The 71,044-nt window shown below is 42.8% G+C and overlaps 2 protein-coding genes across 7 annotated transcripts; one reads left to right on the top strand and one right to left on the bottom strand.

Moving 5' to 3' along the window:
• Positions 1 to 8,217: 8,217 nt before the first annotated feature.
• HIKESHI (heat shock protein nuclear import factor hikeshi) lies at positions 8,218 to 19,950 on the top strand. 5 transcript variants are annotated; one of them, XM_074816407.1, is made up of 6 exons: positions 8,225 to 8,335; positions 8,767 to 8,875; positions 9,131 to 9,368; positions 15,125 to 15,276; positions 17,753 to 17,871; positions 19,746 to 19,950. In XM_074816407.1, the coding sequence occupies exons 3-6, from the start codon at positions 9,218 to 9,220 to the stop codon at positions 19,798 to 19,800; spliced, it is 477 nt and encodes a 158-aa protein (XP_074672508.1). In that variant the 5' UTR covers positions 8,225 to 8,335; positions 8,767 to 8,875; positions 9,131 to 9,217; the 3' UTR covers positions 19,801 to 19,950. The 5 variants fall into 5 exon arrangements, with proteins under 5 accessions (XP_074672506.1, XP_074672505.1, XP_074672508.1 ...); XM_074816408.1 differs by lacking the exon at positions 8,225 to 8,335 and adding an exon at positions 8,374 to 8,680; XM_074816405.1 differs by lacking the exon at positions 8,767 to 8,875 and having other exon boundaries at positions 8,218 to 8,335; positions 17,813 to 17,871.
• Positions 19,951 to 34,501: 14,551 nt separating this feature from the next.
• Positions 34,502 to 53,014, bottom strand: EED (embryonic ectoderm development). 2 transcript variants are annotated; one of them, XM_074816401.1, is made up of 12 exons: positions 52,884 to 53,014; positions 49,894 to 50,046; positions 44,432 to 44,524; positions 42,350 to 42,415; positions 41,486 to 41,611; positions 41,288 to 41,369; positions 39,613 to 39,704; positions 38,566 to 38,699; positions 37,351 to 37,456; positions 36,427 to 36,585; positions 35,904 to 35,977; positions 34,502 to 34,830 (listed from the first exon to the last, which is right to left on the bottom strand). In XM_074816401.1, the coding sequence occupies exons 1-12, from the start codon at positions 53,010 to 53,012 to the stop codon at positions 34,704 to 34,706; spliced, it is 1,341 nt and encodes a 446-aa protein (XP_074672502.1). In that variant the 5' UTR covers positions 53,013 to 53,014; the 3' UTR covers positions 34,502 to 34,703. The 2 variants fall into 2 exon arrangements, with proteins under 2 accessions (XP_074672502.1, XP_074672503.1); XM_074816402.1 differs by lacking the exons at positions 39,613 to 39,704; positions 41,288 to 41,369.
• Positions 53,015 to 71,044: the final 18,030 nt, after the last annotated feature.

The following is a 71,044-nucleotide window of genomic DNA, read 5'->3' as shown; positions in this document are numbered from 1 at the left end:
AAGCCATTCTCATGAGGGATGTTGCAAAGGTTCTTTCACCAAAGAGCTGGAAGGAAGGGAAGGGAAGGGAAGGGAAGGGAAGGGAAGGGAAGGGAAGGGAAGGGAAGGGAAGGGAAGGGAAGGGAAGGGAAGGGAAGGGAAGGGAAGGGAAGGGAAGGGAAGGGAAGGGAAGGGAAGGGAAGGGGTTTGGAGGAGAGGGGGAATCTTTATCTAGTTTATGGAGAACTACCAGATGAACAGCTTCTCTTCATCTCCCTGTTCATTTTCTTCCTCTGCTGTCTGCTTGATTTCATCCCACATCTAGATTGCATTAATGTGGATCTATCATAAGAAAGCCTAGCTAAAACAGAAAGGAAAAAGACTCTCTCACACCTTGGCTGAGAACACTCCTGCTTCTGCATGCCCACAACCCCTGGGGGCGAGGAACACATACACCTTCTATTTTGTACCCACATACGTTCAGAATGAGTTTCTGGCATGCACTTGGGCACAGAGCTCCCTAGAGTTGGAGTCTAATTCAGGTGATTCCTGCATCTCAGGCAATCAGAGAAAGCTGTATCATTCTCCAAAGCTCAGCAGTTTTCACTCTTGGCACTTCTGATGGGTTTCTGCCACCCTACTTTTCCAGTACCAAGTGGGCCTAGTGCACGCACACCTACTCATCCAGTACCCTCTCCACCAATCTTGCTGCTTTCTCATTCGTTCCTACAGAAAACATTCTTTTTCTTCTCTCTGTGTCATGGCACCTATCACTTTACCAGGCATTTCACTGACTTTTTCTCAATCACATCCTTGTGAAATAGGAGTGATGATTTACCTTAATCACTTGCAATTTTCTATACAGCAGTTCAATCTGTAGAGGAATTAGATGAAGATACTACCCTGTCTCTAATCTCCCCCACACACTTTGAAAACACACCAGTGAAGAAGCTAGTGATGAAAACAGCTAGCCAGCCATCCAGCCCACATGGTCTAGTTTGGCTTCACAAAGCCCAGACTAATTATTCCACCAGGCATGGACATTTCCATAACAGCAGGATAACCCTAATCATCTCCATATAGTTTTCACAGCAATGTCACTATTTGATTATGCTTTCACCCCAGTTTTCACTTGGCCACCCCTATATCCTTCTGATATCACTCAGGACATCATAAGCTACATGAAGCAATTGCCATTTGCAGAGCAAAAATTAGAAAATTAGTCTTGCACTGGGTTTTGGCAGGTCACACAAAATGAACCTAACAACTCTTTCTGGCCATGGACTTTATCCTGGTCTCACTGCTAACTAGCCAATTGTTGCTTCTCCAGAAATAGCCTAGAAATTTGTCCTGTGAACAAGTATGCTTTACTTGAGCAGAAGACCCACTTTCCAAGGTGTCTGTGCTTGTTATGTGAATTCTGAGAAATAACTCTAGAGCTGTGACAAAGAAATTACCCGAAATTATTTTTTTTTTTTCAAAAACAGTTCTTACCGAAGGACCTCATTTGAATACACATTCTTCTTTCTCATCAGCCAGCTATCCATCACACAACCATACTCCCTTCTTTTTCTCTTTTTCTGCCAAGCATTTCCTTCTATTTTGCAAGGCAAAAATAATAATGCATTTTAGGTGGAGGTGTGAACACAGAAAATACCACTGAGCAGCCTGAAAGAGTATATCCATTTTCTGGACAACCCACCTGGAACTTTCTGCCAAAGGACATCTACCTGTCCAAAGGAACCATCTCTCACACAAGTACAAAGGCAGAGTGTTACGCTCCACTGTTTCCTCAGGAGGCTCATCTAACTGAGGACTCTCTTCTCTTTTCTCCCTTGGTCCTTCTTTCAAATCAACCGCAAGAGCTGGAAGAAATCCTGTGAAAATTAAGCAACACCTCTCTTAAAACAGCATCGTGGTGAGGATTCACATGAGAATGACATGCAGACATGTTCAGTCAGGTCATGAAAACAACTAAGACCATTAATTGTCCATCTGTCCTGTTCTTAGGCCCTTCTTACACCGGGACTTGTCCAACACTTCATTTCACTGATTATTACTCCTGGGAGTAATTTTTGTCCCTTGTTTTATCTTGTCCCTATTGTGAAACATTGGTTGGGAGATGCCAGAGATGCAGTGAAGTCTCTTCTGAAGAAGTAATTTTATTTCACAGTCTAAGATCTCTGTATTGGCGCTGTCTGCACAAATTCATGTCTCTGACACATTCAAACCACAGATATTCTTCTGGGGAAGTTTGCAACCAATTAAGAACGAAGGCTGGGATTCACAACTTGAAAAGTGAAGTTCCATTTTAGTACAGGTAAGGAGCCTTTTCTAAAACCATCTCCAGATGATGTTTCTCCTCAAAAGAAAACAAATGGGCTCCATGAGAGAGAGAAACACCATCACTATCAGCAGTTTTGAGGCAGAACTTGGTATTTGGCAGCCTGAAGGATCTCCCCAGATGTTTACTCCCTGGTGCACAAACCAATTGAGAAAAGGAAAGAACAGTTTGCAGTAGACACTAGGCCACAGAACATCTCCCTTGGTAGAAAGATCCACTACAGCTCTGTAATTCTACGCCACACAGGGGCCTTTAAACTTGTTGTTAAGCACCTAGCAAGAAGGAGAAAAGGCAAATGCACAAAGCTCTATGGCATTATCTTTTCTTTCGGTGTTTTCCTGAAAATCATTTTCTCTCTGCTTCTTCTCCTGTGAGGGCTTTATAGGTCCCTCAGTGGTGGATCTCACAGGTGACGTAGGTGTTGTCTTACACACAGGGTGCAAACAGGAAGACACGACCAGTCTGTATGAGGGGTATCACATTCCCTCTGCAGCTTTCATGAATGACCTTGTCATGCCACAGAGGTATCTTATTCCTGGGATATGCCCTGCTGTCAGTCAGAATAAAATGAAGAGGGGGGTAGCTGGAAAGAAAAGAATCCCTCAAAATGCAGAACACCAGGCTCCCGCACACCCTTCCTCCGCCGGAACAGCGAGGCCGCTCCATCCATTTAGGGCAACGAAGCTGGTGAAGGATCTGGAGCACATGTCGTATGAGGAGTGGCTGAGGGAACTGGGGTTGTTTAGTTTGGAGAAGAGGAGGCTGAGGGGAGACCTCATCGTCCTCTACAGATACCTGAAGGGAGGTTGCAGAAAGCTGGGGATGAGCCTCTTCAACCAAGTAATAAGTGAAGAACAAGAGGTAATGGCCTCAAGTTGCACCAGGGAAGGTTTAGACTAGATATTAGGAAGTATTTCTTTACAGAAGGGGTTGTCAGGCGTTAGAATGGGCTGCCCAGGGAGGTGGTGAAGTCCCCATCCCTGGAGGTGTTCAAGAGGCAGGTTGACATAGCACTTAGGGATATGGTGTAGTTGGGAACTGGCAGTGTTGGGTTAACGGTTGGACTAGATGATCTTCAAGGTCCCTTCCAACCTAGATGATTCTGTGATTCTGTGATTCATCTGGACATGGCGGCGGCCCCCTCAGACCCGTCGTCGCTGCGAGCGGACTACAACTCCCAGGGTGCACCGCGCCGGTGAGGGCGGGGCAGCGCCGAGGCGGGCCGGGCCGCCCGGCAGCGGGCGGAGCGGGGCCTGACGGGAGATGGAGTTCGCGGCCCCGCCCGCCCTCGAACCCGTGGAACCCGGGGCCGCCTCCGCCCGCCGCGGGCGGGGCAGGGCTGCGCTCAACGGCCGCTGCTTGCCTGAGGCCGAAACGCTTTGTCCTGTCTCTGCCGCTGCACTTTTAGTATTAGAGTTATTTTTATAGCGCCTAAGTGCGCCAAGGAAAAAGTGTTTAAATCTTAATATCCCTGTGGAAACGTGTCAAACACAAACCAGAGGAAAAACAGGAGGCAGTGAACGATACAAGAAGCATCTGCTGCCATGGCTGTTTTTTTTTCAGTCCTACGTAAATAAGGTTTTTCAGTCACGTAGATGCTCTTGCGTGTGACTGGATGGCATAAGCGAAGCTGCCCCGCTCTGTACGCAGCATTATACCTGCAGAACCAAGGTGCTGCCGCTGCTGTCCCTGCAGCAGGCCGGCCTAATTCGAGAGGCCAGCCTAATTCGAGAGAGGCTCGTCTTTGCACCGGGTACAGGGTGGATCTGGGGAGAGGTTAATCCCCCCATACTGCTTTCAGGCACCAAATTTCCACAAGTAGGTGAGACACCTTGTCTCTGTCAGTCTCTCTTCACTAGGGGCCAGTCTCGTGGGTTTAAAACAAGAAGTTGTCTACCTCCATGGAGTGTGGGAAGTCCCTGAGAGGGAGTAGTCTGGCAAAATCCAGCCATTTCACCTCACTCCCAAAGCTGGTAATGCCATTAGTGTGTTAGTTTTTAATTTGAATGTGGCAACTGATTTTGCCAGGAGTATGAAGAGACCATTTCTCTGGTGAACTGCATCATGGATGTGACAGCAGTGATAAGCAGGCAGGAGAAGGATCTTGGTGTGGTCCGTAATCAACTGGAAGCCCTGCTTAGCACCAAATTAAAAAGAGATACTAAAAGGGCCCCAAATCCTGAGGGGTGCTTCTCTCTGCTTGAGCCTCAGTGGCCAACCTGGAGTCAGCCAATTAAAACAACCTTAATCTTTATTGAGCAAAATGTCCTGTGGTGATAGTAGTCCGTAGCATTGGTGGTGGCACCTATGAGTGCCCTTTTCCCAGGGCATCCAGTGAAGACAGCCATCATTTGTCTGACCCCTTTTTTTCTCTCAGGATTGGGAGCCCTCACTCCCCTCCTGAGAGCAAGCTCCAAGCCAGCATCTCCACTGAAGCGGTGAGCATTCCACTTCTACACTTCATGTGAAACACCTAGATGTTCACCTTTACGCTTTGTGCAGGTGATGGCAAGAGTTGATTTCCAGATTCTACTGCAAGCATTGGATATTCTTCAAAGCTTAAAGAGCTGATGGGCTGCTTTCAGCACTAGCAAGACTTGAAGTATATACCAAAGCATATACCTAGAAAATAAGTGATGGGCATCTATTACACATGGGAAAAAAATGCGTTAGAGCAGTAGCATTCTTTGGTAAAGCTTGTCATTAAGTTAAATTTATCTGCAATGATGCTACTCATCTGACCTTTATAACTTCAAATAACCAGTCTTTTTTTAAATGAAGGGAAAGGAAGTATGGCACCTCCTTTTTATGGAGATTAGTATCTGTGAATAGTGCCTTTGAGGTAGTCCTGCACATTTGATTAACTTGTTGATCAGTGCACAAAGTTTTAAAGAATTACACTGTATAAATGGATCATTACTTTCCATTTTATCTCTTTTCTGATCTCGCTGAGTGACTGGGTCATTGCCAACCATACTCATGTGGGAGCTCTGGGCTTCTGTATCTGCTTAATTAATCCTGTTCTGAAAAGACATTATATAAACCTGAACTACAGACTATCCCTTAGAGGAAGTCCTCATCAATGTCTCCCTGTCATGGTTCATTAATCTTGTTCTCTGTTGTACGTTGTGACCCAGCTACCTCAGGACGGATGTCAAGAATCATAAAGAATCAATTTGTGGTAGGGTGCTGCCTTGTGGAATCGGAGTAATGGGTTCAAACAACCTCAAACTGAGGAGAGCCTAGAAACCGTATCTCCTGTTTCTGAACACGTGTGCTACCCTGCAGACTGCTAGACTGACTGCCTTGCCTTCTGTCCTTCCTTCCATTGTTCAGTCACACCACCCCTCAGTAGGATGTTCAACCTGAGAAGTGCCCTCAGCATGTTGAATCCCAGACAAATAAAGAAATTATGACTATATAGGGCCAGTTAGACTCATCCTTGCACACGGGGTTTTCTGTTCATGGGCAGAGCATCAAATTCTCCTGGAGAGGTTGACCTTGTGCAATCATTAAAGAGATGTGGGAATGTCAGCAGAGTCAGTTACCTCTCTGCACAGACTAAGGAGCTTGGAGACCAGCTTAGGGCTCTGGATACCCGATCTCTGCCCCTTCTGTTTATACATTAGTATTCTTCTGCTAGGCTCCTTCTGGAGTATATGAACATATTTCATAACCTTCATCCAGGAGGAGGTAATATTTCAACATCCATTTTCATGGGGACTTTACTGGTGTCAAAATGAGGTCAGAAGACATTACTTAGAATAGTAACCACTGGTTTCGCCAATTCCAGTTGATTCCCTACTTCAGCTTAATGATACGCTGTTTAGTTTTCAGTGCTTAGCCAAGGCATTTATTAATTGGGGGATGTACCAAGGATGTCTTATTGCTGTCTGGATTTTCTGACTGTAAGGGTAATGAATGACTACTTGATGTTGAGGAAATTTCGACTAGTATTCTTCCAAGCAGAACACATTCAGAATACTTTCTGATTAAGGAGAGATGCATTTCCTAGTTCTGGGACTTCCTCATTAACTCTGCATATTCTGAAGTGTAAAATCAAACTGAACCTAATGCTGATAGGAAGGTTTGCCTTTATTTTTCAAAGCTAAGTGAAGAATATGGGATAGAGGTGGGATACCTTTACATTTTAAATGGAAGTTCCTGTGAGAGTTAACGAAAAATTACTTTCAGAGCATTTGAAGGTGCTTTAGCCTCTTCAGTTAAATCAAAAGTGGTTAGGTCTAGCTTTAAAATTTGTGTGGTAAGTGGAATCAGCAGCAATGTGTGCCGAAAGCGCCCTGTGGAAATCCTGGTTTCAGTTACTTATTTCTTTAACCAGACATGAGCACTTTGAAGGAAAAAGATGCATTCTGGTAATCTGTTGTATTGTAGTTGTTTGTGTCACATCTTTAAAAAATACCTACAATTGGGGCAATGGAAAATAAAGATTGGGATTTCAGATTTAGGGAATTATGTGAGAAATGCTGCTGGGAAAATATACAGGTCACAGGTAGACAGTGGAAAGAAATAGATTCCCAGGATGGAGACTGAAAGAGAGGGCAGAAAGACAGAGGCTAAGAGGGATACAGAAAGGGATAGCTGTGTGTAACAGAAAGATGAGGAGCCCAGGGAGGATCCCAGAAGCAGACTCTGGATGGACAAAGCAGCTGGAAATAGTTGTGGACAGAGACGTTAGCAAGGCACTGCGGGGTGACAGTCTTAGGAAAACAGGGGAGGACTGGACAGACAAAGCGGGCCGAGACTTCTCAGGACTGCAGGAAGGTCTGGAGAGGGAAACTGCAGCAGAGGCAGAAGAAAGGACTGAGCCCGAGGGGAGTGAGCAGATGTTTTGACCCACTAGAATGTTCTTCCTTTTAAACTGACACAGAGCACAAACTCTGACACTTCTCACCTCTTGGCTGCGCAGATGTCTGTGAAAGGCACATGGAGGTTTCCAGTCCCCTTCCACTGCCACAGGCATTGGAGTTTAGTCTCCTGTTGTCATGACCTTTACCTGTTTTTACAGAAGTTGGAAGACATCGAGAGGCATTGCAAGAGGAAAGGGATGATGACATAGCAAAGACTGACTCTGCATTTGCCCCTGGAAAGCTAGACTTGGTTTTGCCTCTGTGTTCATATGTGATGTTAACCAGGCGTTCAGTCTTGCAGGCATCTGTGGAAGGTTTGATGTGGCCTTGGAAATCTCACCGGTGGAAGCTACTGCTGGAGTCAAGGAGGGTTGTGTTCTGAGCACCAAGTGCAGTCTAACGGTAGGTACTCTGAAATGGCACTGAAGGTCAGTTTACACAATAAATATACAAAATGTGGGCACTTCTTTGGTGTAAACTTCCAGAATCTGAACTGTATCTGTGAGGACAAATTGAGTTTCTTAGTAATGCAGCGCCATATACTGTCACAGAAGTTGTCTCTCAATGTACTTGGTATGTGTCAGTGTGTTTAATCAGGTAGTTTTTCTGATTAACTTTTCCATTTTTCCTCTCTTTTATTTTTGAATGCAGATTCTATTTGTTCCCAATTGCTTTGGCCAGTTCTATCCGGATTTAAACGCTTTGGATCTAGCCTTTTACTTCCATAGAAAAATTGACTTTAATTTCTAGATGAAGAAGGTACGAAATTTCCTCTGCTCTTCCGTCTCAGACAAAATCCGTCACGTTTTCACCCAGAAGGCAGAGCAAGGGTTGGCAGCCTCACTGAGCCCCTGGGCTGTGTGGGGCGAGGTCTCCCCCCGCCCCCATGACCTCCATGTTGAACTACAGCTCCCGTCATGCCCCGCGCCCCCCCGCCCGGCGCAGCTGGTCGCGGAGCGCGCGCGTTGCACCATGGGAGTTGTAGTCCGCCCGGCCCTCGCCGCCCCGGAAGTGACTCCGGGGTGAAGGGGGCGCGTTGGTTTCCGGGAGACGGCGCTCATGGAGGCTGCGGAGCAGTGAGGCGTCTGAGGGGGCTTCGGCGGCCGCTGCCATGTTCGGCTGCCTGGTGGCGGGCAGGCTGGTGAGCGCTGCCCGGGCCGCGGGCGGGGCCCTCAACCCGCTCGGGGCCGGGGTGGAGCTGCCGCAGGGCTGCCCCCGGGGCTCGCTCTTCCCCTCGCCGGGCTCCGCCCGGGGCTGGCCCCAGGCAGTGGGGACCTCGACGTCTTCGTCACGCCTGCCCGTCGCCTCGGCCGGCTCCTGCCCCTCATCCCCAGAGGCAGCTGCGTGGTAGAGCCTCGTTGCCGGGAGGCAGTTGCCATCCCCTCCGTTAATGGAGAGGTTTGGGCTCCTCAGAGACAAGCTGGGAGCTTAAAAGAAGCTTTTTAAGGCTAGATTGTGCGTTGGCTGCGAGGATGTGGTATCTCGGGTAAAGAGGAGGGTATCTTTTGCTCTGGCATTTAGCCGTGCTTCTGCTGCCTGTCTCAAGGTCTATTGTATTTCCTATGTGAACAGGTTTCCATGATCCTGGGGTTGTGCCAGCCAGGTGGTCAACAGCCACTGCTTATAGACTTGGCAACCTCTTCTGCACCCTATTTTCCTCCTACGCACATGGGGAGCCAAGGTATTCTGATCCTGTAGTCCCGGGTGGGATATGTGTTCAGTGCAGGTAGAACAAGACTGTTGTGCCTTTTTAGTAATATTTTTTGCAGTTGTTCTTCTGCTGTGTTTGACTTTTATCTGGCTATTTGCTATTTAGGTTGGTACATTCCTCACTTTTTGTTATGTTCCTCTTTAGGTGTATTTCTGTTAAAGGAAATTCACAGCTACAGTCAGAGGTGAAAAACAGTAATACTAATAAAGGTTTTGTTCTCTTTAGGTACAAGCAGCTCCCCAACAAGTGGCTGAAGACAAATTTGTATTTGATTTACCAGACTATGAAAACATCAACCATGTAGTGGTCTTCATGCTGGGAACTGTACCATTTCCAGAAGGAATGGGAGGATCTGTCTATTTTTGTTATCCGGACCAGAGTGGGATGGCAGTGTGGCAGCTGCTGGGGTTTGTCACTAATGAGAAGCCAAGTGCCATCTTCAAAATTTCTGGTCTGAAATCTGGTAAGACTGGTAAAACATAGCAATTGGTGAAACAGATGCATTTCTGCATGCATAAGGGGATAAATGTTTGAAGGTGGTTTTGAACATAAAGCTACTTGAAAAGGCAGACCACTGTGTTTTCAGATAGTCCTGAGCAGATGTGGTGCTAGAAGCAGTCTGTCAGCTTCATGGAAGGCTCTCTGTATGTTATTGTTCCTAGCAAAATTTCTTGCTCGTCTTCTCTTGTATGTGGTGTGGACCTAGAAATTCCTTTGGGCAGGCTTGGCCTGTGTTCAGTATTTCTGCACAGGGAACCTGAGGAAGAATGACCCTGTAAGTTCCATAGCGTAGTTTTTAGGTGTTTGTCTAGACATGCCTGCAGTGTTTTCTTTCAGCTTCTACTGTTAAGCGGTTTGTAGCACGGAGACAGATTTTGTAATGAGTAAAGTCTGACGCAGTGATTCAGATTTCAGCCAGCTGCTTCCCACTCAGGTGCGGTTGCACCATGGAATTGTCCAGTAGAGGGTGTCATCATTGGAAAGCAGCTTTCCAAATATTTCAGTATTTTTGATACAGACCCAAGCCAGAGAATGCTGGTGCTACATGAAGTAGGTGTGGGTGTGTCTTCATAAATACATAGGGGGTCTGTCATGCATGTTGTAAAAAAACAATGAAGCACCCCCATGGCACACTGTTGTCATATTAGAGGAAGAGATATGTCAGTTAAGCAGCTTAAAGTGTTATGATGATAAAGTAATACACATCTTTTATAGGCTTCAGTGTAGTGTACAGCCTTAACTTGGATCTCTATTTAGGTAAGCGTTGAGGTTGCTGTGATAAAATGTATTAAATCATAATGTGGCATGCTTGCTTTTGAATCAGTCCTGGATGACAGTGTGACATGAGATAAGGGCTCTCAAGATGCAGAGCTAAATGAATTCTGGTCATATATGTTCCTCAAATATTTGGGCTTTCTTCAGAAGAGAGAACAGCCACAGGAAGGGTTTTGGGGGTGCATGTATTTGTATATTCCAAAGTTGTGTTGTTAGTGAAACAGTCAAGTGTTTAGCCAGTACTTTTGCTGTCTCTCTCGTGCTTGAAAGACTTGCTGTATTATATGTGCTTTCAGACAGCTTTGTAGGAAAACACCTTTTCAGATGCATTTTGCATGTTTAGCAATAATTTCTAAGTAAGGGCTGCTCTGGAGGAAGAACTTTGTGACATGGTTGAATGCATTTGCAGTGCTGTGCTTGATCTGAACAACAGAGAGCTCTGCCATTCCCATTGTTGTCTACAGCTTATCTCTGACTGTAGAGTCAGTATAAAGCTACACAGCCGTAGTTTCCATGACCATAAACAATTGTATGATGGAGAAGACTATGAGGCTGTAGGAAGGGAAGACCAGAGAGGGATTAGAGAAAGCTGGAATCATTGAGAGACATTACTGACTGTTGAAATCTGCATTTTGGGCTTAATCCCTTGCCGAGATGAACAAATTTGTGTCCCTGTTTGTCAGCTCCCTGTGAAGCAGTGGTCATAGCGGAGTTTCTTGCTGTGTGATGAAGAGGGCCAGTGTGTTTCTTACACAAACACGAGTGGCCAACTGAAGTGGCATAAGTGTTTTATTACACAGACTTTGGGAAAGGTTAATGGTATCATTTGCAGATTTTCCATGAAGTTTGTTTAGTGTCTGAAATGCCCTGAAACTGTGCAGGCTTCGTGATGTGTGTGACTTGCCCACGTTGCTCATTGTTGTAAGGACCGGTTGGGCTGTTAAATACAGTATCTGGGGATGTGGTGTTAGGCTTCAGGACTATGTTGGTCGAATAAAATGGTGTTGCCTCAGGGGTTTTTTTTGTTCACTTCTCTCCTTCCTGTTCCACAGTTGCTTAGTAAAGCCAGTGTAGGTGACCATTGCGGTGTTCCCAAGTGAGGTACTAGAAGGTTGTCCCAGTAGATGAACTAAAGGGGAAATCACTTTTGTGAAATATACTCTTCAACATGCAAAAGTGATTTGTGGAGTAGAGACTAAATTGTGAGCCTGGACACTTTTCCTTGACTACAGGTGCTGTTTAAACTCAGCTAACCTTCTTTGCATAAGAGATTTCCAGACTACATCTTGAAGGGGTCTCACAGGATGTCACAGTACCCTTTAAAAAAGATTCCTTTAGAGCTCCTCTATATAAGAAGAGTTTGTTGAACTGTATTTTTTTAGTAATCTTGGTACAAACTTAATATATCTAAAAGCAGGCTTTTCTGTTGTTGTTCTTGCTGACTTTAAACCATCCTTAAAAGCTATGCTCTGAGGCTAGAAATATAAGTACTTGTGTGATTTGTGGGTTCTTTGTATTTGTGACTTTGTTTTTACCCCTTGATTTAGTGAGTGAAGTATCACGTCTGCTGATATTGAAATGTCTAAGAGTCAAAGGCCTGAAGTGTCCAGCATTATTGCATGTTTCTTTTTGAGGATTAACTATCATGTAAAATGGCGACTGGCTTGGCAATAAGCATTAAAACTGAATTACTTTCTTTCTCTTCAGATGCAATTTTCATGGTTGCTGGAAATAAGACTATTAAATGAACACCACCACCCCTCCAAACAAAACTGGTAGTTGTATTTCATGCTGAAAGCTGAATAAGGTGTGTTTCTGAGGTTTGGGGGGTTTCTGGTCATTTCCCCACCCTCCAGTGGGATGACAGTCGATGTGTATTCTTTCAGTCTCTTACTCTTCCCACTTCGGATTTTTTTATTACAGGTGAAATGTTTAACAGCCTGTAGTCAAGGCAAAATAGACTATTTCTGAGTGGCTTCTTTAGTGATAAGAGGAGGAATAAAATGGAAATATACCTTTGTGATGGAGGCTGAGTTGATCTCTTGAAATTGTGCAGTTTCTGCACTTGTGTAATAAACTGCAGCTGCAGTCAGATGTTGTAGTAAGATCCCTTGGTGCCTGCTGGCGCTGCACTATCAGTGCTAACTGTATTCATTCATTAAGGTCACTGGCGTTCCTGATGGCATCGCTATGAGCTTTATCACTCAACACAAGGATTTGTGGTCAGTTCTCATGGTGTGACTAAAGAGTTCCAAGTTTTTTACTTGGGCTCCTGCTGCCCTTGGAAGCATGACTGCTCTTGGAAGGCAAGACACAGGTTCTGCTGGTTTTTGTCACAGGTGGTGTGTTGAGGTTGCTTTGGAAAATGTGGATAGAATGTTTTGCTGGCCTTCCTTTTCCAAGCAGGAAGTTATGCTGCAGGGAAGCAGTTTGGGCCTAGAGAATCAAGCTTTAGAGGAATGCCATTGCTGGCAGTTGTCACTGTTACTGGCTTGTCTGTACTTTGAGATCTGGAGAAGAATACTGGCTGGTATGGTAACACTTGAGTGCACAGAATTCTATATTCTTACATATTCTGACTGCATGTTGTTTACTGATTGAGAGTAGATGAATTTCATGTGATTGTGCATAAAGAGGAGGCTTAGAAGTACTTCTTGCCTTGGAATCATAAGGTTTTTTAATTCTTCAGTTGTGCCTGAAAGTGTAGTAGAAATAGAAAACAAAACTTGGGCTGGGATTTTGCATCCTTACTGGAAGTATGTTGACAAGTGGGATAAAAGTTACAGGATAGCCTTTTCCATTACAGACTTTTTCTGCTGTGCAGCATGCAATGATGTGTGTGATGCTGTTTTCCACTTACAAATATACCCTCTAATATAATGTCTGCATTTGAGGCCTACACCTGGGTAAGGTTTTTGCCATGGTTGGGCTGAAAGGTAATGAGGGCTCGCTATCTTGAATCAAGGGTTCAATGAAGGGAAAGAAAGGGGTGCTAAAAATATTTTTCTGACTGCAGTTATTCTGCTATGACATAGTACGTTGGAGAGTGTAGGGTCTGAATGAGAATCTGAGCTTGTATTTCAGTACCGATTAACACGCTGTGTTCTCTGTAAGGTTTGGAATGTTAGTTGGCAGAGCCAGGCGTTAAAAATGTGGAGTGCATTTCATTGGTGTAAGGATGGCAGGGGATGCTGTTCTCTCGCCATTTTAGGTGGATGTCTTTCCAGGAGAGTGGTTCCATGGGAGTGTATGCAAAGTGGTTTTTTTATTTTATTTTATTATTTGGAACATGAGTGTCTTTCTGATGGAGCCTGTTGCTTGAGGGTGTTATATATTTACTGTAAATGTCAGCTTCTCAGGTGAAGATTTTAACAAGATGTGAAACTTCTACCAGCTCTGTTACTATTGGGATTTTTAATAATCAATTTACGTGATATTTGGTTTCTAATAGCTTTTCTCTTTCTTTCTTATTAGTTTAAATTTTACCTTTATCAAACAAGCATCTTTCTAGAGTAAAGCTTGAGATCATACAGCAGTGGCATTTCTCAAAAACGCTTCTAAATAGCACTTCAAGAGATGAACTCTCTTCTTACTGGCCTTGTGTTAAAGTAACGGCTTAACAGTGAGTGCTTTGCTCGTAAATGTAGCACCATATTGCAGTTGTAGGATCTGGAGTGAGGAGCAACGCTTGGCTTCAGTTGAAAAGGGTGCTGGGTGAATGTGCTTTCCATATGAGTTGAATGTGTGCTGCTTTGTGGTAGTGCCTTGCATCCCTGCAAAGAATGGTCAAGTTTCTGAGATCTTCAATCTTAAGCCTGAGTTCCACTTCTCAACCTTGTGCTGTTTTTGCTGGCTGAGTTTTTGACCATGGAACCAAGTCAGATGGTACTTTAGATTTGAGTTAGTCTTTCTTGCAGCTCAAAAGTGTTGACGGGTCTGTAGGACAGCTCTTGATCAGATTTACTTTCTCCTGCTAGCAAGAGGCCAGACAGTGCTTCCAAAACATCACTTCTGTGTTAAAAGGGTACTTGTCTATTGTGTTTGTTCAAACTTCGGTGGAGTATTAGTATTTATTTACTAATAGCATTGTGGTCCCCCAGACCTTTTTCCTGTATTTTCCTTTACAGATGCTGACAAAGCGTGCATGGTTTAAGTGACTCCAGATGCCTCTGTTTGCAGAGACCCTAGCTGAAGCTGGGACTGAAAGTACTGGTTAATACTCAGTTGAGAAAGGTCTGAAGTCATGGCAGAGGGCTGGGATGATGCCTGTATGAGTGGTATGCAATTTGGGGGTGGTTTTCTGCCCGATTCATTGTTTTCTTTGTGACTCTTGCGAAGTCAGAGGCCTTTCTGTTCCGTGGCTATTCCTTTGAGCTTTGCTGCTGTTGGTGGTTTTGAACAGTTCGGATGAGACCTGGGGCTGCCCAGCCCTCCACAGGGATAGCTGCGGGTCAGAGTGGTCTTGAAGTAACGTTCTCTATTTTTCAGTGCACAAACAGGTTCACAAGAACTTGGTTTTGAATGAGGGAATCAAACAACTGTGCAGCACTGCTGCATGTTTCCTGTTTATCTGCAGCTGTTACAACGTGAATTAAAGGCTTGGTTCCTATAGAGAAAGGTTCTGCTGTCTTTTACTCACAGATCATGTTTCCTGTTGAATCCACTTACTTCATAGAGAGCTTTAAAATTGTTTTTCCTTTTTTTAAAAAAAATTTCCCTAACATCTGCTGTGTTTTTTCGATGTACCTATCACACTGTTTCATCTGTTGTGCTTGTGTGTACTTGTGCCTGTGCTAGGACTGCATGATTTTTCTGTATTTGAGATAGGGAGATATCTTTGGTGGGAGTTGAGGAATACCTTCTACAGAAGAAACACAGTGATTTAAGTAACACAGTCTTTACATGTGTGCCAAGTCTAACCTGTGCTGTTTGTGGTGCTTTCAGGGAAGGGAAGTCAACATCCCTTTGGTGCCATGAACCTCCCTCAGACGCCAACAGTGGCCCAGATTGGAATCTCAGTGGAATTGCTGGAGAACCTGGCCCAGCAGACTCCTGTTGCAAATGCTGCTGTGTCATCAGTAGATTCATTCACAGAGGTAGCTTGGACATTCTGTTTTCAGAAATTGTCTGTACTACCAAAGTCTTAAGAATTGAGCCTCTGAAGAACTAATTGTGGGGTGGGGGGGGGTGGGGGGAAGCAGCTGCTATGCATGACTATAGGATTGTAACCAACCTAATCATTGTCAAATGATTTGGGTGGATGCTTTGGTATTTTAAAATTACTTTTTCTTGCACCGGAAAACTGTTTCCTGTAAAGGATTGGATTTTGCATGCTCGGCGGAATCAGGCCGATAAACTCACTTGTGTCAATGTTACTCTGATGTAAAAATATTTATGATGCTTCCTTATAGGAGCAGCTGGGACTAAATGTGTGTAAAAGACAGTGGATCTTTGGTGGTTTGTAGGTGGGGGAACTCCAGTGCATAGACTTGCAGGGATGGTCAAAAATTACTCAAAAGTCAAGGCAGACGTGGACATGGGTGCAGATAGATATTCAAGTGTACCACTGGCCCTTAAGAAATCCTTCTGATGTAGTTCTGCAGAACTACAGAATTGTGCCCTGTCCCACAGAAAGATTTTTTTTCTTTCCCTGTGGACCAGGCCTTGGGCTGCAACACTTGCCATTTTTTACCCAGCCTGTCAGTTTAAACCTCCAGAAATTCTCAGCCAGCACTGGCAGTTAGTTGGCCATCTAACAACAGTTCAAGACAAGCTAGATTGGCATGGCAGGTCTTGATTTCTCTAACACTGATGGCTCTGGCATTATCCCTTAATGTTTCAGCAGTTGGTGAGGCTTTTCTTGAGGTTTTTTTTTGTTGTTGCTTACTTTCCTTATAGGCACTTGCTGAGGTAGATTGGTAATTGAACAGTAACCCTAGTACTGTAGCTGATGTCCTTTGGCAGTTTATACATATAATAGCCCCAAATAGGTAATGTCTTTTGGAGAAAGTTACCATGATTAGGAGTTGACCAACAGCTATTTTTGTATAGTACAGTTAGTTGAGCTTTTCTGAAGTTGTTTGGGGCAAATGACATCTAAATAATATTTCTCATTCCATGATAACTAAGTCATGAGGTGATAATGTGCCATGTGAGGTCATTTGCAAGGTGGCTGTTGGATTTTCCTGGCAATAGTATTTAAAGAAAAAAAACCAAACACCTCATGATTGCCTAACTTTTTTACAAATGTTCTTTCCAGTTAGGTGGATTTCTCTGTTAAGAAAGAGTAACATCTTAACTGAAATTGTATATTGCTTTCAAGGAATGCAGTTGAGCCAAAGGTTAAAGTAATAGTTACTCCTGGAGAGAAAAGTCATAGTTGAAGGAAACCTTTGAGGGAGTGGATAGCAGAGGAAGGGGATAAGACTGGAAGGATGTCTGTGAATGATTAATGGCTTTTATTTAATACTTGACATCTCTTTGGAACTGCTACATTATAGCACTAAAAGTATTTTTTTAAAGGCAAAATCATCTGCTGCTACTCTTAAGTTAAGGGCTTGTTCTCCCACGACATTTTTAGGAAGTTTTATGAAGCTTTATGATTGTGTGTGTGTATATATATATATTTTAATATATAGTTATAAAAAGTTACATGGAAAAAAGTGGGACAAAACCACAGAGTTCTGCATGCGAGCGAGGTGTGACTGAGGTTCTAGGACATCAGTTCTTCCGCTCCTTTTGTCAGAGCAGGTGGAGGGAAGCACAAGAGTGTGTATATATTGTCCCAGGCTCTGTTTTCCTCCATCATTTCACTGTCTATGAAAACAGTTCATTCTCCCACCAAAACAATGCATGGGGTTTTTTTTAAATAAAAAGAATAGGGGGAAGAAGGAGGTACCATAGGATTATGTATTTGTAGACTGGCTGGGAATGTCCTACAGCCTCATCCTCTGCACACAGGGCTTGCTACCTCTTGGCCTCTCTTTCACTCTTTTACTTCCTTGTTTCTACAATTTAGGAGTTTGCTATGCACCTTTTTCCATGTTTTCCCCAGCAGGATCTTGTGGCAGAGGATACCAGGATAGCAGCCCTTCTGTGGTGAAAGCTAAAAGAAATTTCCCTGTTTCTGGAGTCTGATGAGTTGTAACAAGGCAGATTGCAGACTTTTCAGCTGGTTTAACAGCTGGTGTTTTGCTGTGAGCTGAAATGGCAGCTTTGACCTGCTCTACAGTTCTTCTGATGGCTTAGTTTGGAGGAGAGGGACAGCTCTTGTCCTCCAAACTAAACTCTTGTTCTTCCCAAACCTGTTTATCCAGTTGTATGAAATCGGCTAGGGAGAGGGAAAGAGAAGATTCTGAAGATGATGTCTGAATGGATCTGAGGACAAGACAGAGTTAGAATGTTTTGATCACCTCAAAATGGACATCCCTGGACCTAGTATATCCGCTTTCCCAGTGTGTTTTAGATGACAATGCTAATTTTACTTCATATAGGTGTTCTATATCTGTTAAACTCTTGCACAAAAATTCAAATTGATAAAAGAACTTAACTTAAAATGTCTCTTTATTTCAGTTCACACAGAAGATGTTGGATAACTTCTATAACTTTGCTTCCTCATTTGCTGTTACTCAGGCACAGATGACCCCAAATCCTTCTGAAGCTTTCATTCCTGCAAATGTAGTTCTGAAATGGTAATGGAAACGATCTCATTAATAACAAGTGTTCTTTTTTCTAGGCATTAAACCAGCTGATTTCTAAGTATTGAACTACTGTCATGCTATTCAGTGAGATTACACAAAAATGTTTGAAAGTGTTTGTTCTTGTTTACCTCAACTATAGAGAGGTTCTATCCGCTGTTTTTATATTTATTTGTCAGCATCTTCATATCAATTGTTAGAAAAGTGCTATAGAGCCTAGGAAATTTTTTTGCTTCTAGAAATGTCACCCTTGACATATGTTTATTTGCACTATGTTGCTGATTATGCAAATACTCTGGAGGCATAGGAGGCAGAACACACTGATACTTGTCAATTTGTGCTTATTTGTTATGCTTGATCTCTTCCTAGACATAGTTCCAGCATAGTTACATTGCTTAAAAATATGGGAGAGGTGGAGAAATTGTGTTCCTGGTTGACCTGGTTCTGTCACCAAGACCTGTGAGCACAAATACAAAAGTCTGAGAGTTGTTTTCCAGGGACTGGCTTAAGAAAGAATGGTCTGTGGGGATAGCCTGTGTAGTCTGGAGAGAAACTGTAAACTGCAAGCTGTCCTTCAGGGTGTCTGAAAAATTCTTTCCTACAATTTTATCAGTTTAGCCCTCTTTAGCCTCTACAGCATTAATCTAAACCCTTTTTAAAACAGTATTTTTGGGCTGTGAATACAGTTTTATCATTAATACCGATCTCATGAACACGCAGGCAGTTAATGTAAGCAATATATTTTCTTTGGGACCGTAACTTGATGCAGATCCCTTCTATTTAGAAGGTAACTGCGCACTCCATGAAGATATGTGGGTAAGGCCTCTGATGAGAGAAACCAAAGGGAAGATGGGCTAAAGCATCAGGGTTGTTCATTGCCTGGATAATGCTGAATTTGCTTTTGGCTGTTGTTCAAAACAGTATAGTGAAGTGAGGCATAACTCTAATAAACTGAATATGTTTGTGTATAGAAATATGTTAATGTGATTACAGCCACAGAAAAACATTTTTTGGTTCTGTTCATGTGTTTGTGAGTCATTATAATGTGTTTAATTATAGTTTGTAATATGTAGAGTATCTTAGGTCTCTGCAGTGGGCTGGCTGCAATGGAAATTCAATTAAAAATTCATTCATAAATAAGCCTTTCTCTAATTTGAGTGGGTTTAAAACCATTTAGAGTCTTTTCTCATTTGAGTTTGGTTAGGAACTGTGAGATGTAGGAGAACCTTTTTGTTTGTTTGTTTGATTGGCAGTACCTTTTGATACCTTACAGCTTGGGTTTGTGGGGATTGAAAGGAGTTTGTAGGCTTTTTTTTTTAAGTCACAGACATCATGTACTTCCCTTACTACTTCTGTAGGTCAATAATGAATTCTGATGTTCAGTTTGTTTGTGGTTTCCTTGTTTCTGTGAGTATGGAAAGTGAAATTAGGGCAGCGTGTGTGCATACTTGATTCCATTATGTGTTATTTTCCTCATTAGATTTTTACTAAAACATTACTGTATATAATAAATGTGGAAGTTAGAATTATTTGGTGAGGGTGGAAAAATAATGGGATCTACTTTGTCTCAAGGTTTCTATTAGAACTACAAGGCAAATCAGTGCATATCTTTGAGAGCAGAATTGTCTGCAGTCCCCTCTTCCTAACCTGTGAGCAGGTTACAGCCTGCTAGGAAGCGATCCTGAATTGGACTGAATATGCACTGTGAGCATTCTTCACATGGAATCAGAAAGGAGGATTCTGGATTTATTCCCTGGTGTGGAATAGATGTAACTTATTATGTTCTCTGCATAGACTAAATTATTTGTATCATTTTTGAAGCCATTTTATTTGCAGCAGCTTTTGGTTTTTGGTTGTTTTTTTTCTAGGTATGAGAATTTCCAGAGACGTCTGACACAGAACCCTCTTTTCTGGAAAACATAAGCTTAAGTTGTATCATTGGAAGTGCTTTTTAAACGGTGTTACCCGAAAGATGCAGCAAGTAACTTCGCTGAAGAATTTTGGGGTGGGGGAAAAACGGTAACTTTTGTATTACTCTTGAAAATTATTTAAAATTAAAATCTGTGAAAACTACTTGCCTATGTATTTTTTTTAATTGAAGTACTTGGCTGCCACAAGAAATCAGTGTTCCATGTGTATGCATAGAAATATTCTTTTGAAACTGCATTTAAAGTGGAAGAAATTACAAGATGAAAAATGGCAGCACTGTTTCATACTTGTGTGATGTTTTGGGGTGTTTAGTTGCAAACAAAATAAATGGAGCTTTTCCTTCTTTGTTGCCTCATTCTGAAAGGTGATCAGGCAACTGAGAATATGCTGATGGTTTTCCTGCTGGTACTTAAATTGTAAGTTCTTTCACTTTGTGGACAACCAATATTCCTGTCCCCAGCTCATGTAAAAGGTATAAGAGTATTTCCCTCTTTTTGGCCTGAAGACACTATTGAGCTTGATCTCGGGGTACCTGTCTTTAACTTTTCCTGTATGAAAGAGTAATGAAGAGAAATCTTTGGGGACTCTCCCTGCTGCAAGTCACATAGCTTTGAAATGGCTGTTACGGGTCAATTCAGAGTTGTAAATTTGTACTTTGCAGCCCCAGACTGTTCAGTGAGATGAGAGCTGCTGGGTTATTGACAGTGGAGGTATCTGATGAGTTTGCCTTTTTCTTCAGCTTTCTCTAATTATGGTATGAAGAAGGACGTGGAGGAGGAGAAAAATAAGCATAATGGTTCTTAGTATCTGGAAGACTTTCTCCGTGAGGAAGATGGGTTACATCAAAATGTTGGAGTTGTTTCAAGAATTTGTGGGGTATAGTTTATTGTTTGAGGGGAAGCTATTATGTTCTGCTTTAAGAAGCTCATTACAGCGCAGGGAACCGAAGCTTGTTTTGACCGTCCCGTCTCCTTTGAACTTGTCTGTGATTCTACTCAGAACTTCCAACAAAGCATCTCCATAGTCTCCATCAAGACCAGGAGCGTTGTTCTAAAGGTTTCTGGAGGGGTTGGAAGAAGCTGATGTCCCTTCAGTTTGGTATAAGAAGGTGTCTTTCCTTCAGAAGTTTCCACTATTTAATGCTCCAGAGGGCACAGTGTCCCTAGAACTGCTGCAGTGGAGAAACAGCTTTGTTTCCAAGCGCCTGTGTCTGCTGTAGATGCTGTGGTGTTTGAAGCAGACCTGCCATCCCTGCAGTCTGTTTGCCAGCGTGTAATGTTGGGGCAGCCATGTACGAAAGAAGCGGTGAGAAAACAGGAGGAGACCTTCTTGCCCCCAGCCAGTTATGTGAGAGGGGGGACACTGATGTTTGATGCAGAAGAGGTTAAAGGATCTGGTGCTTTAGAAATGTTCAGGTGTGATTGATGGGTAAATGAGGGTAATTATCATCCCTCAGAGGTATCATCTGTGTGTGCATCATCCCTCCAAGAGAGGCTGCTCTAGAGCCCTCTGAGGGAAGACACTGCTGGGCTGGGGCACACTGCTCACAACCCAGTTACAGGCTTGCAACCGAGTTTCATGTCCTACGTGTACAAAATTTCTGCAAATGGTTTCTTGTGTGGAAATATTTTAGTACAGAGAGCGTGGAAGTTAATTTTCTGATATGCTGTTTTATGTTTCTCCCTTACCATCAGACCCTATGGACATGTTAATGATGGATTTGTGTAACAGTTTCAGGAGATAAAGATGGGGAAAGGAAGTAGATGTCTCTGTGGGTGGGAGGAAACCTCTCTGCTTATTTTCAGCTCTGAAGAAAGGAATACCAAGTAGCACTCAACTGCTCCTTCCCTGCCGCTGTAGAAACAACCTGCTGATTTATTGATTTAGGGGAGAGATAAAACATCCTCCTCCAGCAGAGGAGGCCGCAGCCCTCCTGTGATCCACAGGTGATGGAGGGACTGGTGGTGACCTGATGGCTTCTGCTGCCCAGCCCCATTCTCACCTGCCTGCCTGTTGCTGGGAGGTTCTGGTGCTGCCTCCCACTCTCACAGTTGCTTTTCTCTTGAGCTGGTTTGCAGCATGAGGGAGAAGGGAGGCAGGGAGGTAGCGCTGGAGGGTTTTGTAGTGTAGAGGAGGTTGAGGAGGGGGTTTGTAATGGCACAAGTGAGAAATATCTTTGCCCTTTCAGGTCCAGGTGCTAGAGTGTGAGTGTGACAACCATGACTTCCTTTTTCTGGCCGTGGAAAGGTGACTTCAAGGCATCTGAAAGTCTTGTTTCCAACACTCATGTCTCACACGACCAAAGGTAGGAGCACAAGGAGCCATTTCACAAGTGTTCTCATAGCAACTGTTAACTACAGCAGCTGCTGTCTCAGCCTTGGGGTCTGGGGTGGGTGGGTGTGCAGGACTGGTGGTGGATCTGACCGATTGTTCCAAGGGGGGCGGTAGGGCAGCCACAATGTCTGGGGTCTGCTCCAGGCTCTGGCCCTGACTTCTCGTGGATTTGGATGATGCTGGGCTCAGAGGGTTCCAGCTCTCCCCAAAGTGGGGATCAGCCAACCTGGGTTCCTGCTTGGTTAAAAGAGCGGGAGCTGTCTGAGTGGAAGTCTAGGGGCTGCCTGTCCAAACATATATGTGGGGGAAAGTGGCCATGGCACATGAGAAACTTGGGGATTCACAAGTCTTCACAGCTCCTGTGGAGCCCAGCCCTGACCTCTTTTTTTTTGATGGAAATCTGTGGCCAAGTTTTTCTGGTCGTGTGGTTACACTTCACGATCAGCATCTGAAAGGAACTGTCAGAATGAGCAAGTGTCCTGCTCCAGAGACATGGCTTGAAATTCAGTGATGGGAAAGGAATTGTTTTACTTTCTATCAGTGAAATCCTGCTTGCTGTGCCAGAGTCAGGACCCCCTCTGCTTTCTTCCCACCACATCTTGTACATCCACATTGGCAGCTTTTGGATGTCAGATGGCAGGAGATGTGTGTCCCTGGGTGCAAACCACCTGCAATTTCTGTTTCAGCACCAGAGTTGCCCTGGGGTCAGCAGAAGGCTTATAGCCTTAAATCAGTCCAAAGCCCAGCCATGCAGCCCCTGCCAGGGGTGTGTGCAGTCTGTGGGGCAGGAGGGGGTGTTTGAAGACAGTGGCATCATCTCATTTGTTTAGGAATGTGCTTGTGAGCTTGGTGACTTAGGGTATGATATGTCTTTCATTTACTCTGCAGAGATCGTGGAAATTTGGAGTCAGGTGTCTCATTATATTCAGCAGCAGCTGGCACCAGGCAAGGTGATCTTTATGCCCTGTTTCTCCCCTCATACTTTGGTGGTTTTGGCAGCCTGACCCCTACCAGAGTCATTAAATATAATTAGTCTTATCTTTCTTTTACTTCTGAGATGTTGGGTTTCTGCTTTTAAATGTTGTCAACAAGTGCGCTACAAATAAGATTTTCCTGTAAGTGTACAGAAAAAAAACAAGTCCATCTCCAGTTATATTCAAAAGATCAATGCTGTCAGAGTTTCTCAGTTCCCTGCTGCCAGAGTGGAAGGACCACCCAACATTTCACAATTGTTGGAAACCCCTTGCATCTCCTCTAGCTGAAGGGTATTTGTGCTACTTTTATGTCAAATCCTTGTCCATGTTCCTTTTTCCTTCTCTGCTTTTAGAGTGTCAGAATAGTTGGGCTGGGGATGTTCACTGTTTTTATGGAAGAGCTATGTATGGAATGATTGTTTGCCCATTCAGAGCCCCGTCATTTCAACTGTCCAGTGTTGTCAGAAAGATTCTTAACTTTGGCTGTGCTAGAAGAATTATTGCCAGTAAGAAGATGGAGTAAAATTTTGTTTGCCTTTGAAAGAAATGTGTGGTGTCTGATAATACTGTCTAGGAATGACCACTGTCCCCAAAAGCTGTCACACTTACTCATAAATTCATGGGATTTTGGAGTGGTTTGAGTAATTCTTGGGAGGAGTTCTCTTTCGCTTCTTAATTGGAAATGTTTGACAGGGCATACTAAGTCTCTCAAGCCCTCAGTGCCCACACACTGAGTGTGGGCAGAGTTACGATGACCTTATCACAGCACTCACAAAGATCACTCTGTAGCAAGGATTGCCTGAGGCTGCTGAAACTTGACTGCAATTGGGGTCTTAGCTGTGTAAGTCTCTTTGCTCCTCTTGTGTCACTTAATAGATTCTACACCAGCTGTCCCATTGGATTATGCCACCATAGCCTTGGAGACATAATCCATGTGACACTGTGGAGAAATGCATGAATGCGATTGTGATGCATCTCTCCCGCTGCATCTCAAACAGACTGAATATTGATTTTGTTTTCCTAGACATGGGTGTCCCTTTTACCAGGCAAAAAAAAGGCAAAATGAGGTTTTATGAAAAATTACTTCTCAGCCTGGATGCAATGGGAAACTTTAAAGAAGTTCTTAACAATGTAAGTCCTACTGTTTTGGCAATGCTACTCAGAGGATTTCAGACTGAATCTCAAAGGACTGTTGAATGGTGTCCTTTGGCGTGCCGTGATTTGTCTGACCACTTGGCCCAGACATTATGTACAATAATGCAGGTGCTCTATTGATTTATTCTCTTATCAATTGTCTTGATGACATATAAGATCTGAAGAAGAGCTGTGTTGATGAAACAAGCGGGGATCCAGCCCAGTGTCCTGTCCCTGAAGGCTTAGGAGAGGATAGGAGCACCAGGCAGGATAGTGCTGGCACTTGCCGTTCTGCATAAGTGGTAAAGCAGTCAGGGCCTGGCTGAAGGATTAGCCTGAAGCCTGGGAAGGAGGCTGTGCTTGCTTCCACCGGCTTCTCTGCTGGTCAAGATTTTGTCTCCTGGTTGAAGCTGTTGAGTGTCACCCTTGCAGAAAACTTGGCAGTGTTACTACCTAGGATCAGTTCTTAGCAGTGGTGTCTCTGCTTGTTGTAAGGAGGGGCTACAGTTAACAAAAGAGAGCTTTGCTGGAGAGCTTTGGTGAGGTAGCTGCTGCTTTTAGCAGTTGAAAGGTTTGCTGCCCTTGTTGGCAACATGGTTGTTGCCTTGGAATCATCTCCCCTGTCTTTGTCTCTGTTGAAGAGGAAGAAAGGGATGATGAATTGGGTCATTCCCCAGGGAGAAGCTGGAGCTCCTGACATCCTTCCTAAACCTGACATCCTGTTTCCTGGGTGAGTAAGGCTGTTTCTGTTCCCCTTGACTGATGATGTGAGAGCCTCTCAGCTCATGTTGGGTACCACTGCATTACTAGGATTTTTCTGCCTCTCTTGAGGGTATTTGAGGAAAAACTCATTCACAGGACACTCCACACTTGTTCTTGCTTGGGTTGGAAGATGTATGTCTTCCCTTGAAGTAATATAGAGAAGTGATTGGGTTTTATGTTGCCAGCCTGCCATCAATCATGCAAAATCATCATCATTCATTAGACAGAATTTGTGAAGCACAGAAAAATATGGGCAACATCTTCAAGTTTCATCTGCTTTTTCCTCTTTCCTTTGAGTGAGACTACAAAAAGACAGAACTACAGGAAAAGTCTTAAGAAATGCTCCGGTGCAGAATTTCATGCAGACTTCTACAGAACTATATGTGATAGAAGATGGGATCCATACATGTCACATGTTGAAAATCCCATACCTTTTGTGAGAATTAAGTGAAGAAATTATATCTTAAATGCCCTCTTCAGGAGTATGGGAGAAGTGATTTTTTTTTTTTTTTTTTTTTTTTTTTTTTTTTGGCAAACAGGAAGCCTGTTGGTAGGGGGATGTGTCCTGTGTGTAACGCTGCAAAGGAGCTCCATCGTGACCCCGGTGATGGAGTTCCCTCTTTACAGGTGCTATGATGTTAGTCAGGGAGGGTAAGTACCCAAGGGAATGGAAGGGTAACAGTAGAATTCAAAATGCTTTTGGCATATTGGAGAGCAAAAGGTCTCCAGGTACACTTGGGATAAGGGATGATAGATGGTCTCCAGTTGGAGCAAGGAGGATTTGCATTAGACTCAACTCCCTAACAGTAAGGATTAGTGAGACCTTGGATGTGGACAGCTCCTCCAGGCACCGGAGTCCCTTCCTGTGTAACTTGGTTTCCTACAACAAGGCTGTTGAGAGCAGTGGACTGCAGGATGGGGTCATTCATGAAAGCTGGAGACGGAATGTGGCGTCCTGCATGCAAACTGGTGGTGTCTTTTCTGCAGCCTGCAGTGTAACACTGAACATGGAGAATTTTTTCTTAAATCCCTCCATGAAAAACCCACTAACTCCCCCAAGGAGAAGCAAGAGATTATTTTAAGGAGAAGATTAACAGGAAGGGTAATGTGAGAGCAGACTCCTGAGAACATTGTGTGTGTTCTCTTTTTGTCCTTCTTGCTAGGTACCTATGGCACATGTTAAAAGGCCCCTGGGAGTTGTTATTGTGGATCTGTTCTCCCTTTCTGGTGAATCACAGGTACAAACTGTTCTTTTCTAAGTTGGTTTGTGCACCAGGGAGTAAACACTTAGGGAGATCCTTCTGGATGCTGAATACCAAATTCTGCCAATAGTGGTGGTGTTTCTCTCTCAGGTGGCCTATTTGTTTTCTTCTGAGGAGACACATCATCTGGAGACGGTTGTAGAAGAGGTTCATCACCTGTGCCAAAAATGTACTTCACTTGTCAGTCTGGGCATTCCAGCCCTTTTTCTTCTTGATTGGTCATGAACTTCTCCAGAAGAACGTCTGTGGGTTGAATGTATCAGAAAGGTGAATTTGTGCAGTCAGGGTCAGTACAGAGATCCTAGGCTCTGTGAAATAAAATTGCTTCTCCAAAAGAGACTGCTAGGTCTCTAGCCTCCCAACCAACTTTTCACAACAGGGACCAGATAAAGCAGGGGCAAAAATAGTATCACCAGGAGTAACACTGATTTGGAGGAACAAGTTGGATGAGTTCCAGTGTTCAAAAGGGCCTAAGAATAGGAGAGACGGGGAATTAATAGTCTTAGTTTTTTTATGAGCAATTTCTTGAGCAATTTCTGCATGTCATTCTCATGTGAATCCTCAGCAAGATGCTGTTTTAAGAGTGGTGGTGGTTCATGCTCATAGGGGTTCTTCCAGCTCTTCCTTGCAGTGGTCCTATGAAAGTAAGGGCAGTTGATATGAAGAAAGGACCAAGGGAGAAAATCAAGAGAAGAGAGTCCTCAGGGGAACCTCTTGAGGAAACGGTGGAGGATAACACTGTGCCTTTGTACTCGTGTGAGAGAGATGTTTCTTTTGGACATGATGTGTGTGAACTCTGGAAAGTTATGTGTCACAAGAAATTACAGGAGGATGTGTGTGTAGCAGACTTCTTTAAGACCCTTTAAGTCTGCTTCATTTTACTCTGTAGTCTTCTTCCAGTGCACAGATATGTTTAGTAACTGAATGAAGGGATTGTTCCAGAAGTAGAGGATTACTTTCTTACTTTCTTGATTTGAATAAACCTGCTTTTTTTTTGTCTTGAGAGCAATGTTCAGAATCTGGCAATATTTTGTGAGAGGGAGGAGAGATCCAAATGCTCTCTGAACCACTTCTCAATGCTGTCTGTTGTGTCTGAGCTTTGTTCAACACTTTGAACTGTTCCCAGAGGCCAGTGAAGCTCAGAGGTGAGTGACCATTAAGGAAGCCTTGCTTTGAGGTGAATGCATGCTGCCTGACAGAGCAAAGCATAATTCAACCATCCTGTGCTCCCAGAGCCACAGCTGGCTTCATTTTTGGTATTGGTAGGTACTTTTGGTACTTTTGGTATTGAAGGGTCCTAGATCTGGGCTTCCTGACCTTGACTTGAGAGTCTGGAACCAGAGCTGCATTGTGCAGCTCAGGCTTTCTGCTCTCTCCTTTTGTTGGAGCAAAGGAGCAGAAGACACGTAGTTGTCCTGGAGATCTGCCTTGGGCAGCAGAAACAGGTTCCCTGGCATGAGTTATCAGCTGTAGAACTAACTTGTCCTGGCCTTGCTCAGACTCCTCCTGATATGCATTTTTAGGAGTTTGTCTGAAGTTTGGAGAAGCTCCTGAGAGGAAGTGGACATCAAAAAGACACTTGAAGTGAAAACTAAAACTGAACACCACCTTGACCATTATATCAGAGCAATAAAGGCACACTCTATGAATTGTTGTATTTATAATGCCACCTTTAATTTTAAAAAAGTTAGTAAGATGGATGTTGATCCTTAAAAGAAGCCTTATAGGTGTGTTCACTGTTACATTAATTGCTTCTATTGGATCTTTCTGTAATGGGTACAAGTTACTCTTTTTACATTGTGTTCTTCAAGTCCACGTGCTCATGAAAAATGTAAGACTGTTGTACCTGGGTCACTGTTAAGCTGTTATGGGATAGAAATGCACAGGTTTTTTTAAATCATTTGGATCATTGACCATAGTAGGAAGGCTTTTCCTTTCTGCTGGTGGAGCTAAGCAGTGCTGATGGAAAGGCTGAAGACAAAGGCCAGAAAGGCAAGTGAGAAATAAAACCCTTTGCCCCCTTTCAAAGAAGAGACTAATCCTCTGGGTTATTGTATTCTGTGCTCTTCCAGGAGATGGAGAAGCTTGCTGTGGAGTGGCATTTAAGAACAGTCCTGACAGGTGCTGCCCAGTGGGAGAAGCAATAGCAGATTGGGCAGAATAGAAGGCTCAAGGCAAAGAGTACACAGGGGACCCGAATACTGCAAGCATTTGAAAACATTCTGAAAAACAGTCTTTCTTCTCCCCCCAGAGGAAGCTGAGTTTTGAAGCTATTGAAGTCATCGTGTAAGTCTTGGTTTAGCAGTGCCTAGGAGGCGATTTTTGTGTGTCTCTCACTTGGCAGTTCATGATCTGGAGGGAAAAGCTCTCAATGCAAGTCACAGAATCATAGAATCATTCAGGTTGGAAAAGATCCTTGGGATCATCAAGTCCAACCATCAGCCCTACTCTACAAAGTTCTCCCCTACACTATATCCCCCAGCATCTCATCTAAACGACCCTTAAACACATCCAGGGATGGTAACTCCACCCCCTCCCTGGGCAGCCTATTCCACTGTCTGACCACTCTTTCTGTGAAAAATTTTTTCCTGATGTCCAGTCTGAACCTCCCCTGTTGCAGTTTAAAGCCGTTCCCCCTTGTTCTGTCACTAATCACCTGTGAGAAGAGACCAGCACCAACCTCTCTACAATGTCCTTTCAGGTAGTTGTGGAGAATGATGAGGTTTCCCCTCAGCCTTCTCTTCCTCAAACTGAACAGTCCCAGCTCCTTCAATCTCTCCTCATAGGATTTGTTCTCCAGGCCCTTCCCCAGCTCCTCTGCACTCACTCCAGCACCTCCATATCCCTCTCGTATTGGGGTGCCCAAAACTGGACACAACACTCCAGGTGTGGCCTCACCAGTGCAGAGTACGGGGGGACTATCACCTCCCTACTTCTGCTGGTCACACTATTTCTAATACAAGCCAGGATGCCGTTGGCTTTCTTGGCCACCTGGGCACACTGCTGGCTCATGTTCAGCTGCTTGTCAGTTAGAACCCCCAGATCCTTTTCTTCCAGAAAAGTCAGAGGGCAGGGAGAGCAGGTTGCTGTGCTAAGGGCGTGCACTGATGATTTCTTCTGATACAGTTCTCCTTGGCCCAGTGGGGTGGCTCTTGATTAGGAGTGCAATTTCTGCTAGTGAGATGGCTTCAGCCAGTTGTGTCCAGACATCTTGTAGAGGGGTAGCTCCAGCTGGCCTTCCTGCTCACTAGACCTAGATCAGAAATACTAATTTGAAGAATATGCCATGCTTTTGTATACTTTCCATAACTAAGAATTAGGACTTGCTCCCAAGACCACTGGCATGAAAACAAAAATTTTTATCAGCTTCAGTCGCTGAGGAACAAAGCCTTTAAGGATTCCTTTATCAAGTTAGGTCAGCCTTAGGAACACATTCCTTTGATGCCTTTGAGACTGCTCAACAACATTTCCTGTGTTCACGGCTCAGCCTAAAATGAACACTTTCCTTGTGCAATAGCCAAGGATCCCACTGGAGAGACTTGCAAAAAAGAAAGGGCATGAGCTCAACCTGGGGGCCATAAGAAAAAAAACAGAAGACAGATAAGAGCCAGGAAAGATGTGTATGGACTGCTCCTGAAAAGTAAAATTAATTACATGTCAGGTAACATGGGCAAAGCTCCGTGTTGTTTCCCAGAAGCCATGTAACAGGCCCAGACCCCCAGATACTTGGTTTCTGGTTCAACCAAGGATTTAATTTCCTCAGACACATTTGTAGGCTCTTTGTGGAGAAGCAGCAATGAGGGCAGTTAGCAGAGGCCCAGGCAGAACTCCCTTGTCAGAGCGGGTCATTAGGATCATTCTGTGTGAGCTGCCAAATCCTTCTGTAGGATAGGGTAGTTTTGTTACACGGGCGGCAGATGCCTCAGATAGCTGATGATGTCAGAAGTGCTGTCAGAAGACAGAGGGACCAAATGGAAGCCAGAGTAAGAGCATTGTTAAGTTGTGGCACGGCACTGAAGCCTGCTGGTGGCCATTGCTCAGGTTCTCACACTTCTAAGGAAGCATCTGCCTGGTGTGGAAGTAAAAATAATTAACACTTCACAGGCCTTTGCAAGGCCTCACTAGTTAAGAAGTACATGTCAGCATGAGCTAACAGCCTCACTGGGTCAGCATGATTTAATTAACAAAGGATTGAATTATTTGTAAAAAAGAGGTACTGTCTAGAGTTTATCTGACTCCCTGGAACATCCTTATGTGAAGTAATCCATGTGTTACTGCTCTTTGTAATTTTTTTTATAGTCCTGCTTATCTGACACAGTTTGGTGAAGACTGAGTTGTATAAACTAAAGGTATATAAACTCTGTAAGGGCCCCATTTTGGGAGGAGATAAATCAGCAGCGGTGGTCACTCTGCTGCTCTGTCTCCTGTAGTTGTAGTAACAAACTGCATTCTGGTTATTCCATGATGCTGGTAGGATTGTTGTTTGGGCTTCAGGAAGCCAGACTAGACCATGTGGGTGGGATGGCTGCCTCCCCAGCCTGAGCTGTGACTGCTCTTGCCCTGGCTCCAGTCTTTATATATGTAATCATATACATTTTGAATAATTCAGAACTGCCAGTGCCGTAGCCACTGTGGGCTCAGCAGGTGCTGTCTCTGAGCTTGGTGAGCATGGTACACGCTTGAGACCATCCCTGTAAATTACTTTCCTCTTCATTCCAGCCTGCTGTGGCTGAGCTCACAGATCAGAATCTTGCAGGAGGAAGATTCCATCCCCCTTCAAATTGTACCAGAGAGGTGCCTTTTGAAACTGCTGGGAAAGTAAGAACTCATTCATTTCTATGGGTTGTTTCAACTGCCAAACTCTGCTTCTCAAGCATAAGTGCTTTTACATTTTCTCATCTATGAAATGTACGATTACAGTGGGCTACTGCTGAGTTTCAGTGAGATCTGATACTATGATCACTGTGTAGTAAGCAGGCATTTCATTTATCTAGGCAGATTTAACATAAGAAGACTCCAGGGTCTTGGAGCAGCAGGTTTTTTTGTCATTCCTAGTTCTGGCTGATTAATTTGGGATTTGTTGTCAGGCTGCTAATGATCTTTCCCTGTGGATTCAGCATCCTCACAAGGAAAGCTCAGAGACACTCAGGCAGAGGGAAGGAGCAGAACCAAAAATACTGGAGAGGAAGGGGCTAATGGCCACCTCTGTGGCTATGGCCTGTGCTGTGGTGGAGTCACGATTACAAGACAGGTCACCAGACTCACAGGTACCAGCTGCTGAGGAGTGTGCTGCAGGAACAGGGAGTTCCTGCTTGCTGTTCTGCACCAGCCTGTCCCATTCTGCTGACTATGAGCCTTATCTACTTTGGCAGTTGCTGTATTTACTACCTCATCCAGCTTTTGTTCCATATGGTTTGTCCTGAGAGATGCCAAAACAGTCTTTACTATTTCTTTGTGATGAGAGGGATAATAAAGATTTCTTGGTCTGCTTGCTAGAACAGCGCAGTATTTCCTTGTTGAGGAATGGAATAAACCTCTTTCTTACTGTGTTTTCCTGTTTCAGGACGAAGTGTTTTAGTGTCTTTTCTCTGCATCTCTCAGATTGCAGTTCCTGACTTTCAGCCACAGAACCAGAGCTCCCCAGCACAATCAGTGGTGAAACATGAGCATGAAACACACCAAAGGAAACACACACTCCTACAGATGCTAGGAAGGGCTAATTCAATCTACACTTGCATGAAATTCTTCACCTTAAAATTAGCAGCCTCAAGAAGAACCTGATTTAAAATTACAGGGTGGTAATATTTTTTTTTTTTTAATTCAGTCACCACAAGATGGAGTAAAACCCCAGCAAACAGGACCTTAATCTCTGAGGAAGAAACCCATCGAACTGAACCACTGATTTAACATTCAGGAACCTACTTTCTACTTCCACCTCTGCTACAAACTTTCTTGCTGACTCAGGGCAAAGGCTCTGCCTAAAAATTAGGATTGTAGTCCAAGCCAATGATTTAGCCAAGTTCTAAGTCTATGCAAGTTGGCGGAGAAAGACAAGGACCTCCCAGTACCTCTTCTCTCCGCTTGTTTTTTTATGAAGGGATGAAAGATGAATCTCTTCAGAGACATACTCAGTGTGCAACAGCTGAAGGAAACAGAGCCTTTCAAATTTTATTGTATTCTTCACCCAGAGTTCACACAGAACAGACATCTGTAAGACGTGCAGCCTCCTGAAACAGTTTCCTGGCTGTACTGCAACTATCCCCCAGGAGATTGGAGCCAGGCAGAGCCTGACTTTATCTCTCCCTCATCTGCCTTTGGCTGAGATGGGAAACCAGAGTCTGTTACAGAATTTGGCAAAGAACAGAGCGGCAGGTGGCTTGCAGACAAGGGCAAAGAACACACGTTAATGTCTTTTGGGATCTTTTTGTTAGATTTCTCCAATATTAGGATCAAACCACACTTCCTTTGCTGAAGAACTTAAGCACTGGAGCGCTCAAGGTATGTTACACAAAAGTATATGGTAAAAGATTTTGGAGAAATTAAACTCTTTAAATTATTTTGCAATGATTATAAGTGCTACTCTGTATCTTCCAGAAGATGCACAATAAAAATTTTATTTTTCCCCCTTTTTTTAGTCTAGAACTAGGCAACTCTAGGAAGAAAAAGCATTTGCAAAGCTGGTACCAGCCTCCAATCCAAGTGTTCTCAATAGAGTTTAGCTCATCCAGAGATGCAGTTGAACTAGAGGTTAAAAACTGCCTCCAAGCTCCAGTCCCACCATCCTCTTCTCCAGCTAATTTGTGTTCAACTCTGCAGGTAGTTCAGTCTCTAGCTAGAGAGACTGGTTCTGCCCAACTCTGTGGTTTTACACTTGGCTTCCTGATTGTGTCCCCATGACCAGTCCGTCAAGGACACCTCTTCTGAGAATGAGCACACTGGCCCCTTGGCTTGTGCAAGAAAAAGGTCCAGAATCCAGCTCAGTTACACACTAGATTTTGGACAGATCTCTGCTACAACAGTACTACTGCACCTCCCCAGGAGTAAGGACAAGGATTTAAAAAAGCAAAAAGGGAAAAAAATCCTATGTTACAGACTAAGACTTGTACACTACTTGCCAGTTCAACTTCATTTTTTACAGGCTCCCAAGGACACAAATCAAAACGGGCTTAGTCATATTCCTTCAAACTGAACTGGTCGTTTATCTAAACAGAGCACTTACAAGCTCCCCAAACTGTAACGAACAGGAAAAAGCAATATCCTCAAAGATAAAAGTCAGATATGCACTTAAGAAGTCAGTCGCAGACAGAACTACTTAACTTAATCTGCTGATCAAAAAAGCACTCTTACGTTGCCAGTGATAGGATTTTATACAAATACAAGTACACTAATACATTCTTTTCAAGTAATGTGTTATGGTGAAGGATAAGAAGAGCACAGTAGGAAAAAAAAAGTATGTAAATGGTTCAGCTTCAGTAAGTGTTACTACCCACCTTCCTCGGTCAGGTACACGCAGCTATTGTGCAATGTCTTGGACCACTTCCAGAACACAAACGCTAACGTTTCAGCTGTACACTGACAAGATACACAAGGGTTCTGAACACAGTTATCGTTGTTAATGATGTCTGCCATCTCATCTATTTTCCCCCTTTCATTTTTATTAATTGTACATATTTTAAACCTGTATGAAATAATACTGATTTTATAATTCATTATTCCTAGGGCGAGTAAAACACTGATGAGGCTATTTGGGGATACAGACAATAGAGGCAATTAAGATATATTTCCAATAACTAACTATGATTTAAGTTAATTGCAGTAAGGAAACAGCCAGAATCCAGGTGATGTGATCCACAAAAAAAAAAAAAAAAAAAAGAAGTAAAGCTTTTTCCCCTAAACAGTAACAGAAATGGTGAAAAGCACATCCCAATTTGAGATTATTAAAATTTAACGTGCAACTAACTTAAGGAATGAGTTCAAATATTTTTAGCAGTGATTTAACATTTATTTATACTATATTCTTAAGTGAAGTATTTTCTTTGTGTGGTCCCTGGACAAGATTCAATAGCTTCGTTAGGTTTTCAGTCAAAAAGGCACAAACCCAGCTGCAAGCATACACAACCCAAATTTCTAGCAAGTTACTGTGTATTTGTGATAGCTATACGCAAAGCAATTTCAGAGGCCATAAGTGAAAACTCATTGTGGGAAATAATTAAAATGGACAATCCAGAAAACTTTACAAAAATACTTCTTTTTATTAAAAGCAGCAATTTCAAGCAGAACAATACACAGAATGTAAACATCACTAAGTTCAGCTCCAGCCTGCCGAACCTTTGAGAAAGTCTACACTAAATGCATCTACTGTACTAGCGAGTTAACAGACTATATTATAATTTGAAAATATATTTTCTACTTTGAATTAAGAAAAAGTAATTTATCGTAGTCTGTCCCAGCGCCAGATACTGGCATCGTCACACACAGCTATAAGGATACTACTGTCCCTGCTAAAACTGGTTTGTCGAATGGCAGCAACACATTTAGGATGGGTAAGAGTCGTACACCTATAAATAAAAAAAAATTATTCAGCTGCAATGTTAAATCTGCACTTGGTACTACATTATGGAGCACTGTTTCACCAACCTCTTTCTTATGTGACCTAGGAGGAGCTGAAGGGCAACAGGATTATGCCCTTCCTGGTGTATTTTATATTCCAAATGTGGATTTGGGAAAGCAGTAATTTCCTGTGTGCCCACCACCATTTCTCATCCACCCAATTTTCATTGAAGCACTGACTGAAAGCTTATTAAATCATATTATTCAGGACTTCAGCAATGTTCTCTCCCAGTGGTTAGGAAGAAAATATTGTAATTGGGTGATTAAAGACTGCAGCATTTTCAGGAACTTCATATGTTTGTGTATATACACACACACACATTTATATAGATTACATACATCTAAAATATGTAAACATCAGTTTATATAATTATATAGTGTACATACAAATATTATGCCTATATTTATATACATAGTGTATACACATTTTATACACATTATGTTTAGGGTTTTGGTTTGTTTTTTTGTATTTGTATGGTTTTTTTATATACACACACACACACACATATATATATAAGACTTGCTGTAAAATTGCCTGGCCACACAGGTGAGGAACTGGAAAGCCGCACTGTTTTCTCTACGTTGTGCTCATAGCTAACCTTTATACTTCCATTACTCTAGTTCCTTCCCCTATTTCTCCTCTGTCATGTGCTACAGCACATCTTCTCTTAATTGCTCTGTAAATTTTCCACCTTAATTAGCTTGTAAGCTCTTTGAGGAACATATTGTGTTTTACTGTATCTACAGATGGTACCCAGCACAATCTAATTGGGGCCTCTTGGCAATACTGTAATATAAATAATAAATCAGTAAAAAGTAATAAAATTTATTAAATCAGTAAAAAATAATAAATGTTAACCTTCAGGAGCTCAGAATGTTTATTTACCTAGTAGTTAAAATGGAAAGTGACTACTACTGTTAAAGAATTTCTACAGTTCCCTTTCTTTCAGTAAAGGAAAAAGGAAAGTTCCCCAACTCCCTGTCTTAACAAAAATAAAATTACAAAAAAGTAAGTACTTACTTGGCTTTATGAGGATCCTCTATTTCTAAATCCCAGACATAAAGTTTGCCAACCTGATTGCCCAGAGCAAGCATCTTTAAAACAAAGCAGAGGATATAAAAGTTTTAAAATACTAACTCAAAGAATGGAAGCCAGAATTTTATAAAAGCTCTATAGCTGATATATTGTGTGTGAATGTTTGAACATGAATGACTTAATGAGTTTGTTGGAGGGGCTAGAAGTGCTGTAAAATTTGCCTCCTTTCGTCCACTTTATTACCCATCCCTGCAGATGGGGGAGTAAGATATCGGTAAACATACCCTTGATGGAAAATAAATATTTATTTGGTGGAATTTTTTCCACCAGGCAGAACCCAGAATGAGAAATCTGGGGCTCTGCTATTTTCCTATAAAGCCCCTTGCAGCAAATCATTCTGCTCCTCACACATCACATCGCAGGAACCGAGACATACTATGCCCATAAGTATGGAATCAGTGAAAAGTTACGCACCTTCAAACACAGCAAAGTCCAAGCTCACACATACCTTTTGCCAGAAATCCATTGAAAACCTCATGTACCATATATCACACTGGCTGTAATCAAATCTCCCAAGGATGGTTACGTTTGACTCACTGGGCTTGATTTTATCGATATCATCTTCCATTTTCCCAGGTTTCCAGCACACAATGGCGTTTTCACAAGACTGGGGGGAAACAATGAAAACAAAATCACCTATATTTACAATTTATACTGCACATTCAGTCTAACTATAAATATAACCAAACATTTTGTCTCATGGCTTCCCCAATGACATTAAAAGAAGTACAATAGAAAATCTCACCTCTGCCCTTAGATCACAGCCACATCACCAACAACACATCACTGCCCATCGCTGGGAGCCTGCTGCCCTCACAGCCTTGCCAGATAACAGGGCTGCAGGAGCCCTCCTTCACCCAGTTCAGAGGAAGGCAACCAGATGTGCTCAAACACACTTCAAGGAGCAGTTTAAATTAACCTTTTGAGGATTGTTCACCCAACTCCTTCAACCAACAGGACCATGCACGCATCAGTTTCTGGCAACGAGGCAGTTGGATTGCCTAGTTTAAGATCTGCAAACAGATGGACTACTGGACACAGCACATTAAACCAAGTTACACCATTATGGGAACCCTCATTTCTCCCTTTAGCAGCAGGACCCCTCAGCAGTACTTTTATATTCTCTTTCTGTACCTTCCGTGTAGATTCTGGTTAGCTGCTATCCCTGTGCTTTTAGCAGAGGTACAGCTGTAATAATAATTTTACTTTTTAAGTACAAGCTGCTTATCCACACATCCTGCCAGTTGACAAAATTCACAATACACTCCATAAAATCATTTGACACAGCACAGTAATTTAACCTAAGACCCCCTAGTAAAACTTCTATTGTTTAAGATCCTCAAAACTAGCAGATAAAAAACTGCAACATTACCTTGGAAAGAATTAGATCTCCCAACCATCGTACACAGTCAACATAGTTTCTATGTATGTCTCTCGTAGAAAAGTCAGGAAAGTGAATTTTCTGGGAAATAAAAGGCCTATGAAGAAAATTGCCAGGTGAGGTTCAGAGAAACACAGAAGCACAAGTCTAATTTTTAACAGCCAGTTTTAATACATCTCGATGTTAAAAGGACAAGCCTTTTTTTTTGTTTTAACAGTTTTATAACAAAGTAGATTTTGTATGCTTTTTTTTTAAATACTAATGGGAACAGTCCCTGTTTTCACCCTCATTCCTAATCAAATAACTAGTCTCTCGTGAACAAGACTGTGCAGAAACAGTGCTGACCAAAGCCAGTCCTTCAGATACTGAATACAGCTCCTGTTGCCAAATACTTCAAGAATTAAAGCTCAGTTTTCCTGATGCTGCTTCTGCAACATCTAAATTGTTAAATAGAAATGCACACTATAAAAAAAAAAAAAAATCATCATTTTGAAAAAAGCACGCTAAAAAAGCATCATTTAATATTTGGTAACATTACCAAAAAAAGCGAGAGTATTTTCACAGCTAGTCTCACTGCTGAACATGTTCAGTGTGTTTTAGACTCTTCAATTCTCTCAATGGTTTAACTGGAAGTTAAGATTAAAAAGTTGAGGAACTTCATAGAGGAGGATTTATCTATCATGTATCTAATTTCTATGCTTATGGACAATTTACTCATATCTGAGGTCAGATCAGAGAATGATGAAAATTAAAGTTATTACTACATAAACAGCTTTGTCCCCACCCCAAAGTCAAATAACAGATAAAATAATTAGTAATAACTACTCAATATAAAACTATTTGCTACATTTAATTACACGGATTTGATTCCTTCCTAGAAATTTTGAGGTAAGAGAAAGAAAAGCCATTGACATCTTGAAACACTGTGAAATAAAAGCTTTAATTAAGAAGGATAGAGATAATAATTCCAGATTATTTTCTAGCAAAGCAGATAAGAAATAATTAAGATAATAATTAAAAATAGAAGTGTCAGGACTTTGAATTCAACCACCAAGAAGACACATCTTGTAGAGATTCAGTATCCAGCACAATCCCCCAGTCACTCACTATCCCCAAAAACTCCCAACTTGGATAGGAATTAACCTGGGCCACTGGTGAGAATATTCATGTTTTGCAAAGACAGTCAAGAAGATGAAGACTACATACCTGTTGGTTTTATTTGGGTTGTACTCATAAGACTCTTTGATAGCATTTATCATTCTCTTGGAATTAATTCTCCAGAGTTTTAGAGAGTGATCCATCCCACAGGACATGATTTTTTCACCAAGAAGATCATAATCCTATGTATATGAAATAATTTTGAGGACCCCCAGCCTAAGCTGCATTATAACAACTCAGATTTTATTCCATCATTTCCATCAAAAAAGCATTTTTGGCTTAGAGAATGCAGTAAAACTGTGTATTTCAAACAGAAAAATACTAATAACTTAATCCTGCTCACTGCAAAGCACCACAGTATCTTAATAATTATATTTACTCTCTCTCAAGAACGAGAGGCATATTCAACAGCACTGACAGACAATGAATCTAGGGCTAGTGCTCCTCCCTCAGTAAATTCCCTAGGTTTCATTTTATGGAGCAACTCTGGCAGAATTCCAGGGTGATGACTATTTAGAACCACAAGAGAATAATACAAAGTCAGGTTTCATATAGATGCACCCCTCACCTTTCAGGTCACACAACAGGAATGGAAACAGCTCTTAAGAGCAGCGTATTAGAAGTCAACTATTCTAGCTGATAACTGCTGGGTACCAGTGTCTGTTCACAGCCACTGAAAAGCAGCATAACTCACCTGAAATAACTTATTTCCTTCACTACCATGTCTCTCAAGGCTTATTTGTTCTTGCTGCTTTGGCTTGATAAGACCTCAAGAACTTCAAAAGTGGGACCATCATGAAAACTTTTTACTCTTTCTAGCCCCACTGAGCTCTATTTTGTTTACTTCTAGGCTGCACTGTGAGAAAACTAGCTAGACAGAAAGCGAACACCTGTCCTGTATATTGAGAGGTGGCCCGATCAATCAAACCACCTTAGATTTAAACTTGCCTATCCCCTTAAAACAGTATTTATGCACTTCAGTTTTTTTTTAAGTAAGTATAATATCAAAACAGTGCACAAGAGGATAAAATTTGCATATTGTAGGCTTACTACCCTTTGTAAATCTAGATCACTGCCCCACAGTCTTCCACTTACTGCACTTAACACCTCATCCCTGTGCCCTTCTACTCCTCCAAATATTGCAACCAGCGTGTCTGTCTGGATGTTCCACAGTCTCAATGCATGATCTATAAAGAACAAATAAAATTACATGCTGCTTTTTATATGTACATATGAATAATATAATTCAGCTTAACTACTTTCAATAACAGGTGTTCATGTAAACATCAAAAAGGCACTTAATTCTTCTTCACTTGTAAGAAACAACGGAACTGCGTTAACTAAAATTGCCATTACAACTAAACTATTGTTAAGAGTAATTCTGTAATTGAGAAAGTGTGTCTACCCCCCACCCCTAGGGACAGCTTCTAGCAAAAATATACTTGGATCTTTAGACCATCCAAAAAGCAAAGAAGAGCCTGATCTTGGACAAATATGCTTTTATTCAGTCTTATCTCAAAAACAATTTTATGTATCAAAAAATGCTAGAATTCATTTCAGCCATTCTTACATTAACATTCAGAGAAGTTTTGATGTTCTGTTTTTTTAACCTTTAAAATATTATTCTTTATTAACCCCAGACTGTAGGGATGGGAGAAGTTGTTTCTATAAACAATATGTATTCCTAAATCAGACTAATCCACTTGTTTAAAGAAAGTTTTAACAATTTCTAATGAAGAACCTCTACTGTATTTCTCATTTGGAAATGGGAGCCTCTAGTGCCTTTCCCTCTTGGATTCCACAAGAACACTGCACTGAATTACAGCAACACCAGCTGGAAGGCCACACAGTCCCAAGTATTTTCCTCTTTTTCTACTCATCTCTTAGCCAAGCAGTTCTGAGACCCCAGTACTCTCCTGCCTCATGCCTTCTTGAAGATAGTACCTGGTCCAGAGATTGCACATTAAAACTTGTAGTACTACGGCTGATGTCAAGATGTTATTTAAAAGAGAACCTAAAAAATATACAGAACTCAAGAATTTCAGCGTTACAGACCCACAGCACAAACTTGACAGCTGCAAGAATCAGAGAGGTTCCCAACTCCTGTTCTCTTGTAGCTTCATCAGTAATACCGAATACGCTAAAGTCAAAAGTCCCCTTATGTGAATGTTTCCAACTTGAGCACTCCTGAAGGCTTGCTCTTGCAGATCAAGCATGCCCTTACTTCACAGAACAGTCAAGATTAGGAAGTTGTGACTCTTGAAATGTTCTGGACAAGCCCATAAGACACCATACCAAAACCCCACTTCTCTCTTCACTAATATGCTTTTTACACAAAGTCCAATTAAAGTCAGAGCTGCTCCTGAGCAACAGAGAATCGAAGTTTTCCCCATGAACACGATGGTGAATGCTGTCTGTGACATTAAGACATCCCCACTAGATGGCAACATGATTCAACAACTGAAAAAAAAATTAACTCGACTGTTAGAAAGGGAAGAGCAACCCCAATGCTCATGTTCCTTCTTTCCTAAAAGCAGCACTGTTCGCAATCCCTTTGCACCACAGGTGGAGTTATGTTTATTGTAGGCCATGGATTTAATATGTACAAGATATATAGCCACAAAAGAGCAAGATTTGCTCTCAAATTTCAAGGTAAACTTGTTCAGTGCCATTCATAAAAAAATCATGAAGGTTTTGGCCATTTTCAAGACCAAAATCCAATCCAAAGTATCCTGATTTACACAAAAACAAAAGAGGTTTTTTTCCTCACCTTTGCTTACAGATAAAAGGAGATTTGGATCTCTTGGATGGAATTTCAGTTCATTGATTGCATTTCCATGGCCCACGTAGTGCTGGGATAGAATTCAGAGACCAAGTTATCATTTCCCCTCATGTTTATGTATTTAGAAGACATAAGTTTCATGCCTTACTGAAACGTAAGCTGTAACTCAAAGTCTGGAGCACTCACCTTTATACACTGCATTGTAATAGGATTAATTATCCTAATAATACCCCTGGACCCTGCCACAGCCAGAAGAGGATGGCTTGTATTGCTATCATATGTCCACGCACAGGTATAGAAATTTTCATCTGCCTACAACATCTCACATTAAGGAACACAGAAGAAACAGATTTTATTTTTTTAAAAACAATGTGATTTTTTAAGTAAACATGTTGCTATTTTATGTAAGTGCCCAGGAGTCTCTGCTGGAGGCAATAAGAAAAAGATACACATTTGATTATGTATCTATGCAGATACAAGCACCATCACCTTTTCTATAGATGCCAGTTTCCTCACTTCTGTTCCATAACATACAAGGAACTTGTTCTCTCTCTTGGCATCACTTTCCAACCTCTTTCTCCAAAACATCCAAAGATTTGGAATAAAAGGAGGATGAATCAAGACAGAGTTCACAAGTTACTGACTTGTGTACTGCAAATGATCAACACAAGTTATTACCACTTCAGAGCATGAAACATGATTCTTAGGCTTTAAACCCAGTTCCAATTTACCAGGAAACTGAGACTACTGTAAAGCAGTGAATATGAAACGTTACACAAATATTAGTGTTGGGAAGATTAAACTGATGGAGAATCAGTTTTCAAATATTTTAATACAGCATGGTCCATGAGTCTGCGTTTTTAATATTTTCTCAATAGGAGGGACTCTAGGATGTGGGAAGGAGGTAAGACTTGGACCTAACATAAGGAATGCGTCACATGAGCAAAGTATTAAATCACAGACAAAACCTTCACATGCTTTTTCCTACAAAGCCTCTTCATTTTTGATGAACAAGAAGCAAACAAGTGGCTTTTAAACTTAAAAGGATACATCAGCATCCACATAGGACTGCAACAGACGGATTTCACCTTGGGAATGACATTCATATAAAGTAACCTGGAGAAAAAAAAAATGGGAGAGATTTCTGCTTACTTGTCATATATTTCAAAAGGAAATCACATGCACCTGTATATTCACTTCCTGATGGGGAGACGTAGTGTGTCTTTATGGCTTAGATCTCATCCATCACCTGTTTGTTTCCAACAAGTGGAAATGGTTCGGTAAAAGAATGCTCACAGCAGTTTCAGTGAAGCACCACTCCAGGACTTGTCAGCAGTCCTTCCCAGATACACGTATCTATTATTTGAACTGTCTTAGTAAGATTAAACTCTATTTGGAATCAGTTACTGCAGCCATCTGTATTAGGTTTGTGTGGCAAGGTTTTGGTAGCAGGGGGCTACAAGGGTGGCTCCTGTGAGAAGCTGCTAGAAGCTTCCCCCATGTCCAATGGAGCCAATGCCAGCCGGCTCCAAGATGGACCCACCACTGGCCAAGGTCGAGACCATCAGTGACGGTGGTAGCATCTCTGGGATAACATATTTAAGAATGGGGAAAAAAACTGCTGCGCAACAGCAGCAGCAGAGAGCAGTGAGAATATGTGAGAGGAACAACTCTGCAGCCACCCAGGTCAGTGAAGAAGGAGGGGCAGGAGGTGCTCCAGGAGCCAGAGCAGAGATTCCCCTGCAGCCCGTGGTGCAGCCCATGGTGAGGCAGCTGTGCCCTGCACCCAGAGAGGTCCACAGGGGAGCAGAGACCCACCTGCAGCCCAGGGAGGACCCCACGCTGGAGCAGTGGGATGCCTGAAGGAGGCTGTGACCCCGTGGGAAGCCCACGCTGGCGCAGGCTCCTGGCAGGACCTGTGGCCCCATGGAGAGAGGAGCCCACGCTGGAGCAGATCTGCTGGCAGGACTTGTGACCCCGTGGGGGACCCATGCTGGAGCAGCCTGTTCCTGAAGGACTGCACCCCGTGGGAGCAACCCACGCTGGAGCAGTTCATGAGGAGCTGCAGCCCATGGGAAGGACTCACACTGGAGTCATGGAGGACTGTCTGCTGTGGGAGGGACCCCACGCTGGAGCAGGGGAAGAGCATGAGGAGGAAGGAGCGGCAGAGAAAATGTGTGATGAACTGACCTCAACTCCCATTCCCCATCCCCCTGCGCCACCCAGGGGGAGGAGGTCAAGAAACGGGTAGTGAAGTTGAGCCTGGGGAGAACGTGTTTTTAAGATTTGGGTTTTATTTCTCATTATCCTACTCTGATTAGATTAGTAATAAATTAAACTAATTTCCCCAGGTTGAGTCTGTTTTGGCTGTGATGGTAATTGCTGTGTGATCTCTCCCTGTCCTTATCTCGACCCATGAGCCTTTCGTTATATTTCTCTCCCCTGTCCAGCTGAGGAGGGGAGTGAGAGAGCAGCTTTGGTGGGCACCTGGCATCCAGCCACGGTCAACTCACCACACCATCTCTAATATGACTTGGTCTTTTAATGAGCCATTCATACTTTGTTTAATCTTAGTTTAGCACTTTTAGTAACTGCCAGGTGGAACAAACCTGGAAATGAAAGGCTTCTTGTTTATTCACACCACTTGCATAGAATGCACTTCAGGAGTTATTTTCAAGACTGAAATGACATAGACCCTTGTTCAGAAAAAGCCTATAAATTCACTCCACACAGGCCATTAATTTAGTTACTGAGCTGCCTGGCATCACTGCAGACATTTCTCATCCCATTTTAGAACATATGACCTTTTGGAAACAATAACATCTGTGAGGAGTAATTTTAGTGAGAAGATACATTTATGCACCTCTCTTCCTTATCCCACGTTTATATTACTGAAGGATTTTCTTCTTTACTATATAGGCTAATTCCCAAATAGCTAACACATGACTTCATAAAACAGTCCAGAGGATGCAACTCTCCCAGATAACAGATGCCACAAACCTCAGAAATAAAACTTTCTATATGAAGTATCCCGTGTCTGCACCAAACACAGGTAAAGGGTTTGGCTGAAAAAAAAAAAGAATGCAGGCAGAACCACACAGAAGGGCTTATGGTTAAAAACACATTACTCACTCTGTTGCTGCCTACAGTGGCAAAAACGAGAGGATCACCTTCTTTACTGTGCCAGTTAAACTGGACTCCAAACAAAGGCTGACCATGGTCCTCCTGTAGATGTAAAGTAAGATGAGAGACAAAAAAAGATAAAACCCACAAGCATATTACCATGAAATTCAGCTGTGGTGGTAAACAGCTTGGTATGTTTTCCTCCTCAAACTACTGGGTTCACATCCAGTATAATTTCAGGTAGCAAACAGTTAAAAAGAACAGTTTTGTAACATCACATTTTAACTTTGCTGTCATAAGGAAGGTTAAAGGAATATTCTGACACACCCCCATTTTCCTCCCCAGCAAGCTTTAAAAAGTGAAGAACTGTTGTCTCAGTTATGGCCAGAAGCTGGCAGAACTCCTGAGTTATATTTGCAGCGCTACTACTTTGTTTTGCAAATTTCAACAAGGCAACCTCTGCATCTAAGGCCACATCTATATGCATTTTTATATTGTTATAATTACTTCCACACAAGGATTTACAACTAGACAGAGGAGAATTATTAGGACAGAGAAGAATTATACTGGTATAAAGGTGGAGAAGGGCCACATTTCGTTATTACAGCAGTTAGGTTTTGCAACTTATCACAGACACGACGAACTCTCCCCAGCATGCCACAATGCTGCTGCAAAGTTCACGTCTACAAAGTGTTTTCAGATTGCCTTCACAAACAGTTACCAGAGAAATGCCAAGTATTATTTTTATGCAGCTTACATCAGTTTAATAGAGAAAGAAAAGAAGCAGATATGTTTATGAATTGTGAGGAATATGGTGGTGCTTGTTAATAATTGATAACAGTATTTTGGCCTGTCCTGACAGGATGTTTTCAGTAAGAATAATGTTCATTAAAGTGCCTCCCCACAGGGGACTGTCTGGGACAGTGCAGGCAGGAAGGAAGTGTCTCATGACGGCTGCTAAGCAGCCTTCAAATGGCAGTGCTTCAGAGACAACACCAGAAATATTAGCCTGGAAGCTCTGCCCTAGCCAAGAACCAAAGAATAAACCTGAGGAGGGGGTATGGGTGGGAAGTCCAACACTAGTCAGAAAAAGAAAGGTAAGGAAGTCTGGAATAATTTAAAATAGCATTATTTACTGAGAAAGGCACTATCTGTCATTAACAGAAATAGCTAGAAGAGCTGGAAAGAGAAGGGATAAAATCTTTCAGAGATGAAGGCCCTCCTGCAATTCTTAAAGAGAGGTAACAACTTTCAAAGCTCAATACACATTTAAAAGAATTGCTCAAAGTTTAACTGGAAGCATTACCCATCATAACATGAAAGAACAGACTAGTGGCTTTATGTGATGAGGGGTATGGGATATCAGCAAAGGGAAAAGTAGCAAGGTTATTAGTGACCCCAGGACAGAAGAAAAAAGCAGGTATTCAGCATCTGTAAAGCATTATAGTTTAATTAGAGATGAAGAATGAGGAAAATTCTATGCCATAAAACTGCATACACAAGGCCGTGATTTTTAGTGTCCAATAAAGTAATGAATTTTACTTTCTAGGCTTATTTTTGAGTGTATTTAAGTCTTCCTTCAAGAGAATGGCTGAGAGGTCAAATACAGAATAGTTTAAAAAGATTACCCACCGATAATTAGTTGGTTTTGAATTTCTGTGTGAAAGAGCTCATGCTAGTGAATACAGAGGGCTTTTGACTCACTGCATGAAGATACCACAGGTAAAATGCATGGATTCTTACTGCTTTATTACAGAGACATATTAGCAGGTTTTGCACTTGTTTTTCCAGAGTAACCTTGTTCTCTGTCATGTGCACCCTTTCTGATATTTAGTGAAATGGGAAGAGTGAAGAGGAGGATGTTTTTCCCCTTCAAGATAGGATATTTTTCCAGCCTAAGTTGTGATAAGTTTGTGATTTTCTAGGTAGGATCCAGACCAAGGCAATATGTAATAAAGAGAGATACAACAGAGAGCTCTACTGTTTCTATATTTCTGCATTTGAGTACATACCTAAAGTATTTAGTCAGCTTTTTCATAGACAACCTATTTCCCTGGAAAAATTACTCTGCGAGACAAATGCCTTTAGACTACTTGTACCATCTGCACTACATTCCTCACATTGAGTGCTACAACCTCCAAGAGCCCGACCATACATATTGCAGCTTTTCTGGTGTTTAACAGATAAGGAGTAAGGCAGAGGCTCTTGCAGGAAGTCACTAGGGTATCTGAAGAAGTTATGCTCATCTCATTTAAACCACCATCATGCTTAGTGGTCAGAGACAGCATATAGCTATTTTGATAATACGTGTCCACTGTGATTTTTGTCCCAAATGCTAAACAATGAAGCGGATTTTTAAAGACATTACACTTTTAGGTGCTGCACATTATGGTTACCCTGAGATGCCAAGTATGTCACAGAAATCTGACCACTGGTTTGTACAGACAGAAGAGTGACCCACATGCTGGTCCAAAAGTAGAATTGTGAAATGCTGTCCTGACCTTGGTATGAATAAAGGGCACAAAACCCAAAGTACTCAGGTTCTTCATGCACCAGAGAAAGAAGGCAGAGGAGAAAACAGACCTACAATTGTTACAAAAGCAAATGAATAATAATCAATGATTAGCTCTGCCCTTACTCACTCAACGCCAACTCAGGTTCAGTCAGAGAGTAAGACTAGACCTGTTTTTAGACTGAAGGCAGTGAAGTAAATGCTATGCCAATGCAAAAAAATAATCACCTGTAACTACATGAATCCATTTTAATATGCCATCACCCACACTGCCAGCGGGGAACCAACTGACCACACGTGCATTTCCAGTTCCCTGAAGTGGAAGCAAGCCATTACTGGCACTGGTTTTAGTTACCTCTCCTTTATGCATCAACAAGCTAGAATCCTGCATGTGGTCGGTCACCGATTCCCAGCTCAAGGGACAGCGAGTAGAAGCTGAGAGACAACACCAGACTGCTAACAACCACTGAGCTACACCCTAAGCAAAAGCAAAGGGCAGGGCAAACAATAGCATCGTTTCAAAGGGAGCACATCAAGGCAGAATATACACAGTTCTTTGCTGGAAGATCTATAAGCAAAACATATATGGATGTATGTGAGGACGTGTGTCTGTTAGCTGTATAGGCTTATTTATAAGCTACATTTCCATTCAGCCCACAGACAGCAAAGATATCTCAGTACACCTTACAGTAACTTAGTACTGCTAAAAGGAAAAAAAAGGCAGTTTTTTATTTCCTGTCATTTTCCAAGTTATATTTTTGTTTTCCTGATGCTTAAGTTTCACCCAAAATAACTTCCACAGTAGTATTTAAAAAGCATATTTAGCAAGCACTGAGTTTTTCAGGCTGAATCACAACCATTTAACATTCAAAGCAGATGGTTATGGACATATTTCTTTGTTTCCCCAAGGAAAAGAAGTAAAAAGCAAACTGAGAGGAAAAAACAAGAGTAGGAAAGTGAAAAAACACATAATATATACATCCCTAAAGAATATTAAAATTAATTTCCATGTCTTTAAATCATGTTGACTCTTCACTAATTGCAGTACATGCACCTTACAGTATAGTTCAAAGATATATAAACTATGGGATATACGATGGGATATCCAAAGAGTCACAAGTGTCTTTCTGAACCCATATACAACATTCAACTGTTAGAGTTTATCTCCATAGTATCTGCAAATTAGTATGGAAGAACTGAAAAAAACAAAAGAAGAGAGGCTTCCTCAAACATGAAGTAAAAAGGAGTTACCAAATTTGGCTGCTACCTAGTCTTTGTATTAACATGCATGTTTATTATTATTATTAGCATTAACTTCAGTTCAAAGAGAAATGGGAAAAAGAAGATAATAAAAATAACCACTTAGCTGAAACGCTACATTTATTCCTTCACAGCTTGATTCCACTTGCACGGGAATCTGTTCCCAGGCCCTGATCTAAATCCATGGAAGTCAGGGATTGCTTAAATTCATAGGGTGGTCTTTTGGGTCACCCTATAGCGAGGCCTGGGTTGAAATTAGGATGAGGGAATCTTCTGTTTTCCCAGGAGACACTTGAAAAGTACTAACCCCTTTGGAATATTTGGTCTGCAGATAGAAAACAAATATGCTTAGCAAAACTCAGAACTTGTTAAATGTTTGGGTGCCGAAAGGCCCACGCCTGTGTTTGAAGTATGACTTGAAGCCACAAAAAGCACTATGTGCGGGGGCAGTTCATGCGAATCACAGGAACAGCTGCCTACCTAGGTGAAAATGAAAGAACTTCCCTTCCTCCTACACCCTGAAAGGACTAGAGATAATTTTTATACTTCAAAAAACACATTAACATCAACTTGTTTCCCAGATACTTTTGCCAGTATAGCTTCATACCACAATTTCTCCAGTGGCAAAGCTCATTTAGGAGGTTTCCATGCTCCAAACCTCTCATCCCCTCCTACTCAGCTACCCCAGCATTTCAGCGAGGCAGTCTGAAGCCAAAGTTCAGAAACAGCTACATCAGCACAGCTCAACAGTTAAGTGCGGGGGAACGACAAAAACCTCTTAAAGCAATTCTGCAGCAAACATCCACCATGGAGCTGCACACATTCTCTTGTTAGCTAAATATAAAGTTTAACAAGACTCCCATCTTGTTCCAGACGCAGTATTTTCTTTATTTAGAGATCTTGTAAAAATCAAATTAGATGACATATTTACAGCTTTTGCCACATAAATATCCCACACAAGGCTGGGGAATGAAAGAACAACATCCTGACAGTGTAAAAGAATCAAAGAGAAAATTCATTCAGTTCACCATAGTCTGTCACCAGCGCGGAAGAAAACAATACCACCCCAAAACACAAGAACAGGGAATAAAGACCATGAATCCACATCCCTTAATACCACCAGGTATTATGTGGGAAGATAAATAGACCAGGTGCGAACAGATAATCACAGCACTCATGATAAATTAACTGAATTGCACTATATAGCATTTATGACAATTGTCAAAGGACAGAAGACACCTGATCTGGTAAGTGTGAGGAAAAAGTTACTCCAAGATTGCTGGGTCTTCTTTTTTTTTTTTTTAAAAAAAACACATTTCAACGGGAAGAAAAATCTCTACAGGTTCTGTACTTTGCATCAGGTTGTCACAGGTTTTGTTTTATTTTCATTTGGTTATCCAGTTTCTTGTCTTTACCTGAAGCAACCATAGCTTCAATGAAATACAGAGTTATATCACACATAACTTTGCAAAACTGTACAAAAAATGGGTGAACTGCAGCACTACCTACTGTCTCCTATTTCTCAGTGTTCTTTTTCTTCAAAGCTTTAGCCATTCCAAATAGTAAGGGTACTTTCTTCAAATAAGTATGGAATATAATTGTACACAGATATTTAAAAATATCTGTCTTGACACTGTCTCACAGTCAACACTAATTACCGCCAGCAAAGGTACCCATGTTGAAGCTTACACATACCTACCTTTAGGCTATTTACACATTTGAAGGAATATTTGCACTTCTTTGACTTCCATTTTCCTTTCCCCCAGCTTTTTCTTCCAGGTGCATTAGGAGTGTTTGTTGGTGTATCAGGGCGTTCGGTGTTAGTACCGCTTTCAATACTAACGGCATCATCCTGAAAACATTCAAATTATATAGAATGTAATAAAGATATCATTAACTGCCATATAATTTGAACTAATTATGCAGCACTTGGCCTTTTCACTTTTTCTTCTCCTCCATATGAACAGATCTCCTAGGACTTGGTGTTATTTAGATTCATGTATTTAAATCTATTACTAACATAATAGCATTCCTCCCTAGAAACAGAACATGAGTCACATGAGGACTAATCCAAGAGGGACAGACGTGAACTGTGATCTAGTGAAGTTTCCTCAGAATACTGGTAGCTGCTCTTAAGAAAATGTCTAAAGATAAAGTGGTTTCTTTCCCTAGAAAACATCTTTGACGTAGATGAAATGAGTACTTTTGAAGTACTGAAGGAAGAGGCTGTTTGTGTAAAAACATTATGCTTAGCCATACCAAGAATCTAACCGTTCTGAGAGACTTCTGGACACCCTCAACAGCATCAGACACAGCACAGCTCTGCAATAAGTCATCCCTGCCACTAGAAGAGGAAGTCCCACCTCTAACTCCTGCTCTTTCCTGCATATACTTCCTTTAACTAAAAGCTAAGTCAAAAATAACAAAATGAAAAATAAAATTAGCTTGCTGTCTGATCAGCTAACTAATCCAACTGGCCCTCCAACTGTCAGCAGCCAGAGCTAAGGTAAGTATGGGGAGAACTGAACAAAAAAAAAAAAAGGGTGTGCAAAACAACCCACCCAGTCCCTGAGCAGTTTCAGATCAGCTTTGGACAATTAACAGAAACTACAATTTCATATGCCGTCTGACTGCAAGACACTACTCAAAAGGGCATTTCTATTCTCTGCATCACCCATCACTGCACACTTCAACTTCACCCGCATCGTAACTGGCAGCCCTGGGTTTCCAATGAGGAAGTTCAGCTTGTTAAAAATAAACTTTTTTTATTTCATCTTCCCCCTGGCAAGGTAGTCCGTTCACTTTCCATCAGAGTAGCGGGGGGGCGGGTGTGCATGGATCAACTCATCCCAAGGCCATGTGATTTCTAGATCTGAACTAAGGGAGACAGAGGCAGACAACAGCCTGTCACCGGAGGAGATTAAGTGTAACATGAAGCTGCAACAGGAACTCCACTAGGAATAAGGAATAAGGTCAGCTATAAACATTAATACACCAATTCCCACGAAACATTTATTTGTCCCAGTTTCATATCTGTATCAGCAGAACCCAGTAGAGGTGCACTGGTCTTTGTTTGCCCAACAACTCCAAAAATCAGGACATAGAAGAAAAAGGAGGAAAGACAACGCACAGGCCTGTAAATTGAACTGCCCAAACCTGAAGTTATTCCCTTCATGTTGCACCCCTATGAGAGTCAACCCTCCCCTAATACACATAACCAAGTTTAACAATTTTTACCTTTTCCAGTTTCTTGTCCTTCACCCTAAGAAATTTCCGAGCTTGCCAAATTCTCATTTCCCAAGCGCACTTGCTAGCCAGAGCTGTAATACTTCACAAGAATGACATTTTCTCTGGACTAGTCAGATATTGTCAGTGTAAGAACACCAGATACCTGGTACCATGCAACTACACTGAGTATCTGCAACTACAACATAGCCAATGAACTTGCACCCAGGATACCTGTGGAACAAAATACACCCTTTCTCCAAATTGACACTATTATGCCAACTTTTAAACAGAATCCCCATCTTTCAGGAGTAGCGGAGTCCAGTAACCAACTCCTGAAAAGGGAGTCCTTTCACCACCAAGACAGGTCACATTTTCAATAACTAGACAGCCCACATCTGTGGTCACTGACAGTCCACAGCAGACAGCAAAGCAAACCTGAATGCCTTTGCCACCAAATTACACTTGGACTCACAAATGTTGCAGAGCAGTAAAAGAACTCCATAGCAGTGGTGTGGAGCACCTTGAACCTGCCCGTCACCTCACAAGCAGCACTTCCACAGCTTGTGGGGGATGAGGTCCAGATCCCTAACTTTCTGGCTAAGTGCTCTAACCGGAAAAAACCCCACCCTTAATAAAGTTAACAGCCAAATAGTATCCACCACTCAGTAACTATGTAAAACGACTGCTAGATACCTTAGATTAAGTTTATCTTTCAAGGACAAAGCTATTCTGTATCAATCACATTACTTTTGTTCTGAACACCAGATTTTAGCCTAATTTAGAGATTACAGTCCTCAGTCCCCTCTGCCTCTTATGCTGACAGGAGCTTATGAGCACTATCCCCTCTTCCTCGTTTACCAAAGGGCTGCACAGATAAATTTATGCTGCTTGTTACTCTGCAACATGACGGTGAAGACACGCGACACAAAACTGCAAGAAAGATGGAAAATTTTGCTGGTTTGCAGCAAAAAAAAAAAAAAAAAAAAAGTAAGTCTGACATTTTGAAGCAGATTTCGAGACAGAGCCCGCTTAAGAGTTTGGGCCTCAAATTCTCCCTCACCCACGTGGAGGAAAAAGTGAGGGTCTCTCCCTCAGACCCACGCTGGTGTCTTCCACCGGGGCCTCCCTCCAACGGCCCGTCTACCTCGGGGGGCTGCCGCCGAGCCGAGCCGAGTCGAGGCGGGCGGACTGACACCCTCCTCTCCCTCTTCGCCCCCATCCCCTCTCCCGCCTGGGATGCGCCCCGGTGGGGTCGGACGGGGATCTCGGGCCGCGGGACACCCGAGGGGGCTGGCCGGGAGGTCCCCTCATAGTGGGGCCCGGCGGGCGGACGGGGGCCCCTCTCGCCTCAGCGCTCCCCTCCTGCCCCCGCCGCGAGGCCCCGCGGCCGCCGCGCGCGCGCGCGCTCCCGCCTCACCGCCCCTTCCCACCCCCCCCCCTCCTTTCCCGGCCCAGCCTCACGTTCTCGTCGCCGGACAGGTCCCCGGGGTTGCTGTTCTCGTCGCTGCTCAGCTTCTGCTTCTTCGCCGGCATCTCACCCCCCACTCCCGCCGCTGCCGCTGCCGCCGGGGCTTCTCCCCGCTCAGACATCTTCCCCGCCCCCCACCCCGCCACGCAGCCGCAAAGCGCGGACGGGGAGGTCGAAACGCTTGCCGTAAAGCACCCCTGCGCCCCGTTCCCCGGCCGGGGAGCGGCGAGCCGCCACACTGCTGAAAAAGCGCTCTTCCCGCGCCCGGCGGCGCGCGGCGCCTGAGGGGCTGGCGGCGCCTCAGGGGGGCCGCTGGCTGAGGAGACGGTCCTGTCCCTGCTCGTCTCGGCAGAGCTAGGCGTTACATTAGCCCGGCTTAACAGCGTGGAAGCGTAGTGGCACTTTTTATCGCTGCCTGTAGCGCGGCCGTGTGAGGCAGGGCCGGCCGGACACGCGTGGAAGGTAGAAGTCAAGCAGTCCCTGGCGCCACGGGTATTAACGGTCCCTCTGTCCATCTTCGTGCAGTTGTCAAGTGCCGTTTCTTGTGCCTCAAGGGTTTTTTGTTCTCTTGCTCTACAAAGTCATTTAGTCTGAAAACTGTGTTTCTGGAGAGGGAAGATAGGCTCTCCTCTGCTGTCTGCTCCTGTACTCCATGGCAAGTTCCTACTACAGCTATAAACAAAATAACTGCAGTTGCCAGATTTTTATTTATTTATTTCAGAATCCACAGGCCCCAGAGTCATAATAATTATGAACAGTAAAAAAACTTAGACCAAAGGGGAAAAGTAATTTGCCCACAGCCATAGTGTCTTATCTGGGGCAGAAACAAGTCTTTCCTCCCTGAGGGAGACATTCCAGTCTCAAAAAGCGATTGCTTTGAGTGCAATGACAGAGGTGAGCCGTGCCCTGAATGTAAAATTTTATGTCGCATAACATTCAGCAATAAAGACAAAAAGATATGCTTTAAATGGTGCATGTTTTTAGCAATAAACAGTCATTCTTTTCATCTGCAGAACTGTAGGCCCCAATGAAGCATTACATAGAATCATAGAATGGTTTGGGTTGGAAGGGACCTTAAAGTTCATCTAGTCCCAACCCCCTGCCATGGGCAGGGACACCTTCCACTAGCCCAGGTTGCTCAAAGCCCTGTCCAACCTGGCCTTGAACCATTCCAGGGAGGGGGCAGCCACAGCTTCTCTGGGCAACCTGTTCCAGTGTCTCACCACCCTCACAGGGAAGAATTTCTTCCTTACACCCAGTTTGAATCTACTCTCTTTCAGTTTAAAACTGTTACCCCTTGTCCTATCCCTACACCCCCTGATCAAGAGTCCCTCCCCATCTTTCCTGTAGCCCCCTAAGTACTGGGAGGCCGCTCTAAGGTCTCCCCGGAGTCTTCTCCACACTGAACACCCCCAACTCTCTCAGCCTGTCCTCACAGGGGAGGTGCTCCAACCCCCTGATCATCTTCGTGGCCTCCTCTGGACCCACTTGAGCAGGTCCGTGTCCTTATTTTGGGGGCCCCAGAGCTGGACACAGCACTGCAGGTGGGGTCACACGAGTGGAGTAGAGGGCAAGAACCCCCTCCCTCAACCTGCTGGCCACACTTCTCTTCATGCAGCCCAGGATACGGTTGGCTTTCTGGACTTCAAACACACATTGCTGGGTTATGTTGAGCTTCTCATCAACTAACACCCCCAAGTCCTTCTCCACAGGGCTGCTCTCAATCCACAGCCTCTATTTGTGCTTGGGATTTCCCCGGCCCACGTGCAGGACCTTGCACTTGGCCTTGTTGAACTTCATGATGTTTGCACTGTCCCACCTCTCAAGCCTGTCCAGGTCCCTCTGGATGGCACATCCCTTCCCTCCAGCGTGTCGACCGCACCACACAGCTTGGTGTTGTCAGCAAACTCGCTGAGGGTACACTCGATCCCACTGACCATGTCACCAAGAGAGATGTTAAACAGCACCAGTCCCAACACTGACCCCTGAGGAACAGCACTTTGGTCTCCACTTGGACATCGAGCTGTTGACCACAACTCTTGAGTGTGACCATCCAGCCAATTCCTTATCCACCAAGTGGTCCATCTGTTAAATCCATATGTCTCCAATTTAGAGATGAGGATGTCATGTGGGACAGTGCCAAATGCTTTGCACAAGTCCAGGTAGATGATATCAGTTGCTCTTCCCTTATCCACCAATGCTGTAACCCCATCGTAGAAGGCCACCAGATTTGTCAGGCATGATTTGTCCTTAGTGAAGCCATGCTGGCTGTCGCCAATCACCTCCATATTTTCCATGTGCCCCAGCATAGTTTCCAGGAGGATCCACTCCATGATCTTGCCAGGCACAGAGGTGAGACTGACATAATATATAGCAAAATGTTGTAGCTTACAATTAATAAAAGCTGTGCTTGAGTTCGTGCTGTAAGATCAAGGTTGTGATAAAAGTGTTTGTGGGAAAATATAGAAAGAAAGAACAGGCTTGTTTTTAAAATATGACAGGATGTTTTTAGACTAGCATCTTAATTAAGACTAAATCACAACTGTGCTGCAGATCTGTTGAAAGAAGGGCAGGCACAAAGATTTCAGTGGTGAGGGTTTTTAACTTCTCCCCATGGGTGCCCTTGAGCTACGGGAGAGAAGACAGTTCCCCTTCATTTTGCAGCTGTCAGCTGACATCCTCCAGATGGCCAGCTATGCGTTCAACTCCACCACATTTCACTGGCTCATCCGAAACATAAGGAGAGTGAAAGCCTCAGCTAGCCTGTGCTTCTTGGTCTGCATGCAGGAAGGTTCCCCACCCACACCCAGAATCATCCAGTTCAGTCTCCATCACCAATGTACTGGGCCCAGACTGGTCTATGCCTTCTCTTATCTTCTGGATGTTAGAGGACTTCCTTCACCAGGTGACAGTCCTGCTGGCCTCTCTAGACACCTCTTAGTCTGAACCACTTGACTTTTTTTGCTTTCTCAGAAGACATGAATGGCCAGTACACCAGGGGAGCCAAGTTTCCAGAAGCCATAGTACACTTCATCAAGCTTCTATTTAAAGAATTAGTTGTGTGGTTAAGCACAAGCTTGAAAGTTCAGAGAATTTGCTTCGATTTGTGCTCTGCCGAGATTCGCTTGGGAAGGCCTCCATGTTTTCTGTACCTCAGTTTCCCATCTTTGTTATGGGAGAAGCATTACTTACATGCCAGGGGGGTATTATGAAAAAAAAAATAATTATAGTTCATTATTTGTTTAATTAGTATGATATTTCTATATAAATACCATACATATATTAACTAAGAAGTAATAAGGCCCTTGACATAGTGTATAGAGGAAAATGGGAGAACGATCAGTTTCAAGGAACGGTATTTTAAAAGCACAAGGTGGGTATTTGGGACTGCTAGATTTGATATATACGGGAGGATTTTGTGAGTTCTCATAGGATTGCAATAGTAAATGTCAAAAAACAAAATTTCTGGAATGCCTTGAGGACATGGGGTCTTAAGAGATGAGCTGGTTTGGGGTTTTTTTTTACATACCAGCATATTTCTGAATCATTCAGGGATGCTGAAATACTTTTATCTATGTGTGTTGAAAGTAAATCAATCTCACCCCTTTCGTTCGTTCTCTTCAAGGCACACTTCTTCACAGAATCATGGCATCGTATAGATTGGAAGGGACCTCCAAAGCTCATCATCTCTAAGCCCTGCTCAAAGCAGGTCCAGTTAAAGCCAGTTACTCAAGGCCTCGTTGAGTCCAGTTTTGAATACCTTCAACGCAAAAGATTTTTCAGCCACTGTGGTCTTCTGTTTTTAGTGTTTGACTGCCCTCATAGTAATCTTTTTTTTCCCTTGTAATGGGTCAGAAATTCCCATGCTTTGTCTCCCTTGCCCCACATCCTTGCCTTTCATCCTTTCCCTGTGCATCTGTTTTCTCTACATCCTCTGATTAGGCAGCCATGGACAGCAATAAGCTCCCTCCTTAGCTTTCTCTTAAGTCTGAACACTTAAAAACTCTTAAGGCTGAACGCTTAAGGCTGAATTTCTTGTACTGGGAAGCTCAAAACAGGACACTTGTAAGATGTGGTCTCACAAGTGCCCAATAGAGGGGAAGAAGCACTTCTCTTAACTGGCTACACTCTTGCTAATAACAGCCCAGTATGTGGTTAACCTTCTCTGCCGCAGGGGCACTCCACTGACTCATGTTCCATTTGCTGTACACCAGGACCTCTGAGCCTTTTTCCATCAGGCCCCTTTGTTGACCCCTAACCTTTACTGTGCATAAAGCTATTTCTCCCCCAGTGCAGGACTTCTCATTTACCTTTGTTGAACTGCATGAAGTTCCTGTGAATCCGTTCCTCCAACCCATCTAGGACACTCTGCATAGAAGCCCCACCCCCCAGCTTATCAATTATTCACCTCCAGTTTAGTATTGTCCACCAGCTTGCTGTGATTGCCCCCATCACATCATCCAGGTCATCAGTAAAAGACATTCAACAGTACTGGCCCTGGTCAGACTTTGTATCACTGATCACTCTTTGAGCCAAGCCAACTTTCCACCTGCCTTGTAGTCCATTTATACAGCCATATTTCACCAACTTGACCGTAAGAATACTACAGGAAAACATGTCAAAAGCTTTGCAAAAAGTTTAAAATGTCTACAACTCCCCTTTTGTCCACAGAGCCAGTCATCTCATTGTGGAAAGCAATCAGTTTGACCTGGTAAATACATACTGGCTGAACCTCCCTGAAGTAACCTGTACCCATTCCCCCTTGATTTTTCCATGTGACTTCTTGTAAAAAGGGAATCTCCATCTTCTTTGTAGCCACCCTTCAAATACTGGAACATGGTGATAAGGTCTCCCCTGACCCTTCTCAAGGCTGAACAAACCCAATTCTCTCAGCCTTTCCTCACATGACAGGCTGTCCAGTCCCTTGTTCATCTTTGTGTATCTCCTCTGGACCCTCTCCAGCCTGTCCACAGCTTTTTTGTATAGCTGGGACCAAAACAGCACAGTATTCCAGGTGTAGCCTGACAAGCACTGAGTGGGATAACGACTTCTTTCTCTCTGCTGTGATGCCTTTGCTGATGCAGCCCAGCATCCTCTTGTCTTTCTTTGCCTCTGCAGCACACTGTTCACTCATACTGAACTTGTTCTCCCCAAGGCCCCCAGGTCCCTTTCCACTGAGCTGCTCCCCAGCCAGGTAGATCCCAGCCTGTGCTGCTCTCCTGGATTATGGTTTCCCAGGTGCAAGACCTTACACTTGTCCTTGCTGAACTTCACAAGGTTCATAAGGGAAGCCTAAGGGCAGACCTATCAGTGAAAACCATGGCAAAAAAAGCAAGGAGTACCTCAGCCTTTTTCATGTCCTTTATCACTGTGTCCCTTGCTCCATGGAGCAGCAGACCCATATTTTCCTCAGCCTTCCTCTTGCTGCCAGTGTACCTACAGAAGCCTTTCCTGTTAACCTTCACTTCCCTGTCTGGTTTCAACTCTCGCTGAGCTTTGGCTTTCCTAACACCAGCCCTGCATGCTCAAGCAATGTCTCTGTATTCCTCCTGGGCAGCCCATCTGTGCTTCCACTTCCTGTACACTTCCATTTTGTGTTGGAGCTCAGCTGGGAGTCCCTTGCACATCTATGCTGGCCTCCTGCCACACTTGCTTGATTTCCTGTACATCAGAATGGGCTGCTCTTTTTCTTAGAGGAGGTACTCCTTCAAGATCAACCAGCTGCCCTGGGCCCCATGCCCTCTAGGGTGGTCTCCCGTTGGATCCTGCCACAAAGATTCCTGAGTAAGCCAAAATCTGCTTTTCAGAAGTCCAGGGTTGTGATTCTACTACTTGCCTTGCTCATTTCTCTCAGGATTTTCAGCTCTACAGTCTTGTGTTCACTGCAGCCAAGACTGCACCTTCACGTCTTTGTCAAGTTCTCTTGTTTGCAACAGGTCCAGCAAGACATCTCCCCTGGCATCTTTCTTCCTTGATATGCTTCAGGTAGTCTATATAAAACAGAAGGATCTCCACCCTCCTGCATTCTTCTGGTGGTGATTTTGGCAATCAGCTGGTTCAGGTGGACCAGTACTTTTTTCTTCAAGAGTAGGCAGTAGAGGACACATAAGAAAGAATGTAAAAAATAGGGGTGGTTTAAAGAGACTTGGAGTTAGCTCAGCACTCCTCAGCTGAGTAAGTAACACTGAATTTTGCCATCCTAAAGGGGCTGTGCTATGCTGAGAAAAAAGGATACTTGAAATAAAGAGCTAGTAGGCAGACAGATCAAGGAGCAGAGCCCTGGAAATCTAAGCTGCTTGTTCCCACTGCCACAGGGAGCATGGAAGAGTCTGGAGAGGTCCCCAGGCAGTACCTGTTGCCCTCAAACCTCTCCCATTACTCAGTGCAGCAGCTATGAGTCTGACCTTTTAGAGCTCCAGCACGTACAGTGGGGCCCTGGCCTTTGTGCTGCCCCTGTTATTATGCTGCCTTAGGTAACAGTTATTTTACCTATGTACAGATAGCCCTGCACCTGAATTACCTGATACCAGGACCTGCTGTATGAAAAGCGTTCCTTCTTATTAACTCTTTTCTATGTGTGTATAGGTCAGAATTGCTCAATTAACTGGGAAAAGTAATCTTTTAAATTCTGTTAGCTCGATGGGAAAACATAGCCATGGCAACTGAGGTGGATTCTGTTCTGCTTCATGTGTTGTCAAGAGCCCTGTCAGTTAATCTCCAATTACAGAGGCTGTTTTACTGGTATTTTTATTAAGAATCTGAAAACACAGCTGGATTTTCAGAACACCAGTTGAGTTTGTAAGTCTGACAGCTAACGTTGTAGTTTTTGCCCTATGAAAACAGCTAATTTAGAAACCAATGAAAAAGCATTAATACAGAAGCCTATAGCATCCCTTTTGCATAATGGAAATGCAACAGCCAGAAAAGGCTGCAGTCTTTTCTCCCCTCTCACTATTGAAAGATTAATGGGTCAAACCTTTAGCTGACTCATGCTCTGAAAGCAAGGAACAGCTCACACATTTAAATCTTGCTGCAGAAGTTCACGGTGATATGGATAAAAATTGTGTATTTTATCCATCTGCTAGAGCTAACAACCTGCATAAAAATGGAAGGTGTATCTGAATCAGAAGATGAGACAGCTGAGTTGATCTAACTCAACACTACTGAAGGAAGGATATCTCACCCACCCCCTTTCCAAACCTTCCCCATGTTCCTAGTTCTGGTTTTCCAGCACTTCTCTTCCATGGGCTCTGCTTTTCAAAAGGCTATCAATGAGCCAGTTCAGCTCACTGACCCAGGAGAAAACTGATCAAGCACAGAATAACTTGATCTTTTCTCTTTAGCTAAATGAACAAGACCAGACTTCTGCAAACTCCCTGTTGACCACCAGACCTGGTACAAAGGAAGGATGGAAGCTGCAGCCAGGAGTGAAAGATGGCTGAGAAACAAGATCTCATCCTGATGGTAATGGTGAGCTACAGCTCAGCAATCTCCTAAAATCTCCCCATGTGCCACTTTAGTTCATGGCTTGTCTTCAAGGGTGAAAGAGCTTGACCCAAGGTGTAGGACTGTCTGTACTACTGTAACAGCTCTGCTGCCATGGTGACAGAGGGGCAGCAACATGCAGTTAGCATCAGTAAAGCCTAAACTTAGTCTGTGGTTTTGTGGTCCACAACAGCGCTGCTCAGGCAGTCCCATCCCACCCCATCCATCTAATTTCTTCTGCTTCCACCTGCCCTCCTGTTCTCTGCCAAGGAGTGATTTATATAGCTGTGTAATGAATCACACAGGTCAAATGATCTGGCAGAAGAAAACAAACAACATTTCTCCATTTTGCCTAGTTGTATTAGATCAGTTCCCTTGTTTGTTCACGATGTAGCTACACAAACAGTTCTGCTGGCGCAGCGCAGGGAGTGGCACATGAACAGTTGGTGGGAAGAGAGGGAGGTGGGAGGAAAAAAGCCAGAATTACTTAAGCCAGTATCGTCATCAAATAAATCCTCGTGGACCCACAGCTCATGTGAACCACGTCTTTAGTCTAGTTTAAAGTGACCTTTCTTCCAGAATAGTTTGTTCTGTGTGTGAAGGAGCTCTCACTGAACCATCAAGGCACATTTACAGTATATGAAGCGTATTTACAAAGGGACTTCAGACCCCAGTTCATGGAAGAAATGTGGGGGGTCTGCAGTCCCACACTGGCCCTGTGACAAAGTCCAATAACAACACAGCCTCCATCATCAACAGGAGGTCAGCTGCTGGTGTGGCAGATACGCCTGTATCAGCAGCAATTTAAAATCTCCTAAATGCTAAGGGCTGATGGCCATTCTTTTGGCCATCCCAGAACTTGTTTCTGAAAGTGTGAATGTTAAAGTACTAAATCTATCACCATAGCATCAAGGAATCTGAACGGCCAGTATAAGAAACAAATGTTCAGATAAATTGTATTTCCCTTGCCCTGTCTGTATAGTGAACAGAAGTACGTGCAACTACCTGCCTAGAATTTTCTTCACATCTTCCCAAAAAACACTACAAGGATGATCCCTACAGAGATTTCCATTCAACTTGGGAAAGGTGCAACAGGTCAGGGCCACCCAGGGAAGCCCTGTGCTTCCATTGCCTCTTGGTGCCTCTTGGGCAGGCTACTCTTGGCCTGGTTCTCTCCTGAACACCAGGGAATCCTCTTAGCCAAACAGCCCTGTTACGCAGCCAGTCCGTGGGGAAGTCAGTGCAGACTGAGGCCTTGCGCCGCACTGTCTGTTCTGTCTAAGCATCACTCACCAAAGGAGCAGCTATTGCAAAAAATACATGGATAGATTTTTGCAAAATGTAGCTTTTGCCTTTTTCTATTTGTATGTAACTTTTGCCTTTTTTCCCATGCCCCACCCCAGTTTTTCTATGTCATTTACCATGACAATACACTTTCCCTTAAATATTTTTCTATTGAAATAGCCAATTTCTTAGTTTATTTCTTATTGCTTAGCCCAAAATATTTTCCACTGAAACACACACAGCCGTGATGACTGTGTTGGCATCATATTCAGAAGCTACTCCAAGTGCTAAAATGTCAGTGCAATGATTAGCTGCAACAAAATCTGATGATTTAGAAATGCCTTAGAGACATACTTATTCTTCCTAATTCAGCCTTTCTTTGAGGTGCAGGAGTTGTCTGCTGGGAAAAATGGTCTGACACCTGAGGTTAATCTATATTTAAATAAATGGGTTATTCTCTCAGCTCATATGTCAGTTTAATTTTTCAGTAGTTGTACTGGAAAAACTCCAAAGTAACTGTGAAACCTCGTAACAGGGTGCAGGTCAGATTCACCACCAGTGCTAAGGGGGCAACTGTCCACACCAGCAGCTGCTGGAGCCGCTCCTGTGTCCTGTCTCCTCATGTCTTTGCTGTTGCTCTTTCTCCTCCCAGGAACGCTGCTCCCCAGGATCTGTGGTGACTGGCAGCTTGCTACTCCTGAGCCAGTTCATGTAAACTTGTTCACTCTCTACAAAGAGGAAAGCCTTGGGAATTAATGGCTTTTCTTCCCACTTAGAGTATGGTTTCACTCTATTCCAATCCAGAGCAGCTGCCATTCCACTGGCGCTCTCCCTCCTGCCTCAGCCATGCATTCCCTCCCCTCCACTACACAGGATGGCAAATCCAGTTTAGGTTAATTTAAACTGCATGGAACTGCACTCTTACCTGTAAGATGATGCAAAGCTAGTCTAAGACTGTGCTGTTGCTAACGCAAGGGGGCTGTCGGGGGGATTCCTGCCTTTGATGCCTTTCCCCTGTCCCACACAGGGTGTGGGGACAAGTTCACATGCACAAAGATTTATTAGTGGGGTCCATAGCCAAGGGCATACCTTGAATTTAACAGTGAAATAAACTAAAGAGAGAGAGGTTGAGAAAGAGAAGGGAAAGGGAGAACTTCTAAGTGGGCAGCTGAGGAAAAAGTGAGAGGAGGGTCCCCAGAAAGCATCATCTCCTGGACTCCTCTCCAGGGCCCTCTGTAGCACTTTTCCCATCGTAAAGATATAATGTTTATTGGGAGCCACCCAAATGCTATTGGCTGTAACCACTTATCTTGCAGGTGCTGGATGCAGGATAGTTGTTAAGCTTTGTGCCTCCTGTAATGTAAACCAAAACCTACAACCAAGGGGTAGGAAAAGGGGGGAAAAAGGGGTGATTCTCACATTGGTGGCAATGGCTTCCCATGAGAACCTGCCAAGAACACTATCAGGGGTTTGCAGGTGCAAGGTCATGAGAATAACAGCATGAGAACAACAGCATGAGAAAAACAAGGGAAAGATCCTGGCCCAGAGGCTCTGGGAAGCCCAGTCGCCAAGGCAGCTGGGCCGCGAGGGCACAGAGCTGGGGGTGCAGAGCGGGCACGGAGCGGCAGGTGCAAGGCCTCTGGTGATGCAGAAGGCGAAGGCACCTCAGACACCAGTGCAACAGCCCCAGGACACACTGCTGGTACTTGCTGTGTCCTTTCTATCAGTCACGCAGCCACACACTGAGCTGGTGCAAGGCACAATAAAGGAAACTTTTCTGAGCCAAAACATCGTTTTAGCTAGATCAAAGCCAGGCATGAAACTAGTTTTTTAGGGATCTCTCTCTTATGTTCAATGCCCATCTTGAGCCAACATTACCACCTGTTTAGATATGCAGTCAGCCAGACCGGGGATCCGATCGGATTGAAAACTAAACAAGCCAAAAAGAATAGAGCAATTTTAAGTACTACACCCAGCGTCAGAGAGAAGACAAGAGTAGAGAGGTGCGTTGGGCCATTTCTCTGAGCAGCAGCAAGGGCTGAGTTTTTCTTAAACCCATTATGAGCATACACTTCCAGCCACACTTTCCTGTCCTCTTCCTCATGTGGGCACAAGTGACCTTGTTCAGGGCATGCATCTAGCCTTGAACTATACTTCTTCTCTTTGTGCTGTGTTAGTCGTCCCCCAACCTGGTTTACCACTTGGCTACACAAATAATTGTGTTGGCCTGACAGAAGAGGCTGTGCAGGGGTATGAGCAAGTGCCAAAGGGAAGGTAAGGAAGAGAACACATAAGCTGATGCTGCTTTTAAAAATAACAGGTTAAACCATAGCCCAGCATGGCTTTGTGCCATTTTTCCACTTGAAGACCTTAAAAGGTTTGGAGATGACAAACTTGGACTCTATCTGTGTTGGGTACTACCAGACTAGAACAGTGCTGTTGCAATTGCCTTGTACTGTTCCTTGCTGCCATCCTTTATTAGAATAGCAGCATTAACAAGTGGAACTGCCCCTCGTTAAGTCTTTTTCACTCTATTCACTAATAATTCAGCTGTTGGAATGGAAAATGGGCACATTCCACATGGAAATGACAAAGAGGCAGGAGGGGACTGAAAATACACTGGGGTATGGGATTAGAATTCCAAAAGCTCTTTACATATTTCTAAAAGGGTCTGAAAATAGCTTTTTAATGGGGATAAATTCAAGATACTACACTTAGGCAGAAATGTTCAACTGCGCAAGCATGGGACAGAGAACACACAAGCAAGGACTGGGTTTCAGGAAGGAGGCTGAGGGGATTATAACAGATAAAAAGGCGAATAGTGTCAGCTACTGCAGCTAAGTTCTCATCTGCTTACCCAGTTCGAGACACTACACTTCAAGAACAATATGACTCAGCTGGAGACTGTCCAGAGAAGAACCAGCAGGAATGATGAGAGGGCTGAAACCATGGCCTGCAATGAAAGAATGGAACAAACTGGAACTTCTTACCCTAAACAACATAAATCTGAAAAGAGAGATGATAATAGACATGAAGGAAATGAAAGGCCATTGAAAAGAAGAAATGATTCATTTTCTATAGGACAAGAAGCAATGGGCTTTAATTACAGTAAAGATTCAATTTACATATAGGAAACTACAGGAATAGATAATGAATAGAAATAGATTGCTGTGGAGGAGGCTATATGAAGACTTTAAGGTTAGAGAAACGTCAGTCAGGAATATTTTTGGCATAACTGATGCTATATAAGGCCAACGAGGCCAATGGCCTCTTGAGCTCTCTTTTATACAGGCATGTTCCAGGTGCAGGGCAGACAAGAAGGAAGCACAGAATTAACAGGGATTAGTAGAGAATAAAATAGTCTAACAGATTACATAGCAGCAGAACCAGGGGAAAGTCTCACTGGCCTGTTTAGCTTTAGTGCCAAGATTTGAGCTCAGGGTAGCTACATATTTCTGATAATCCCTGGGAAACTTAAGAGTTAATGTTTCCACAGTGAGTATGTTGGCTTTTTGCTGGGAAGTGGTTTATAAAGTTGGCTGGTAGAAAAAAATTGACTGTGAAAACGGTGGAGCCTTCAGATCCTTTCTGTGTACTGTGGCCTATGCTTGGCTGTTTTCTGTGGCTTTCATGGCAGAAAACAGTGTTGTAATACTGTAAAACAATGTTAGAAATAGCCTTCTTATGTTTTTAGTTCAGCCTCAAACTGAAGGCCTGCTTTTAAATTGTGTAGCCAAGTGCACAGACAGTCCAAGTGCCTACATACACGTTCCTAGTTGTGGCTTCGTGTAAATACTCAGGTGGCAGGCAGGCATCTAGCTTTGTGTGTGGAAAGGATCACTCTCACTAGTTTCTGACTAGCTATGGACAACTCGCTTTTTTTCACTTCCATGTATAAAAGTGAAGGAAATAATAATGCTGATTTCCTCCTTAATGGACTTTGGACCCTATTGAGGGAAAGTGCTCTTTTAAGAGCTGCTTTATTATTTTCAGGAGAAAAAGAATGAGATTTCTAGGACTCAAAGAGCTTTCGAAATGACTTGCTGAGAAAATTGCAGATTTAAGACTGCATGAAAAGCTTGTTACTCAGCCTCCATTCACATGCAGCATCTGCTGTATCTAAATACATTTGTTTCTTTCTACTTACCTTTCACTTAGTACTAAAGCATACTTCTTTTTCCCATAATTTGTAGTTCTGCTTTTATATAACACAATCTGAATTAGACACAAAGAATGTGGAATTGGAGGTAATCATAGCTAAGGGGCTTCAGACAGAGATGGACTGACCTCAGCAGCGTAGGATACTGTCCCGGCCACCAGGTCATCAGGAGCTGCAATATTCCAGCCAAAACATTGCCACTGACAAGGAAAGTGTATGAATGTGTATCCTAACTGGTTCCATAGTGGAGCTCTATAGCTGTTTCCTTTACACTTCGTGGATTTTTAAGAATAGAAGGGCTATGATATCATCCAACTTGACCTCCTGTTTAATAAGCACAACAGAATTTTACTTACTTAGTGTTGATCTCAAAATCTCATGTTTATTAAAAGTATTTTCCACAAAGGCATCCAGTACTGAGCTGAAGACTTGAAGAAATGGAAAATCTACTGCTTCCCGTGGTAGTCTGTTCCACTAGTTTAATCACTCTCACAGTAGAACAATTGTGCCTTATTTCTCATGTGAAATTTGCCTGGCTTCAGCTCTTACCATCTCTTCTTGCTGTGTCTCTCTCTGCTAAAATAAAGACACCCGGTATTTCTTCCCTGGAAGAATACATTTTGTTTTCAAGCCACCTAGTACTCTGTCTCTTTTTTTTATTTTTTATTTTTTTAAAGATAAAACATACAGGCTCTTTAAGGGTAGAAACCTGCATGCATACTATAAGCAGCCATGACCACAGGAGTACTTGCTGCGAGTGCCCTGTGTACCCAGCCCATCACACCTCTTGCCCTGTCCTTCTTCTGGAGGTCACTGTCCCTTGTCCACTGGCAGACTTGTCTCCTGGCCCACTTCAGTCCCAACTAGTTTGGTTTGCTTAATTCCTTTGATGGCAAGTGTCTTAGCTCACTGTGACCAAACGGGGCAGCTCTGCTGGCAGATCTCAGGCAGCAGCACCATTTGGTGGGTGGAGGAGCCTGGGGACAAGCAGCTAGCACAGCTGAGCACAGGAAAGGCTCTCCATCCACAGCCACGGGGTGCTGACCCACAGTGGTCGTCCAACTCCAGTGACAATTCTGTGACAATTTAAGCCAGTCTAATCGCTGCAGCCCTGATCAGTCCCTGGCTATGTGAGCCCACCCTGTTTCTAGTGCCAACTCTCATGCTTATATGACTCTTGATGACCCACTCCAAGGCAATAAATCAGCAGAAAGCTTTCACTTTTTTTCCCAGTGAAGTAGTTTCCTCCTTCTTTGGTGTCCAGAACCAGCTCATCAAGGGACTGGACAAGTTCCAGTGTTGGCGCAATGAAGGACATCATTGAAATCTGTCTTTATATTATAGGTGTCAGCCCCTACAGCCGTTTTTAATCTGCCTGTGACCGTGAGTCACAACCCTAAGTTTCTCTGACCTCATAGCGAAACGCCACAGTTCAACATGATTCTCACAATCCATCCGTAGAGCTAAAACCACCTCAAAGCTGACCGTTTTATTTACAAAGTCAAGTTTCAATACAATAAAGACGCATGGAGGTGGTAACATTAGGACGAGATTTTCAAATTGTTGTTGGAGGAGCCCTGCCTACATCTTGGACTACACACTACAAAGAAAACCATATTTCTGAGGTCCCTGAAGATACCCACTGGAATGCAGTCCCTTTGTTAAAGACCTGAACTGGAGGCCAGAGGTTTAGGGAGAAGGTCCCAGTTACCAACCCTGACTAAATCTGCACATCAGGATAATGCATAGGCTTCTGCAGAACAGCATTGTTTTGCTCTTGGCTCAACAATAATGTGTTTAAAAACAAGAAAAGAAAAGAAAAGAAAAGAAAAGAAAAGAAAAGAAAAGAAAAGAAAAGAAAAGAAAAGAAAAGAAAAGAAAAGAAAAGAAAAGAAAAGAAAAGAAAAGAAAAGAAAAGAAAAGAAAAGAAAAGAAAAGAAAAGAAAGAAAAGAAAAGAAAAGAAAAGAAAAGAAAAGAAAAGAAAAGAAAAGAAAAGAAAAGAAAAGAAAAGAAAAGAAAAGAAAAGAAAAGAGAAAAGAAAAGAAAAGAAAAGAAAAGAAAAGAAAAGAAAAGAAAAGAAAAGAAAAGAAAAGAAAAGAGAAAAGAAAAGAGAAAAGAAAAGAAAAGAAAAGAAAAGAAAAGAAAAGAAAAGAAAAGAAAAGAAAAGAAAAGAAAAGAAAAGAAAAGAAAAGAAAAGAAAAGAAAAGAAAAGAAAAGAAAAGAAAAGAAAAGAAAAGAAAAAAGAAAAGAAAAGAAAAGAAAAGAAAAGAAAAGAAAAGAAAAGAAAAGAAAAGAAAAGAAAAGAAAAGAAAAGAAAAGAAAAGAAAAGAAAAGAAAAGAAAAGAAAAGAAAAGAAAAGAAAAGAAAAGAAAGAAAAGAAAAGAAAAGAAAAGAAAAGAAAAGAAAAGAAAAGAAAAGAGAAAAGAAAAGAAAAGAAAAGAAAAGAAAAGAAAAGAAAAGAAAAGAAAAGAAAAGAAAAGAAAAGAAAAGAAAAGAAAAGAAAAGAAAAAAGAAAAGAAAAGAAAAGAAAAGAAAAGAAAAGAAAAGAAAAGAAAAGAAAAGAAAAGAAAAGAAAAGAAAAGAAAAGAAAAGAAAAGAAAAGAAAAGAAAAGAAAAGAAAAAAGAAAAGAAAAGAAAAGAAAAGAAAAGAAAAGAAAAGAAAAGAAAAGAAAAGAAAAGAAAAGAAAAGAAAAGAAAAGAAAAGAAAAGAAGAGAAAAGAAGAGAAAAGAAAAGACTACTTTGTTTTGATTTAAGATTTGTAACAATGGTGATTACCTGATCTAGCCTTTGTTTTGTTTTACCCAGGGAATGGCATTTCACAGTTAAAGAAGATGTATTATCTTAATGATACTCATGCTCATACACAGATTTCCACCACAGCTAAACAGGCACTGGCTGTCAGGCTGCTGGACACAATCTGTCTTCCCCTTGTGCATGTTCATTTCACATGCATTATAGTTCTGATTCATAGCAATTTGTAAAGTAATAAATTCCTTACCAAAAGCTGGTGAAACATCCTCCAGAAGGAAAAGTCTCAAAAGCTTTTGAGTAAAGAAAATAATTCACAGAATCAGAATCATCTAGGTTGGAAAAGACCTTGAAGATCACCTAGTCCAACCATTAACCTCACACTGACCGTTCTCAACTACACCAGATCCCTCAGCGCTGGGTCAACCCGACTCTTAAACACCTCCAGGGATGGGGACTCCCCCCCTGCCCTGGTCAGCCCATTCCAACACCCAACAACCCCTTCTGTAAAGAAATGCTTCCTAATATCCAGTCTAAACCTTCCCTGGTGCAACTTGAGGCCATTCCCTCTTGTCCTGTTGCTTGTTACTTGGTTAAGGAGACTCATCCCCAGCTCTCTGCAACCTCCTTTCAGGGAGTTGTTCACATATCTCTGTTTTCTAATATAAACCCAGGAATTATTATGGCTCGTATTGGCATGGCTTGCATTTTTAAATAGATGTTCGAATATAGCCAGCTGCCACAATCAAACCAGAGTTATCTACCTTGTTTCTAGGTTGAAGTGTGTCCAGTGCTAAAACCAGATTGTACTTGGCTTTACAATTTCACAGCAATTAAACGTATGTCTAACTTTAAATGCATATACACAGTTATTATATACACAGCATTTCTGCACCTTCTCAGCTGTAAATACAGGCAGTAGTCCTATCAAAGAGTTTAACATTGTGCTGAGTTTGCAAAGACAAAAAGGCTAGAAGAAGGAAATGGAAAACCCCCAGCAAATTCTGCCTTCAGTGGGAGCCTTTTTTCATATCGAATGTACCATTTCAGAGACATCTGAGGACAAAGGTTTTATTACAGGCATTTTCCAATGTGATACCTACAGCACAAGACACTTCAAGTGTCAGTGTAGTGAGAGGGAGGATCTGAAGGTCTTTTATAAAAAATTACAAACACTGTATCAAGCGTAAGCAGATCTCACTATCTCATGCTGTTGACACTCAAACCCAAACAAGGTGATTCAGTGTAGATGTTTAAATTTTTCTGACACCATCTTTAATCAGGATGCCCACCAAAGTGTTGGTGCTTGCATAGGAATTATCATATTGGATCTGAACTGTGATCTGTTTAGTTAAGTATCCTATCCTGGGTAATGGCCAGATCCTATAAAACCAGGTGAATGAACACTTGCAATTAGTGGTTTCTCCCTAACAGCATCATTTACAGTTTGGCTACATTCATGATGTAGAATTTTAGGGTTTATATCTCTTCCATACCACAGTTTGATCTCTGTTTCTTTAAGTGAGGATGTTCACATTTTTCATGAAAATGCTCAGAAAATACTCATGAAAAATTTAGAAAATAGTTTCTTCAGTCTAGCTTATCTCTCAACCTAATACCTTGTAAGTCAATGGAGGTTGTATAGTGTTTGAAAGAATATTTCCCTCCTTCCTTTCACACTCACTACTATTCTGTTTTAGTGAATGGCTTCTTGTGAAAAGCACATGAATGGGAGAATCCCAGTGTGCCTCTTTTAAGCATTCATTTCATGCACTTCATCACAGTCTCCCCTCGTTGTCTCGTTTCTAAAATTAAGTTTCAGCATTTTTCCTTTAATACCCATAATTTTCCATTCTCATGTGATTTTTACTGCCCATCTCTCAACCTTTTTCTTTCAGCTATGTTCTTTATTAGACACAGTAGCCAAGCTGAGCACATTATTCCAGAATATCCCTTCAGAAACTCTTTGCTCTGTGTCCAGGTCTCTCCTTCCTTAAATAATACTGACTAGTCTGCAAGTTTTGCCTCCCTACTTCTCACCTCTTTTCCAGCTCAGTAATGAACAGTCATAAATAAATCCATGGACACCACTCCAAACAAGGAATATAATATAAGTAGCCCCTAGATGGCAATTTTACAGATAATAATACAGGTTGTTTTTCTTATTACGTAAGCAACAGAGTTTAGTTTGGGTAGAAAATGCTTTACTGATGTCTGTTTTATGATGCTTTTCCTTTCAAATAGTCATGGCAAGTAGAAAGAGCGTTTGTTCTCTCATTTAATCCTTCTCACCAGAACAGATCTGGGGACAGCATTGCTTCTGGCATTTATGACAGAGTAGGTGACACTGTCCCCACCATCACTCCCAGGTCTGTATAACATGATCTTACAGCAAAAGTGCAAGTACTGTAGCAGGACAGGACACCAAGCTGTGAGGACCGGGATGTCTCCTGTCATGTGGCAGCGTGGCAAGGTC

This window comes from Strix aluco, chromosome 2 (genome assembly GCF_031877795.1).
Source record: "Strix aluco isolate bStrAlu1 chromosome 2, bStrAlu1.hap1, whole genome shotgun sequence".
NCBI lineage: Eukaryota > Metazoa > Chordata > Aves > Strigiformes > Strigidae > Strix > Strix aluco.
The sequence above is the reverse complement of the archived record's forward strand: the minus strand, read 5'-3'. Positions and strand labels throughout refer to the sequence as shown.

Excerpts from the sequence above, each read along its gene's own strand:
- HIKESHI (XM_074816404.1), top strand. The coding sequence starts at position 8,306 with ATGTTCGGCTGCCTGGTGGCGGGCAGGCTG. Across the intron at positions 15,277-17,752 it reads CAGTAGATTCATTCACAGAG|TTCACACAGAAGATGTTGGA; the intron begins GTAGCTTGGACA and ends TCTTTATTTCAG. Across the intron at positions 17,872-19,745 it reads GCAAATGTAGTTCTGAAATG|GTATGAGAATTTCCAGAGAC; the intron begins GTAATGGAAACG and ends TTTTTTTTCTAG.
- EED (XM_074816401.1), bottom strand. The coding sequence starts at position 53,012 with ATGTCTGAGCGGGGAGAAGCCCCGGCGGCAGCGGCAGCGGCGGGAGTG. Across the intron at positions 44,525-49,893 it reads AATGTGTAAATAGCCTAAAG|GAGGACCATGGTCAGCCTTT; the intron begins GTAGGTATGTGT and ends TTACATCTACAG. Across the intron at positions 42,416-44,431 it reads CCACTGTAGGCAGCAACAGA|GTTACTTTATATGAATGTCA; the intron begins GTGAGTAATGTG and ends TTTTTTCTCCAG.